Source organism: Chiloscyllium plagiosum, unplaced genomic scaffold, assembly GCF_037043375.1.
Source record: "Chiloscyllium plagiosum isolate Xiang-an unplaced genomic scaffold, Cpla_swu_hap1 HiC_scaffold_8, whole genome shotgun sequence".
Lineage (NCBI taxonomy): Eukaryota > Metazoa > Chordata > Chondrichthyes > Orectolobiformes > Hemiscylliidae > Chiloscyllium > Chiloscyllium plagiosum.
In genome coordinates this window covers 21,405,986-21,478,074 of record NW_028270146.1, presented here as the reverse complement: position 1 = coordinate 21,478,074, position 72,089 = coordinate 21,405,986, and positions in this window count along the sequence as shown.

Here is a 72,089-nt window from a genome sequence, read left to right as displayed (position 1 = left end):
CGCTAGATGGTGGGGAGCTGGGGGTGAGGGGGGAGTGGTGATGCTGCAAAACTTCCTGTCACCCATCACCCATCACTCTGTCTTCTGTTGCTGCATTTCTCCCTGTCACAGCTGCTCCCACTGTCGCCTGTCACTGCCTCCTTCCCGACAGGTCTGCAGCTCTTCAAGAAGACAGCTCAGCACTGCCCCTGCCAACCCCAACCTCCCACCCCCCCCACTCCGACCCCTGAGGGAAATAAGAAATGGGCACTTAATGCAGGCCTTACCGGAGGTGATCATATTTCACAAACAAATGTTGTTTTTTTAAAAAACTGTTTGACGAATTTTGATCAATCAATACAAGTTGTTGTTTAAATAGATCTTTATTGCAGGCATCTTGTCCTCTGCTGTTTGATTTTGGTATCACTAATGAAATCACATTCCCAAGAGAACCATATCCAAGCCAAACATTCCCAGCGTTTTGTTAGTGTTTCGATTGCCTTGGTGAATAATGGGAGTGTTGCCTGTAGCTCAGAGCGCGAGGAACATTGGCTCACAGTGATTCTGCTGCAGTTGGAGAATTCCGTTCTGGGGACAGGCTGGTGGTCAGTGGGTTTGTAGACCGTGTGTTAACATGTCAGTGCTGCTGTTAGTGTGGGTGGGGAGAAGGAGAGAGAGAGAGAGAGAGAGAGAAAGAGAGCAGCCCAGTGTCAGAACAAGGAAGACTTCCATGGCATGGGTTGTGATACTGTTTACAGTGTGCTTGCTAAGTGGAAGCTGTTGATTTTGTTCATCACAAATTATGAAGATTTAGTACACATTCCTAACATTCAGTTAAGTAGATAGAGATTCATTGATGCATATGATAATAAAGAAACAAAAGATCTATTAGCCATGCTTCATGACTATCACTTCTGAGTTTTATTGATATTTATGGTGCAGTTAGAAAGATCCATAAAACACTTTAACAGCAGAAAATCCAGTAAAAGGAAGAGGGGAAAGGTCACATTGTCAGATGTATCATGACCTTAAATGGGCTTTATAACACTGTATTTCAGACTGAGCTCCAGGACCCTTGCCTTTGACAGGTAGCTGATTACTCTGATCATCTGGGATAATCCATACGTTTTAGGCAGTGAAAGTTATTATTAAATTCCATTTTTGAAGTGCAATGCTACTGACTGTGATCCTTTGTCTCGTTCGATGAATTTCTCTGCCAATCTGGTCCCACACTGTGCCTTTCCTGAAGGCAAAGTTTTAAAACTGCTTTCAAGAGTTTACAACTAGCCCGTGAGAGTTGTTTCTGATTCAGTCACCGTGTGCAAGCATTGGGCAGCCTGCTCCTCTCCGTGATTCCAGGATCTAGTCAGCACCCTCTGGACAAACTCTGTGAAAGTAATGGTGCAGATATCCATGCAGCTGTATAACAGCAGTGTAGGCCTGGACCTGAAAGCAGTGTCAATTGGAGCTCAATGATTTTACATGAGTGGTTAATGTCGATAAATTCAACTTCAAATGGCATATCACACAAAGTGCACTATTAGACTCATGTCCTCCTAACTGACCCAGAATGCATCACACACCTACCAATAATCTTCATCAATCATGCTTCATTGCTGTACCCCTCCCTCACACTGAGGGTCTGAGTCAATACCTCACATTACCAGCAATTCAAGCATCAACCATCTCAAAGACAGTAGGCAACAGATACATCGAAGCACCACCATCTGTAAGTTGCCCTCCAAGCCACACAACATCCTGACTTGGAATTAAATCACTGTTTCTTCACTGTGGTTCGGTCAAATTTCTGGAAATGCCCTCCTAACAGCACTGCAGGTGTCCCTCTACCACACAGGACTGCAGTGGTTCAACAAGGCAGCTCCTCAAGGGTAATTAGAGATGGGCTCCAAAAGCTAACTTAGCCAGTGAAGCCCGTACCCCACAAACAAATAGAAAACAACTGATAATCCCTTTACCTACTGCTCGTGGTGTGGGGAGGTCTGCCCTGTGTGTTTAAACTTTACAGATAAAGAAAAGGCATTAATTGGAGCATTTAGATACAAAAAAAAATGTCTCAACATTTCATAACATGGTGGTAATAGGCATGGACTGTATATTAATGAGAGTCATGACTGCTGGTTTGGAGGCGACTGAAATATTCATTACAATGGCATTGAATTTTGCAGTGACTGACTCCTCATTGCAATGGAGCTGCACATATACTGGGTGTACTCAAATAACTGATAGAGTTGCTATTATTGATGTGTGAAGCTTGGGAGTGAGCATCAACAGCCTGCCTGCCTCAATTTTGAACTTAATGATGACTTCATCCTGAGTCATTTGTATATCAGACGTGGAAACCAGGCAACAGTCAGGAGGTGGGAACCCTGAATGATGTTCCTTGTCCAGTGTATTGCACTGGATTGCAATGTACCTACTGTCTTATGCTGGACTGCATAGCACTCTCCACCAATCTCCTTTTCCTATGTTGAGTCGAGAGCCTGTCTGCTTATCAGCTGTGAAGGATAGTCCGCTGGTAAGTTGAAACAAAAGAGGCACGTGTCTTACACAACAAGGTAGTTTATTTCATTGTATGGACTACTAGATACATTCTGCATAACTTTCTCGGCATATTCACTTCAGGCTCTCAGGAGCTGTGCAGAACCCACAACCCCTTCTCAGAGACTCAGGCAGATCTGTTTAACACTATCTGGAATGCACTGTCTTGGGGGGGGTACAGGGTGGTTGAGGCAAGAAACCTCACAACCTGTAAAAACGTACATGGATGAGCATTGAAATGTCATAATATTCAAGACTATTGGCCAAGTGGTAGAAAGTGGGACTAGTGTACCTTTAGGATAGTTTTTGTCAATGCAGACTCGATAAGCAAAAGGACTTCTTTCACGCTATGTGATTCTATCGTTAGAGTGGGTGGAACCTAATGCAACATCAACTTTAACTCCTTCTGAACTATTCCCTCATAGAACACAACCCGAAAGAACCATGGGTGCTGCAAATCACAGACAAAAATAGAAATTACTGGAAATACTCAGCAGGTCTGGCAGCACCTGTGGATAGAAATCAGAGTGAACATTTAGGACCGAGTCATCTTCCGCCTCGGAACACTTCAACCCCACGGCATCAATGTGGACTTCACCAGTTTCGTCATTTCCCCTCCCCCAACCTTACTCCAGTTCCAACCTTCCAGCTCAGCACTGTCCCCATGACCTGTCAATCTTCCTTCCCACCTATCCGCTCCACTCTCCTCTCTGACCTATCACCTCCATCCCCACCCCCATTCATCCATTGTACTCTTTGCTACATTCCCCCACCCTCCCCTCTGTCCTATCACCTCCATACCCACCCCCATTCACCCATTGTACTCTTTGATACCTTCCCCCACCCTCCCCTCTGACCTACCACCTTCATCCCACCCCCATTCACCAATTGTACTCTTTGCTACCTTCCCCCACCCTCCCCTCTGACCTATGACCTCCATCCCCACCCCCCATTCACCCATTGTACTCTTTGCTACCTTCCCCCACCCTCCCCTCTCACCTATCACCTTCATCCCCACCCCCATTCACCCATTGTAATCTTTGCTACCTTTTCCCACCCTCCCCTCTCATCTATCACCTTCATCCCCACCCCCATTCACCCATTGTACTCTTTGCTACCTTCCCCCACCCTCCCCTCTGACCTATCACCTTCATCCCAACCCCCATTCACCCATTGTACTCTTTGCTACCTTCCCCCACCCTCCCCTCTGACCTATCACCTTCATCCCCACCCCCATTCACTCATTGTACTCTTTGCTACCTTCTCCCCAGCCCCACCCACCCCTCACCACCACCCGCACCCCCCCCCCCCACCCCCATTTATCTCTCCACTCTGGAGGCTCCCTGTCTCCATTCCTGATGAATGGCTTTTGCCCAAAACATTGATTTTCCTGCTCCTCAGATGCTGCCTGACCTGCTGTGTTGATTTCCGGCATCTGCAGTCCTCTCTTTTGCCTATTTTGGGTCAAGTGGCCCTACCTCAGAACTGGGACATAGCAGGGATTGAACCTGAAGGATTTTAGGGTCTGTGCTGTTCAGGTACTTCCTGTGTTATTGGGCGGATGAATAAAATGCAATTTGTTTTAATTTGCGGTCAGGAAATTCTAAAAATGGTGGATTCAGGGTAAGAAGGGCCAAAACATTCGGTGAGACACTGTTCAAATATGAAAACAAGCAATACTCGCTTTGTCAACTGTAAGATGGAGCCTGCACTGAAGGTTCTCAGGCATAGGATTCTTTATCCTTCCTGAATTATCATTTATAGACATTCCTTCCCAGTAAAGACTTGAAGAGAAAACAGTAAACACCATGAGAGCAGTCCAATCATGTTACCATTCTACCCTTCAATGACTAGTAAGGCTCAGTGAGTGAGATTATAGTGCAGCAGTGATTGGTGACCGGAGATTTTTGTTTCAGGAATTTTACAGGTCAAAATCAGTATACAATATTGGCTCACTGAATTCTGTCAGATGACAACACTCTAGACCGCATGGAGAGACAGAACAAAGCCTTTGATGACTAGTTTCAATGGGTGATATGCTTTGGTGAGTCCTGTTCGGAGAATATCCTTCACTGAGCAGAGTTCAATGACAATGCAGATGACTGACTTCAAAGGGCAGCACTCTGTTATAAATCCACAGGAGAGCAGTGGATAGTATAGCTGTGGACGCATTTTTCTCTCTGTCTCTGTTTCATATTCACACACAAAGGCAGAAAATATGTCAGCAGCAGCTCCAAACTCCAACACTCAGATCAAAGCAAAATGTCCAACAAAACCTCTGGGACTCAGATGGGAGGACAGGCCAATAAGTGGCAAGCTGTTGGAGAGGAGTCTGGCTTTACCTAACCATATTTAACAACATCTTTCTTGGAAGAGGTGCTTTTTGTTCCATTACCCCCCCCCCCCACCCATTATGAAGATACAATGGCTTTAAGAGGCATATTTTGTCCTTTTTTTTGAATGCGAGGTTTTGAGCCACTGGTGATGAAATGTCTCTTCCAAGCACTAAAGTAAAGCTTATGAGGCCTTGGGAACAACAGAAGCAGCATGAATGGGTAGGGTCAGGCTCCCACAGTAATTGTTGGGGTTTTGAAACTGATTGTGGAAGCTCTCTCTCTCTCTCTCTCTTGCTATCTTGCTATGTCTCTCTCTCTCTCTTGCGCGCCATCTCTCTCGCTATTCTTCTCTCGCTATTGCTCTCTCTCGCTATCTCTCTCTCTCTCACTATCTCTCTCTCTCTCTCACTATCTCACTATCTCTCTCTCTCTCTCTGTCACAGCTAAAAGCTTGGGTTCTCTCTCTCCTGCCAGAATTACCTGTGAGACAATCTGTTTTATTGACTTTGCCTTTGCCAAGGGTGTGTTTAAGGGATGCTACTATATTGGTACAGTTGCTGTTTAGTCGTTAAATAATCTATTATTCTGTTAAGTTTTCCATTCGGATTTAAGTTATCCCAATTTTTCTTTCTTTTGTTTGTATTTTAACTGTAGGGTATGAATAAAACACCGAGTGAATGAAATGCATTTTGCCTTAAGCTGAGCAGTGTAACCAATCGAGTTCCATCAGGAGTATAGCACCTTAAGCACTTGCCTTTAAATCAGATAAAAGTTAGGGTTTAAGCCATTCCTTGATATATTTGAAGGTGGTTTGTTCTGGTCCTTAGCACCATAGATACCATGTAAATGGGGGAGATCATGTGTTTGTACCTAATGGGGCTGAATGCAACAAGGGTGGCAGGGCTTAGTGAACAATGTTGTAAATGGTGACTCTTGTATTATTGCACAGATTTCAGCTCAGAAAAGCAATGGACCTTTAAGACAGTAGACAACATGTAAATATCCGCTATTGCAGTATAAAGATGCTTGTCTGACCTTCAGCAGCAATTGAGTCAGTGTAGTGTCTCGTCAGTCAAAGTAGTGTAACCGTTACCCCACTCTCTCATTGAAGAGGAATGACTGGTGGTGGTTTAATTTGAGGGTAACTATGCCTCATATGAGGGGCAAGGCTGAGAAGGTGAGTCCTTCATGATAACCTCAGCCATTGAGCCCACGCTGTTGGCATCACATTGCACTGCAGGTCAGCCAACTGAGCGAACTGATGCCAATGTGTGGTGTCACAGTCATACAATGTAGCTGTAACATCAGTAAGCATAAATCCCAGAGTATGGACATCTTGTGGTGCAGTGGTAATGTCCCTACCTCTGGGTCAGAAAGTCCATATGCAAGTCCCACCTGAACCAGAGGTTTGTCATAGTTTGTACAATCCAGTTGATTAAAAAAATAACGTTTTAGAATCCAGACTATGTGAAAGTCTGAGTACTATAAACAGTGTAGTTAATGAACTTCAAGATATGGGGTGGCACGGTGGCTCAGTGGTTAGTACTGCTGCCTCACAGTACCAGGGACCCGGGTTTGATTCCAGCCTTGGGGAACTGTCTAACTAGAGTTTGCACAGCCTCCCCGTGTCTGCGTGGGTTTCCTCCGGGTGCTCCGGTTTCCTCCCACAGTCTAAAGATGTGCAGGTCAGGTGAATTGGCCATGCTAAATTGCCCATAGAGTTGGGTGCATTAGTCAGGGGGGATGGGTCTGGGTGGGTTACTCTTCAGACGGTGGACTAGTTGGGCCGAAGGGCCTGTTTCCACACTGTAGGGGAATCTATATCAGTCTCATCAAGAACCCAGTCTTCATTGTTTTACACCCAGTCCTAGGCAAGCTTCCCCAGGACAGGATAATGCACATTGTTCAGCTCCCAGGAGGTGGCAGATGAACTGGTCTGCTTGTTTATTCACCCACCCCCTTAGTTGATCTCAACAAGGTCGATTTGAAAAATAATCTTTCCCTTATGAATACCTTTCTTCCAGATCCAAAGAAACTTAAGTTTTAAAAGCAGTCAATTAAAATGGCCCAAAACCCTGTAGTCTACAGTGCTTGGGATGGAGACCCAGGGACTTTTTAAATGAGTTTGGGGTCTTTCCCTCCACCATCAACTAAGGCAGTGAATTCCAGACACCCATCACCCACTGCATAAAAATGTTTTCCTTGTGTCCCTTCTAATCTTTCTGCCACTTAGTTTGAATCTATGAACCCTGTTGTTTTTAACTCTCTGCCAAGGGAAACAGGTTCTTCCTCTCTACTCTATCTCGACTCCTCACAATTTTGCATATCTCAATCATTTAATCACCAATATAACTGATAATACCATATTTCTGCCAGTCTGGACAGACACATGACTCACGCAGCATGAGCTATAAAACATTTGAAAGATGTGTTGTATCAACTGTGTGCTCAATGTTTGCATCTTGTTTATACTCAGAGCTCGTACACATTTCCAGCATTGATTGCTTCAATGTTAGTGGCCTTGTAATCAGTAACCTGAACCCTTATCTCTGAAATTTTCTCCTTAAACCTCCCTGCCTCTCTACCTCTTTAGGACCACTCTTTAAACCGGCTTCTCCGATCAAGCACTTGTTTATCTGTCCAGATATCTCCTGCATGGCTCAGTATCAAAAATATTTTTACTGGTATTACTCTGAAGTGAAATCATAGAATGCCACAGTGCAGATAGAGCCATTCAGCCCATTGAGTGTGCACCAGCCCTCTGAAGAGCATCCAACCAAGGCCCACTTCCTTACCATACCCCTGTAACCCTACATTTTCCATGGCCAATCCACACAGAGTCAGAGAGTCATAGAGATGTACAGCACGGAAACAGACCCTTCGGTCCAATTCGCCATGCCGACCAGATATCCCAACCCAGTCTAGTCCCACCTGCCAACAACCGACCCCATATCCCTCCAAACCCTTCCTCTTCATATATACATCCAAATGCCTCTTAAATGTTGCAATTGTACCAGCCTCCACCACTTCCTCTGGCAGCTCATTCCAGAGGTGCACCACCCTCTGCGTGAAAAAGTTGCTCCTTAGGTCTCTTAGTGTATCTTTCCCCTCTCACTCTAAACCTATACCCTCTAGTTCTGGACTCCCCGACACAAGGGAAAAGACTTTGCCTATTTACCCTATCCATGCCCCTCATCATTTTATAAACCTCTATAAGATCACCCCTCAGCCTCTGACACTCCAGGGAAAACAGCCCCAGCCTGTTCGGCCTCTCCCTATAGCTCAAATCCTCCAACCCTGGCAACATCCTTGTAAATCTTTTCTGAACCCTTTCAAGTTTCACAACATCTTTCCGATAGGAAGGAGACCAGAATTGCATGCAATATTCCAAAAGTGACCAAACCAATGTCCTGAACAGCCGCAACATGGCCTCCCAACTCCTGTACTCAATACTCTGACCAATAAAAGAAAGCATACCAAACGCCTTCTCCATTATCCTATCTACCTGTGACTCTACTTTCAAGGAGCTATAAACCTGCACTCCAAGGTCTCTTTGTTCAGCAACTCTCTGTAGGACATTACCATTAAGTGTATAAGTCCTGCTAAGATTTGCTTTCCCAAAATGCAGCACCTCACGTTTATCTAAATTGAACTCCATCTGCCGCTCCTCAGCCCATTGGCCCATCTGATCAAGATCCCTTTGTAGTCTGAGGTTCTTTGGACTGTGAGATGGAACTGGAGCACCCAGAGGAAACCAACACAGACACAGGAAGAATGTGCAAACTCCACCCAGATAGTCACCTGGGGCTGGAATCCAATGCAGGTCCCTGGCGATGTGAGGAAGCAGTGCTAACCACTGAGCCACCGTACTGCTCGAGTCTATAGCCTGCAAACTCATTAACAAAGAATCAATGAGAGAAAAGATTTTATGTAACATTGAGCTTTACAAGACTTGTTATGATTGCTGTGAAAAATGTTCAAAATCTCTCTTCTTCTCTATCTCTTCCTCTTGCTATTGAAGTAATTTAAGGTGAAACGAATAAAAGGCTGGGGACAGAATTGTCAGGCATTGTGCTGTAAATATGTTCAGGAGATCCACTCCTTACCCTTTCTGGTGCAATTGAAGCTATTTTAGAGCAAAGAGAAAGGTTGGGACCCTGGTGAACTCAAGTTTCAGTCAATAGCACATGCACTCTTGTTGGGTAACACAGGATTCATTGGATGGACTGTCTTCAGTTCTCACACAGGTCACTAGAATGCACCCGGAAAGCTGTCAAAGAGCCTGTGTGGCTGAGCCGTATTCAGACTATGGCTGTCTATGTTTCTTTAATTTATCTGTATGATTAAATTTTTTGTGAGGTGAGAATGGGGACTAGTTTTAATCCCCAGTAACAAATGGGTTTATACCAAGCAGAAGCTAAAGAAAAAGACATTTAAGACCACTCAAAGACCATCACCAATCTCATCTGCAATGGTAAGCTAATGTGTAACCTGAACATGTTTGGGAGGGTGCGTGGGGGCCGGATCAAAAAATTCTGACCTGCAAAAGCCCAGCAGGTCAGGCAGCTTCCGAGGAGCAGAGAGTGTGCTGGAAAAGCCCAGCAGGTCAGGCAGCTTCCGAGGAGCAGAGAGTGTGCTGGAAAAGCCCAGCAGGTCAGGCAGCTTCCGAGGAGCAGAGAGTGTGCTGGAAAGGCCCAGCAGGTCAGGCAGCTTCCGAGGAGCAGAGAGTGTGCTGGAAAAGCCCAGGAGGTCAGGCAGCTTCCGAGGAGCAGAGAGTGTGCTGGAAAGGCCCAGCAGGTCAGGCAGCTTCCGAGGAGCAGAGAGTGGTGCTGGAAAAGCCCAGCAGGTCAGGCAGCATCCGAGGAGCAGGAGAGACGACATTTCAGGCATAAGCCCTTCATTAGGAATGTGGTGGGGGAAGGGGCCTGAATGATAAATAAGAGAGTGGGGGTGGGGTGGGGGGGGGTAGATAAGTGGGAAGCAATAGGTGGATGCAGGTGGGGGAGGGGGTAATTGTGATAGGACAGTGGGGAGGGTGAAGTGATTAGGCAGTGAATGAAGATGAACAGGTAGGACAAGCCAAGAGGATGGTGCCAAGTTGGAGAGTTGGATCTGTGGGGAGGGGAGATTTGGAAACTGGTGAAGTCGATGTTGATGCCATGTGGTTGAAGGGTCCCAAGACAGAAGATGAGGCAATTTTCTCCATTTGGAGGGTGGCTTGGATTTGTTGGTGGAGGAGGCCCAGGACTCCCACGTCCTTGGGGGACTGGGAGGGGGAGTTGAAGTGGTCGGCCAATGGGCGGTGCGCATCAACTTGACAATCATCATGTTTCAGTCCATGTTGGAATGAAGTCAGCAGTTCAAAGAATCCCTACAGTGTGGAAAGAGGCCATTTGGCCCCTCAAGTCTGCACCATCCCTCCAAAGAGCATCCCACCATGTCCCTGTAATCCCTTGTTTGTCATGATTCATCCACCTCACCTGCACATCTTTGGACTATGGGAGGAAACTATAGCATCAAACAGAAATCCAAACAGACGTGGAGAGAGCATACAAACTCCACCTAGACTCCCCAAGGCTGGAACCGAACCTGGCTCCCTGGCTCTGTGAGACAGAAATGTCACCCCACAGCATCAGAGGCATTACAATTCTGTCAGTAGCTCTCTGCAAGTTCCCTGTTTTTCCACTTCTGATTGAGAAGGGTACAGATATAATTTGTATTCATTTCAAAACTATATTTTATTCATAAAAAATAAGTTTGTAACTGTTACCTCAGATTACAACAAGAACGTGACCAGATGGGCCAATGGGCTGAGAAGGGGAGATGGAGTTTAATTCAGATAAATGTGAAGTGCTGCATTTTGGGCAAGCAAATCTTAGCAGGACTTATACATTTAATGGTAAGGTCCTTGGGAGTGTTGCTGAACAAAGAGACCTTGGAGTGCAGGTTCATAGCTCCTTGAAATTGGAGTCACAGTAGATAGGATAGTGAAGGCAGCATTTGGTATGCTTTCCTTTATTGGTCAGAGTATTGAGTACAGGAGATGGGAGGTCACATTGTGGCTGTACAGGACATTGGTTAGGCCACTGTTGGAATATTGCGTGCAATTCTGGTCTTCTTCCTATCGGAAAGATGTTGTGAAACTTGAAAGGGTTCAGAAAAGATTTACAAGGATGTTGCCAGGGTTGGAGGATCTGAGCTACAGGGAGAGGCTGAACAGGCTGGGGCTATTTTCCCTGGAGTGTCAGAGGCTGAGGGTTGACCTTATAGAGGTTTACAAAATTATGAGAGGCATGGATAGGATAAATAGACAAAGTCTTTTCCCTGGGGTCAGGGAGTCCAGAACTAGAGGGTATAGGTTTAGGGTGAGAGGGGAAAGATATAAAAGATACATAAGGGGCAACTTTTTCACGCAGTGGGTGGTATGTGTATGAAATCAGCTGCCAGAGGATGTGGTGGAGGCTGGTACAATTGCAACATTTAAGAGGCATTTGGATGGTTTTATGAATAGGAAGGGTTTGGAGGGATATGGGCCGGGTGCTGGCAGGTGGGACTAGATTGGGTTGGGATATCTGGTCGGCATGGACGTGTTGGACCGAAGGGTCTGTTTCCATGCTGTACATCTCTATGACTCTATGACTCTATGACATCACTTACATGTACAAGACTACATTTACATGCATTTGAAGCACCGGGGGTTCTGATAACTGAATGGACCCCCATCTAACTTTCGCAGGAAGGCCTCAGATAGTAGTCTTTCCGTACTGTGCCTTGGCAGCAGCTGCCCCAAGCTTTAGTGTGTTCCTCAGCATGTAGTCCTGGACTTTGACATGCTATCAACTCCCAGGGCATTATTGTATTCTCTGCGCTGCACTGCTTATGGCAAACTACTTCAGCTGCAGATGAACTGAGATGGTTTCTTTGCAGGTTTCTTACATTTAGTGCCTGGTGGTCTGGGAGTGGATTGTGACCACTTCCAGTTAGGTGATCTGTCTGAAGACTCTGTGGAGCAGGCAGGTTGCAGTTTAGCATATTTTTGCAGAAGGTCTGCTTAGGACCCAGTGCAGGGGTCCATTGGAGTGACACGGTGGCTCAGTGGTTGGCACTGCTGCTTCACAGCACCATGGACGCGGGTTCGATTCCAGCCTCGGGTGACTGTTTGTGTGGAGTTTGCACATTCTCCCTGTGCCTGCGTGGGTTTCCTCCCATGAGTCCGAAGATGTGCAGGTCAAGTGAATTGGCCATGTTAAATTGCCCATTGTGTTAGGTGCAATAGTTGGGGTAAATGTAGGGAGATGTGTCTGGGTGGGTACTCTTCGGACAGTCGGTGTGGACTTGGTAGGCCGAAGGGAATCTTGGGAATCTAACAGATAATTTTCTGTGTGTGTGTTTTTTTACAGGAGGGAGTTTGCTTAGGACCCACTGGAGGCAGCCTACAAGCCCCAGGCTTGGGGCCTGCCAGAAAATGGAGGGACCCGAGAGACTTGCCCCAGGAAGGAGAACCGACATGAAACACTCCCATTAGAAACCTGCCTGACATGAAATTTATCAAAACTTACCTGGAGAGCAGCCAACACTTTTGCAAAAATCTTGGCTGGACCTGGAGCAGCAAATCAGCGCAGATCAACTGGCAGAGGTCTTCTCATACATCTTCAACCTCTCCCTGCAACAGGCCACTGTCCCTGTCTGTTTCAGGAGGGCCAACATTATCCCTGTAACTAAGAAGGCTCATGCAGCATGTCTCAATGACTACCACCTAGAGGCCCGAACTTCGGTGGTCATGAAGTGCTTTGAAAGTCAGGTCATGGCATTAATCAACTCCAGCTTCCCCATGACTCTTAACCAATTTGTCTATCAGACCAACAGATCCAAGTGAGATGCGATGTCACTTACCCTTCACTCCTCCTGGGAACATCTTGACACGAAGAACAGCTATGTAAGAATCCTACTCATTGACAACAGTTCAGCTTTCAACACTATTATCCCCTCGAGACTGATTACTAAACTTAGTGATCTCAGACTAAACCCCACTCTCTGCGACTGGATCCTCAGTTTCCTGACCCACAGGCCACAATCAGTGAAGATTGGGGACAATATTTCATCCTCACTAACACTCAACACTGGAGCCCCCCAGGGGTATGTACTCGGCCCCCTACTATACTCACTGTATACCCATGACCGTGTCGCCAAATACCAGACTAATGCCATTTACAAGTTCGCTGGTGACACCACCATAGTCGGTCAAATCTCAGATGGCGACGAAACAGTACTCTGGAGTTGGAAGACATGGAAAAATGGTGCACTGAGAACAACCTAGCTCTCAATGCCAGCAATGCATTATTGACTTTTGGTGGGATGTTACTCATGCCTCCCTAGACATTAACAGCACAGAGGTGGAATGAGTGGAGAGTGTCAAGCTCCTGGGAGTGGTCATCCACAACAAGCTTTCTTGGACTCTTCATGTGGGTGCCCTGGCTACAAAGGCCCAACGAGGTCTCTTCTTCCTCAGGCAGCTGAGGAAATTTGGCATGGCGGTGAATACCCTTGCCAATTTTTATAGGTGTTCCAATTTGAGAGCATTCTGTCTGGATGTATCACTACCTGGTATGGTAACCGTACCATTCAAGATCGGAGACAGTTACAGAGAGTGGTGAACTCGGCCCGGACGATCACAAAGGCCAACCTCCCATCTAAAGAATCCATTACCAGACCCATTGTCAAGGAAAGGCCACCAGCATTCTCAAAGATCCATCCCACCCTAGCAATGTTTTTCTACAACTTCTAATATCAGGGAGAAGGTACAGAAGCCTGAACGCACACACCAGCCTGTTTTGAAACAGTTTCTACTCGACTGTTGTTAGAATACTGAGTGGACTCACAAACTCTTGACATCCACCTGTATCTGTGTTTTGTTTTTGCTGCTGTTTACCTATTATTTACTATCTATGTTACTTAACTCTGTGATCTGCCTGTATTGCTCGCAAGTCAAAGATTTTCACTGTGTCTCGGTACACGTGACAATAAATTCAATTCAATGGGTGATGTTAGAGAGGCTGAAGCACATGGTTTTAGTGATATCTGCTTCGAAGCTCACCTTGTAAGTAAATATGACACCAAAGTCATGTACAATTTGGTAAAACCTTGGACAAAATGTGTGGTGCTGGAAAAGCACAGCCGGTCAAGCAGTATCCATGGAGCAGGAGAGTCGACATTTCAAACATAAGCTTTTCTGTTTGAAGCGCGAGTTTCCTGCTCCTCGATGATGCCTGACCGGCTGTGTTTTTCCAGCACCAAACTGTTTGACTCTGATCTCGAGCATCTGCAGTCTTCACTTTCTCCTTAAGTTTTGGACAGTGAGGGAGATGGAGTCACTCACCAACGATTGGCGATGTATTGATTGTAACAAGATCAGCTTTCTGCTTCTCGGAGAATATGAGTTTCCTGATTGGAGCTGATCCAATCAGGGAGCCCTGGCTGACATAAAGAGGTGAGTGTCAGTGATACTGACCCTCTGGTATCTGACTCTGTCTGAAGCAGTATTATAGTCACAGCCTGTTCGTGTGTCGATAAAAGGGTGTCAGTGATGGGATGCCAGCCGCTGAAGAGTTATTTCAATGATGACAACTAAACGCAAAGATTTCTGCCTTTCCAATATTTCATCAGAGGAAATTTCAGCTTGTGTAGTACCAGAGAGCGGAAAGGCAACTTCGAGATGGTAGAGGGGTCGAGCAAGGTGGCGCTGAGGTAGAGCAGGATGAGCCAGTGCTCGTCTTCTACCTGAATCAAACATCCAATCTTGCTGAAGCTTAAAGCAATAAGAACAGTTTGAAGGGAATGCTGATGATAGTCCCCACTGATGCTAAATAATTCATGCCGGAAAATGGCAGTTGACTTTTCCGGGCACGAATGTGATCTTCCAGGATCATGCTGGTAATATATCATTGCGGAACTTGCAGAACACACTTGCTGATAGCTTGCTGATAGAACCCCCGGACCAAGATGTGCAATAAAAATGATTTGCGAGTCAGCGAGCATGAAAATATATATATATGTATGAGATGCAGGCTGTATATTGTAGTGCACAGAGAGGCCCTCTGGCACTAATACTCCTAGATAAGCCTTGATGATTTATAAAACCTATGGGTCCACTGCAATATAGAGTTGAATAAGGAAGAAGATGGATTATTTGGCTGTGGTAATAACACGGACAGATCTCAGCGGGCAATCTAGTTTTATTGCAAAAAGGTCACATCTTTTGTTGTTGTGACTTTGTGACTGATGACGGGGTCAGCACTTATTTGCACCCGGAATGTGTCCGTGAATCAACAGTATCGGTGAAGAGGGAAATGTTGGCACGGCTACTTAAATAGCCCAGTCTGCTGTCTGTCTGTGAAGCCTTCAAGGAGGGGCAGTGAGTGAGGGATGGGCCCAAAAGATTGAGTGACACAAGTTACAGCTGTCTGAGATTCCCCTTTCCACATCATCAACCTCATCGACACAATCACGGGAATTAGTAATGATCCAAGTAAGGAACGATTCAGAAAGCTAATGCAGATAGTTAACAGTCACTGGCTGGAGCATCACCAGATAGGGGTAGGTTGAGGATGGAAGAGATAGCAAAATATCAGACGAAAGCATCAGGAGGGAAGGTAGAAGATAGCCAAACGGAGGGAAATTAATTTGATTTATCGATTTACCTAAGCACAGTGAAAAGCTTTGTTTGCGAGCATCTCATTGTAAACAAGGACATACACAGATCATGGCATGAAATAACACTTGGACACAGTAAGGTATACTGGTTACATCATAGAGGACGGTGCTGGACAGAGTAAGGTATACTGGTTACATCGCACAGGAAGGAGCTGAACAGAGTAAGGTATACTGGTTACAGCACACAGGACAGTGCTGGACAGAGTAAGGTGTACTGGTTACATCACACAGGATGGTGCTGGACAGAGTAAGGTATACTGGTAACAGCACACAGGACGGTGCTGGACAGAGTAAGGTATACTGGTTACATCACACAGGACAGTGCTGGACAGAGTAAGGTATACTGGTTACATCACACAGGACAGTGCTGGACAGAGTAAGGTGTACTGGTTACATCACACAGAATGGTGCTGGACAGGGTAAGGTATACTGGTTACATCACACAGGACTGTGCCGGACAGAGTAAGGTATACTGGTTACATCACACAGGGCGGTGCTGGACAGAGTAAGGTATACTGGTTACATCACACAGGACAGTGCTGGACAGAGTAAGGTATACTGGTTACATGACACAGGGCGGTGCTGGACAGAGTATGGTATACTGATTACATCACACAGGACAGTGCTGGGCAGAGTAAGGTATACTGGTAACAGCACACAGGACAGTGCTGGACAGAGTAAGGTATACTGGTTACATCACACAGGACAGTGCTGGACAGAGTAAGGTATACTGGTTACATCACACAGGGCGGAGCTGGACAGAGTAAGGTATACTGGTGACATCACACAGGGCGGTGCTGGACAGAGTAAGGTATACTGGTTACATCACACAGGACGGTGCTGGACAGAGTAAGGTATACTGGTTACATCACACAGGAATGTGCTGGACAGAGTAAGGTATACTGGTTACATCACACAGGACGGTGCTGGACAGAGTAAGGTATACTGGTTACATCACACAGGGCGGTGCTGGACAGAGTATGGTATACTGGTTACATCACACAGGACAGTGCTGGACAGAGTAAGGTATACTTGTTATATCACACAGGACGGTGCTGGACAGAGTAACGTATACTGGTTATATCACACAGGACAGTGCTGGACAGAGTAAGGTATACTGGTTACAGCACACAGGACTATGCTGGACAGAGTAAGGTATACTGGTTACATCACACAGAATGGTGCTGGACAGGGTAAGGTATACTGGTTACATCACACAGGACAGTGCTGGACAGAGTAAGGTATACTGGTTACTTCACACAGGACAGTGCTGGACAGAGTAAGGTATACTGGTTACATGACACAGGACAGTGCTGGACAGAGTAAGGTATACTGGTTACAGCACACAGGACGGTGCTGGACAGAGTAATCTATACTGGTTAATCACACAGGACAGTGCAGGACAGAGTAAGGTATACTGGTTACATGACACAGGACAGTGCTGGACAGAGTAAGGTATACTGGTTACAGCACACAGGGCGGTGCTGGACAGAGTATGGTATACTGGTTACATCACACAGGGCGGTGCTGGACAGAGTAAGGTATACTGGTTACATCACACAGGACAGTGCTGGACAGAGTAAGGTATACTGGTTACATGACACAGGGCGGTGCTGGACAGAGTATGGTATACTGATTACATCACACAGGACAGTGCTGGGCAGAGTAAGGTATACTGGTAACAGCACACAGGACAGTGCTGGACAGAGTAAGGTATACTGGTTACATCACACAGGACAGTGCTGGACAGAGTAAGGTATACTGGTTACATCACACAGGGCGGAGCTGGACAGAGTAAGGTATACTGGTGACATCACACAGGGCGGTGCTGGACAGAGTAAGGTATACTGGTTACATCACACAGGGCGGTGCTGGACAGAGTAAGGTATACTGGTTACATCACACAGGGCGGTGCTGGACAGAGTATGGTATACTGGTTACATCACACAGGACAGTGCTGGACAGAGTAAGGTATACTTGTTATATCACACAGGACGGTGCTGGACAGAGTAACGTATACTGGTTATATCACACAGGACAGTGCTGGACAGAGTAAGGTATACTGGTTACAGCACACAGGACTATGCTGGACAGAGTAAGGTATACTGGTTACATCACACAGAATGGTGCTGGACAGGGTAAGGTATACTGGTTACATCACACAGGACAGTGCTGGACAGAGTAAGGTATACTGGTTACTTCACACAGGACAGTGCTGGACAGAGTAAGGTATACTGGTTACATGACACAGGACAGTGCTGGACAGAGTAAGGTATACTGGTTACAGCACACAGGACGGTGCTGGACAGAGTAATCTATACTGGTTAATCACACAGGACAGTGCAGGACAGAGTAAGGTATACTGGTTACATGACACAGGACAGTGCTGGACAGAGTAAGGTATACTGGTTACAGCACACAGGACGGTGCTGGACAGAATAAGGTATACTGGTTACATCACACAGGACGGTGCTGGACAGAGTAAGGTATACTCGTTATATCACACAGGACAGTGCCGGACAGAGTAAGGTATACTGGTTACATGACACAGGGCGGTGCTGGACAGAGTAAGGTATACTGGTTACATCACACAGGACGGTGCTGGACAGAGTAAGGTATACTGGTTATATCGCACAGGACAGTGCTGGACAGAGTAAGGTATACTGGTTACATCGCACAGGACAGTGCTGGACAGAGTAAGTTATTCTGGTTACATCACACAGGACTGTGCTGGACAGAGTAAGGTATACTGGTTACATCACACAGGATGGTGCTGGACAGAGTAACGTATACTGGTTACATCACACAGGACGGTGCTGGACAGAGTAAGGTATACTGGTTACATCACACAGGACGGTGCTGGACAGAGTAATGTATACTGGTTACATCACACAGGACAGTGCTGGACAGAGTAAGGTACACTGGTTACATCACACAGGACGGTGCTGGACAGAGTAAGGTATACTGGTTACATCACACATGACAGTGCTGGACAGAGTAAGGTATACTGGTTACATCACACAGGACAGTGCTGGACAGAGTAAGGTACACTGGTTACATCACACAGGACGGTGCTGGACAGAGTAAGGTATACTGGTTACATCACACAGGGCGGTGCTGGACAGAGTAAGGTATGCTGATTACATCACACAGGACGGTGCTGGACAGAGTAAGGTATGCTGGTTATTTCACACAGGACGGTACTGGACAGAGTAAGATATACTGGTTATATTGCACAGGACAGTGCTGGACAGAGTAAGGTATTCTGGTTACATTGCACAGGACAGTGCTGGACAGAGTGAGTTATTCTGGTTACATCACACAGGGCAGTGCTGGACAGAGTAAGGTATACTGGTTAAATCACACAGGACAGTGCTGGACAGAGTGAGGTACACTGGTTATATCACACAGGACAGTGCTGAACAGAGTAAGGTATACTGGTTACATCACACAGGACTGTGCTGGACAAGTAAGGTATACTGGTTACAGCACACAGGACGGTGCTGGACAGAATAAGGTATACTGGTTACATCACACAGGACGGTGCTGGACAGAGTAAGGTATACTCGTTATATCACACAGGACAGTGCCGGACAGAGTAAGGTATACTGGTTACATCACACAGGGCGGAGCTGGACAGAGTAAGGTATACTGGTTACATCACACAGGACAGTGCTGGACAGAGTAAGGTATACTGGTTACATCGCACAGGTCAGTGCTGGACAGAGTAAGTTATTCTGGTTACTTCACACAGGACAGTGCTGGACAGAGTAAGGTATACTGGTTACATGACACAGGACAGTGCTGGACAGAGTAAGGTATACTGGTTACAGCACACAGGACGGTGCTGGACAGAGTAATCTATACTGGTTAATCACACAGGACAGTGCAGGACAGAGTAAGGTATACTGGTTACATGACACAGGACAGTGCTGGACAGAGTAAGGTATACTGGTTACAGCACACAGGACGGTGCTGGACAGAATAAGGTATACTGGTTACATCACACAGGACGGTGCTGGACAGAGTAAGGTATACTCGTTATATCACACAGGACAGTGCCGGACAGAGTAAGGTATACTGGTTACATGACACAGGGCGGTGCTGGACAGAGTAAGGTATACTGGTTACATCACACAGGACGGTGCTGGACAGAGTAAGGTATACTGGTTATATCGCACAGGACAGTGCTGGACAGAGTAAGGTATACTGGTTACATCGCACAGGACAGTGCTGGACAGAGTAAGTTATTCTGGTTACATCACACAGGACTGTGCTGGACAGAGTAAGGTATACTGGTTACATCACACAGGATGGTGCTGGACAGAGTAACGTATACTGGTTACATCACACAGGACGGTGCTGGACAGAGTAAGATATACTGGTTACATCACACAGGACGGTGCTGGACAGAGTAATGTATACTGGTTACATCACACAGGACAGTGCTGGACAGAGTAAGGTACACTGGTTACATCACACAGGACGGTGCTGGACAGAGTAAGGTATACTGGTTACATCACAAAGGACTGTGCTGGACAGAGTAAGGTATACTGGTTACATCACACATGACAGTGCTGGACAGAGTAAGGTATACTGGTTACATCACACAGGACAGTGCTGGACAGAGTAAGGTACACTGGTTACATCACACAGGACGGTGCTGGACAGAGTAAGGTATACTGGTTACATCACACAGGACGGTGCTGGACAGAGTAAGGTATACTGGTTACATCACACAGGACGGTGCTGGACAGAGTAAGGTATACTGTTTACATCACGCAGGGCGGTGCTGGACAGAGTAAGGTATGCTGGTTATTTCACACAGGACGGTACTGGACAGAGTAAGATATACTGGTTATATTGCACAGGACAGTGCTGGACAGAGTAAGGTATTCTGGTTACATTGCACAGGACAGTGCTGGACAGAGTGAGTTATTCTGGTTACATCACACAGGGCAGTGCTGGACAGAGTAAGGTATACTGATTACATCACACAGGACGGTGCTGGACAGAGTAAGGTATGCTGGTTATTTCACACAGGACGGTACTGGACAGAGTAAGATATACTGGTTATATTGCACAGGACAGTGCTGGACAGAGTAAGGTATTCTGGTTACATTGCACAGGACAGTGCTGGACAGAGTGAGTTATTCTGGTTACATCACACAGGGCAGTGCTGGACAGAGTAAGGTATACTGGTTAAATCACACAGGACAGTGCTGGACAGAGTGAGGTACACTGGTTATATCACACAGGACAGTGCTGAACAGAGTAAGGTATATTGGTTACATCACACAGGACTGTGCTGGACAGAGTAAGGTATACTGGTTACAGCACACAGGACGGTGCTGGACAGAATAAGGTATACTGGTTACATCACACAGGACGGTGCTGGACAGAGTAAGGTATACTCGTTATATCACACAGGACAGTGCCGGACAGAGTAAGGTATACTGGTTACATCACACAGGGCGGAGCTGGACAGAGTAAGGTATACTGGTTACATCACACAGGACAGTGCTGGACAGAGTAAGGTATACTGGTTACATCGCACAGGTCAGTGCTGGACAGAGTAAGTTATTCTGGTTACATCACACAGGACAGTGCTGGACAGAGTAAGGTATACTGGTTACATCACACAGGACAGTGCTGGACAGAGTAAGGTATACTGGTTACATCACACAGGACAGTGCTGGACAGAGTAAGGTATACTGGTTACATCACACAGGGCGGAGCTGGACAGAGTAAGGTATACTGGTGACATCACACAGGGCGGTGCTGGACACAACATGGTATACTTGTTATATCACACAGGACAGTGCTGGACAGAGTAAGGTATACTGGTTAAATCACACAGGACAGTGCTGGACAGAGTGAGGTACACTGGTTATATCACACAGGACAGTGCTGGACAGAGTAAGGTATACTGGTTACGTCGCACAGGACAGTGCTGGACAGAGTAAGGTATACTAGTTACATCACACAGGACTGTGCTGGACAGAGTAAGGTATACTGTTTACATCGCACAGGACAGTGCTGGACACAACATGGTATACTTGTTATATCACACAGGACAGTGCTGGACAGAGTAAGGTATACTGGTTACATCGCACAGGACAGTGCTGGACAGAGTAAAGGTATACTGGTTACATCACACAGGATGGTGCTGGACAGAGTAACGTATACTGGTTACATCACACAGGATGGTGCTGGACAGAGTAACGTATACTGGTTACATCACACAGGACGGTGCTGGACAGAGTAAGGTATACTGGTTACATCACACAGGACGGTGCTGGACAGAGTAAGGTATACTGGTTACATCACACAGGACGGTGCTGGACAGAGTAACATATACTGGTTACATCACACAGGACAGTGCTGGACAGAGTAAGGTATACTGGTTACATCACACAGGACAGTGCTGGACAGAGTAAGGTATACTGGTTACATCACACAGGACGGTGCTGGACAGAGTAACATATACTGGTTACATCACACAGGACAGTGCTGGACAGAGTAACGTATACTGGTTACATCACACAGGACAGTGCTGGACAGAGTAAGGTATACTGGTTACATCACACAGGACGGTGCTGGACAGAGTAAGGTATACTGGTTACATCACAAAGGACTGTGCTGGACAGAGTAAGGTATACTGGTTACATCACACAGGACAGTGCTGGACAGAGTAAGGTACACTGGTTACATCACAAAGGACTGTGCTGGACAGAGTAAGGTATACTGGTTACATCACACATGACAGTGCTGGACAGAGTAAGGTATACTGGTTACATCACACAGGGCGGTGCTGGACAGAGTAAGGTATACTGGTTACATCACACAGGGCGGTGCTGGACAGAGTATGGTATACTGGTTACATCACACAGGATGGTGCTGGACAGAGTAAGGTATACTGGTTACATCAGACAGGACAGTGCTGGACAGAGTAAGATATACTGGTTACATCTCACAGGACGGTGCTGGACAGAGTAAGGTATACTGTTTACATCACAAAGGACTGTGCTGGACAGAGTAAGGTATACTGGTTACATCACACATGACAGTGCTGGACAGAGTAAGGTATACTGGTTACATCACACAGGACGGTGCTGGACAGAGTAAGGTATACTGTTTACATCACACAGGGCGGTGCTGGACAGAGTAAGGTATACTGATTACATCACACAGGACGGTGCTGGACAGAGTAAGGTACACTGGTTACATCACACAGGACAGTGCTGGACAGAGTAAGTTATTCTGGTTACATCACACAGGGCAGTGCTGGACAGAGTAAGGTATACTGGTTAAATCACACAGGACAGTGCTGGACAGAGTGAGGTACACTGGTTATATCACACAGGACAGTGCCGGACAGAGTAAGGTATACTGGTTACATGACACAGGGCGGTGCTGGACAGAGTAAGGTATACTGGTTACATCACACAGGATTGTGCTGGACAGAGTAAGGTATACTGGTTATATCGCACAGGACAGTGCTGGACAGAGTAAGGTATACTGGTTACATCGCACAGGACAGTGCTGGACAGAGTAAGGTGTACTGGTTACATGACACAGGGCGGTGCTGGACAGAGTAAGGTATACTGGTTACATCACACAGGATTGTGCTGGACAGAGTAAGTTATTCTGGTTACATCACACAGGACTGTGCTGGACAGAGTAAGGTATACTGGTTACATCACACAGGATGGAGCTGGACAGAGTAACGTATACTGGTTACATCACACAGGACGGTGCTGGACAGAGTAAGGTATACTGGTTACATCACACAGGACGGTGCTGGACAGAGTAACGTATACTGGTTACATCACACAGGACAGTGCTGGACAGAGTAAGGTACACTGGTTATATCACACAGGACGGTGCTGGACAGAGTAACGTATACTGGTTACATCACACAGGACGGTGCTGGACAGAGTAAGGTATACTGGTTACATCACACAGGACAGTGCTGGACAGAGTAAGGTACACTGGTTACATCACACAGGACGGTGCTGGACAGAGTAAGGTATACTGGTTACATCACAAAGGACTGTGCTGGACAGAGTAAGGTACACTGGTTACATCACACAGGACGGTGCTGGACAGAGTAAGGTATACTGGTTACATCACAAAGGACTGTGCTGGACAGAGTAAGGTATACTGGTTACATCACAAAGGACTGTGCTGGACAGAGTAATGTATACTGGTTACATCACACAGGACGGTGCAGGACAGAGTAAGGTATACTGTTTACATCACACAGGGCGGTGCTGGACAGAGTAAGGTATGCTGATTACATCACACAGGACGGTGCTGGACAGAGTAAGGTATGCTGGTTATTTCACACAGGACGGTACTGGACAGAGTAAGATATACTGGTTATATTGCACAGGACGGTGCTGGACAGAGTAAGGTATTCTGGTTACATCGCACAGGACAGTGCTGGACAGAGTGAGTTATTCTGGTTACATCACACAGGGCAGTGCTGGACAGAGTAAGGTATACTGGTTAAATCACACAGGACAGTGCTGGACAGAGTGAGGTACACTGGTTATATCACACAGGACAGTGCTGAACAGAGTAAGGTATACTGGTTACATCACACAGGACTGTGCTGGACAGAGTAAGGTATACTGGTTACAGCACACAGGACGGTGCTGGACAGAATAAGGTATACTGGTTACAGCACACAGAACGGTGCTGGACAGAGTAAGGTATACTCGTTATATCACACAGGACAGTGCCGGACAGAGTAAGGTATACTGGTTACATGACACAGGGCGGTGCTGGACAGAGTAAGGTATACTGGTTACATCACACAGGATTGTGCTGGACAGAGTAAGGTATACTGGTTATATCGCACAGGACAGTGCTGGACAGAGTAAGTTATTCTGGTTACATCACACAGGACTGTGCTGGACAGAGTAAGGTATACTGGTTACATCACACAGGACAGTGCTGGACAGAATAAGGTATACTGGTTACATCACACAGGACAGTGCTGGACAGAGTAAGGTACACTGGTTATATCACACAGGACGGTGCTGGACAGAGTAACATATACTGGTTACATCAGACAGGACAGTGCTGGACAGAGTAAGGTACACTGGTTACATCTCACAGGACGGTGCTGGACAGAGTAAGGTATACTGGTTACATCACAAAGGACTGTGCTGGACAGAGTAAGGTATACTGGTTACATCACACATGACAGTGCTGGACAGAGTAAGGTATACTGGTTACATCACACAGGACGGTGCTGGACAGAGTAAGGTATACTGTTTACATCACACAGGGCGGTGCTGGACAGAGTAAGGTATGCTGATTACATCACACAGGACGGTGCTGGACAGAGTAAGGTATGCTGGTTATTTCACACAGGACGGTACTGGACAGAGTAAGATATACTGGTTATATTGCACAGGACAGTGCTGGACAGAGTAAGGTATACTGGTTACATCACACAGGACAGTGCTGGACAGAGTAAGTTATTCTGGTTACATCACACAGGGCAGTGCTGGACAGAGTAAGGTATACTGGTTAAATCACACAGGACAGTGCTGGACAGAGTGAGGTACACTGGTTATATCACACAGGACAGTGCCGGACAGAGTAAGGTATACTGGTTACATGACACAGGGCGGTGCTGGACAGAGTAAGGTATACTGGTTACATCACACAGGATTGTGCTGGACAGAGTAAGGTATACTGGTTATATCGCACAGGACAGTGCTGGACAGAGTAAGGTATACTGGTTACATCGCACAGGACAGTGCTGGACAGAGTAAGGTGTACTGGTTACTTCACACAGGACAGTGCTGGACAGAGTAAGGTATACTGGTTACATGACACAGGACAGTGCTGGACAGAGTAAGGTATACTGGTTACAGCACACAGGACGGTGCTGGACAGAGTAATCTATACTGGTTAATCACACAGGAAAGTGCAGGACAGAGTAAGGTATACTGGTTACATCACACAGGACTGTGCTGGACAGAGTAAGGTATACTGGTTACAGCACACAGGACGGTGCTGGACAGTATAAGGTATACTGGTTACATCACACAGGACGGTGCTGGACAGAGTAAGGTATACTCGTTATATCACACAGGACAGTGCCGGACAGAGTAAGGTATACTGGTTACATGACACAGGGCGGTGCTGGACAGAGTAAGGTATACTGGTTACATCACACAGGATTGTGCTGGACAGAGTAAGGTATACTGGTTATATCGCACAGGACAGTGCTGGACAGAGTAAGGTATACTGGTTACATCGCACAGGACAGTGCTGGACAGAGTAAGTTATTCTGGTTACATCACACAGGACAGTGCTGGACAGAGTAAGGTATACTGGTTACATCACACAGGGCAGTGCTGGACAGAGTAAGGTACACTGGTTATATCACACAGGACGGTGCTGGACAGAGTAAGGTATACTGGTTACATCACAAAGGACTGTGCTGGACAGAGTTTAGTATACTGGTTACATCACACATGACAGTGCTGGACAGAGTAAGGTATACTGGTTACATCACACAGGACGGTGCTGGACAGAGTAAGGTATACTGTTTACATCACACAGGACGGTGCTGGACAGAGTAAGGTATGCTGATTACATCACACAGGACGGTGCTGGACAGAGTATGGTATACTGGTTACATCACACAGGGCGGTGCTGGACAGAGTAAGGTATGCTGGTTATTTCACACAGGACGGTACTGGACAGAGTAAGATATACTGGTTATATTGCACAGGACAGTGCTGGACAGAGTAAGGTATACTGGTTACATCACACAGGACAGTGCTGGACAGAGTAAGTTATTCTGGTTACATCACACAGGGCAGTGCTGGACAGAGTAAGGTATACTGGTTAAATCACACAGGACAGTGCTGGACAGAGTGAGGTACACTGGTTATATCACACAGGACAGTGCCGGACAGAGTAAGGTATACTGGTTACATGACACAGGGCGGTGCTGGACAGAGTAAGGTATACTGGTTACATCACACAGGATTGTGCTGGACAGAGTAAGGTATACTGGTTATATCGCACAGGACAGTGCTGGACAGAGTAAGGTATACTGGTTACATCGCACAGGACAGTGCTGGACAGAGTAAGGTGTACTGGTTACTTCACACAGGACAGTGCTGGACAGAGTAAGGTATACGGGTTACATGACACAGGACAGTGCTGGACAGAGTAAGGTATACTGGTTACAGCACACAGGACGGTGCTGGACAGAGTAATCTATACTGGTTAATCACACAGGACAGTGCAGGACAGAGTAAGGTATACTGGTTACATGACACAGGACAGTGCTGGACAGAGTAAGGTATACTGGTTACAGCACACAGGACGGTGCTGGACAGTATAAGGTATACTGGTTACATCACACAGGACGGTGCTGGACAGAGTAAGGTATACTCGTTATATCACACAGGACAGTGCCGGACAGAGTAAGGTATACTGGTTACATGACACAGGGCGGTGCTGGACAGAGTAAGGTATACTGGTTACATCACACAGGATTGTGCTGGACAGAGTAAGGTATACTGGTTATATCGCACAGGACAGTGCTGGACAGAGTAAGGTATACTGGTTACATCGCACAGGACAGTGCTGGACAGAGTAAGGTGTACTGGTTACTTCACACAGGACAGTGCTGGACAGAGTAAGGTATACTGGTTACATGACACAGGACAGTGCTGGACAGAGTAAGGTATACTGGTTACAGCACACAGGACGGTGCTGGACAGAGTAATCTATACTGGTTAATCACACAGGACAGTGCAGGACAGAGTAAGGTATACTGGTTACATGACACAGGACAGTGCTGGACAGAGTAAGGTATACTGGTTACAGCACACAGGACGGTGCTGGACAGTATAAGGTATACTGGTTACATCACACAGGACGGTGCTGGACAGAGTAAGGTATACTCGTTATATCACACAGGACAGTGCCGGACAGAGTAAGGTATACTGGTTACATGACACAGGGCGGTGCTGGACAGAGTAAGGTATACTGGTTACATCACACAGGATTGTGCTGGACAGAGTAAGGTATACTGGTTATATCGCACAGGACAGTGCTGGACAGAGTAAGGTATACTGGTTACATCGCACAGGACAGTGCTGGACAGAGTAAGTTATTCTGGTTACATCACACAGGACTGTGCTGGACAGAGTAAGGTATACTGGTTACATCACACAGGATGGTGCTGGACAGAGTAACGTATACTGGTTACATCACACAGGACGGTGCTGGACAGAGTAAGGTATACTGGTTACATCACACAGGACGGTGCTGGACAGAGTAACGTATACTGGTTACATCACACAGGACAGTGCTGGACAGAGTAAGGTACACTGGTTACATCACACAGGACGGTGCTGGACAGAGTAAGGTATACTGGTTACATCACAAAGGACTGTGCTGGACAGAGTAAGGTATACTGGTTACATCACACATGACAGTGCTGGACAGAGTAAGGTATACTGGTTACATCACACAGGACAGTGCTGGACAGAGTAAGGTACACTGGTTACATCACACAGGACGGTGCTGGACAGAGTAAGGTATACTGGTTACATCACAAAGGACTGTGCTGGACAGAGTAAGGTATACTGGTTACATCACACATGACAGTGCTGGACAGAGTAAGGTACACTGGTTACATCACACAGGACGGTGCTGGACAGAGTAAGGTATACTGTTTACATCACACAGGGCGGTGCTGGACAGAGTAAGGTATGCTGATTACATCACACAGGACGGTGCTGGACAGAGTAAGGTATGCTGGTTATTTCACACAGGACGGTACTGGACAGAGTAAGATATACTGGTTATATTGCACAGGACAGTGCTGGACAGAGTAAGGTATTCTGGTTACATCGCACAGGACAGTGCTGGACAGAGTGAGTTATTCTGGTTACATCGCACAGGACAGTGCTGAACAGAGTAAGGTATACTGGTTACATCACACAGGACAGTGCTGGACAGAGTGAGGTACACTGGTTATATCACACAGGACAGTGCTGGACAGAGTGAGGTACACTGGTTATATCACACAGGACAGTGCTGAACAGAGTAAGGTATACTGGTTACATCACACAGGACTGTGCTGGACAGAGTAAGGTATACTGGTTACAGCACACAGGACGGTGCTGGACAGAATAAGGTATACTGGTTACATCACACAGGACGGTGCTGGACAGAGTAAGGTATACTCGTTATATCACACAGTACAGTGCCGGACAGAGTAAGGTATACTGGTTACATCACACAGGGCGGAGCTGGACAGAGTAAGGTATACTGGTTACATCACACAGGACAGTGCTGGACAGAGTAAGGTATACTGGTTACATCGCACAGGACAGTGCTGGACAGAGTAAGTTATTCTGGTTACATCACACAGGACTGTGCTGGACAGAGTAAGGTATACTGGTTACATCACACAGGACAGTGCAGGACAGAGTAAGGTGTACTGGTAACAGCACACAGGACAGTGCTGGACAGAGTAAGGTATACTGGTTACATCACACAGGACAGTGCTGGACAGAGTAAGGTATACTGGTTACATCACACAGGGCGGAGCTGGACAGAGTAAGGTATACTGGTGACATCACACATGGCGGTGCTGGACACAACATGGTATACTTGTTATATCACACAGGACAGTGCTGGACAGAGTAAGGTATACTGGTTACATCGCACAGGACAGTGCTGGACAGAGTAAGTTATTCTGGTTACATCGCACAGGACGGTGCTGGACAGAGTAAGGTATACTGGTTACATCACACAGGACAGTGCTGGACAGAGTAAGGTATACTGGTTAAATCACACAGGACAGTGCTGGACAGAGTGAGGTACACTGGTTATATCACACAGGACAGTGCTGGACAGAGTAAGGTATACTGGTTACGTCGCACAGGACAGTGCTGGACAGAGTAAGGTATACTAGTTACATCACACAGGACTGTGCTGGACAGAGTAAGGTATACTGTTTACATCGCACAGGACAGTGCTGGACACAACATGGTATACTTGTTATATCACACAGGACAGTGCTGGACAGAGTAAGGTATACTGGTTACATCGCACAGGACAGTGCTGGACAGAGTAAAGGTATACTGGTTACATCGCACAGGACAGTGCTGGACAGAGTAAGGTATACTGGTTACATCGCACAGGACGGTGCTGGACAGAGTAAGGTATACTGGTTACATCACACAGGACGGTGATGGACAGAGTAAGGTATACTGGTTACATCACACAGGACGGTGCTGGACAGAGTAACGTATACTGGTTACATCACACAGGATGGTGCTGGACAGAGTAACGTATACTGGTTACATCACACAGGACAGTGCTGGACAGAGTAAGGTATACTGGTTACATCACACAGGACAGTGCTGGACAGAGTAAGGTATACTGGTTACATCGCACAGGACGGTGCTGGACAGAGTAAGGTATACTGGTTACATCACACAGGACGGTGCTGGACAGAGTAAGGTGTACTGGTTACATCACACAGGACAGTGCTGGACAGAGTAAGATATACTGGTTACATCACAAAGGACTGTGCTGGACAGAGTAAGGTATACTGGTTACATCACACATGACAGTGCTGGACAGAGTAAGGTATACTGGTTACATCAGACAGGACAGTGCTGGACAGAGTAAGGTACACTGGTTACATCTCACAGGACGGTGCTGGACAGAGTAAGGTATACTGGTTACATCACAAAGGACTGTGCTGGACAGAGTAAGGTATACTGGTTACATCACACAGGACAGTGCTGGACAGAGTAAGGTATACTGGTTACATCACACAGGGCGGTGCTGGACAGAGTAAGGTATACTGGTTACATCACACAGGGCGGTGCTGGACAGAGTAAGGTATACTGGTTACATCACACAGGGCGGTGCTGGACAGAGTAAGGTATACTGGTTACATCACACAGGGCGGTGCTGGACAGAGTAAGGTATACTGGTTACATCACACAGGATGGTGCTGGACAGAGTAAGGTATACTGGTTACATCACACAGGATGGTGCTGGACAGAGTAACGTATACTGGTTACATCACACAGGACGGTGCTGGACAGAGTAAGGTATACTGGTTACATCACACAGGACGGTGCTGGACAGAGTAATGTATACTGGTTACATCACACAGGATGGTGCTGGACAGAGTAACATATACTGGTTACATCACACAGGACAGTGCTGGACAGAGTAAGGTACACTGGTTACATCACACAGGACGGTGCTGGACAGAGTAAGGTATACTGGTTACATCACAAAGGACTGTGCTGGACAGAGTAAGGTATACTGGTTACATCACACATGACAGTGCTGGACAGAGTAAGGTATACTGGTTACATCAGACAGGACAGTGCTGGACAGAGTAAGGTAAACTGGTTACATCTCACAGGACGGTGCTGGACAGAGTAAGGTATACTGGTTACATCACAAAGGACTGTGCTGGACAGAGTAAGGTATACTGGTTACATCACACATGACAGTGCTGGACAGAGTAAGGTATACTGTTTACATCACACAGGGCGGTGCTGGACAGAGTAAGGTATGCTGATTACATCACACAGGACGGTGCTGGACAGAGTAAGGTATGCTGGTTATTTCACACAGGACGGTACTGGACAGAGTAAGATATACTGGTTATATTGCACAGGACAGTGCTGGACAGAGTAAGGTATACTGGTTACATCACACAGGACAGTGCTGGACAGAGTAAGTTATTCTGGTTACATCACACAGGGCAGTGCTGGACAGAGTAAGGTATACTGGTTAAATCACACAGGACAGTGCTGGACAGAGTGAGGTATACTGGTTACATCACACAGGACGGTGATGGACAGAGTAAGGTATACTGGTTACATCACACAGGACGGTGCTGGACAGAGTAACGTATACTGGTTACATCACACAGGATGGTGCTGGACAGAGTAACGTATACTGGTTACATCACACAGGACAGTGCTGGACAGAGTAAGGTATACTGGTTACATCACACAGGACAGTGCTGGACAGAGTAAGGTATACTGGTTACATCGCACAGGACGGTGCTGGACAGAGTAAGGTATACTGGTTACATCACACAGGACGGTGCTGGACAGAGTAAGGTGTACTGGTTACATCACACAGGACAGTGCTGGACAGAGTAAGATATACTGGTTACATCACAAAGGACTGTGCTGGACAGAGTAAGGTATACTGGTTACATCACACATGACAGTGCTGGACAGAGTAAGGTATACTGGTTACATCAGACAGGACAGTGCTGGACAGAGTAAGGTACACTGGTTACATCTCACAGGACGGTGCTGGACAGAGTAAGGTATACTGGTTACATCACAAAGGACTGTGCTGGACAGAGTAAGGTATACTGGTTACATCACACAGGACAGTGTTGGACAGAGTAAGGTATACTGGTTACATCACACAGGGCGGTGCTGGACAGAGTAAGGTATACTGGTTACATCACACAGGGCGGTGCTGGACAGAGTAAGGTATACTGGTTACATCACACAGGGCGGTGCTGGACAGAGTAAGGTATACTGGTTACATCACACAGGGCGGTGCTGGACAGAGTAAGGTATACTGGTTACATCACACAGGATGGTGCTGGACAGAGTAAGGTATACTGGTTACATCACACAGGATGGTGCTGGACAGAGTAACGTATACTGGTTACATCACACAGGACGGTGCTGGACAGAGTAAGGTATACTGGTTACATCACACAGGACGGTGCTGGACAGAGTAATGTATACTGGTTACATCACACAGGATGGTGCTGGACAGAGTAACATATACTGGTTACATCACACAGGACAGTGCTGGACAGAGTAAGGTACACTGGTTACATCACACAGGACGGTGCTGGACAGAGTAAGGTATACTGGTTACATCACAAAGGACTGTGCTGGACAGAGTAAGGTATACTGGTTACATCACACATGACAGTGCTGGACAGAGTAAGGTATACTGGTTACATCAGACAGGACAGTGCTGGACAGAGTAAGGTAAACTGGTTACATCTCACAGGACGGTGCTGGACAGAGTAAGGTATACTGGTTACATCACAAAGGACTGTGCTGGACAGAGTAAGGTATACTGGTTACATCACACATGACAGTGCTGGACAGAGTAAGGTATACTGTTTACATCACACAGGGCGGTGCTGGACAGAGTAAGGTATGCTGATTACATCACACAGGACGGTGCTGGACAGAGTAAGGTATGCTGGTTATTTCACACAGGACGGTACTGGACAGAGTAAGATATACTGGTTATATTGCACAGGACAGTGCTGGACAGAGTAAGGTATACTGGTTACATCACACAGGACAGTGCTGGACAGAGTAAGTTATTCTGGTTACATCACACAGGGCAGTGCTGGACAGAGTAAGGTATACTGGTTAAATCACACAGGACAGTGCTGGACAGAGTGAGGTACACTGGTTATATCACACAGGACAGTGCTGGACAGAGTAAGGTATACTGGTTTACATCACACAGGACTGTGCTGGACAGAGTAAGGTATACTGGTTACAGCACACAGGACGGTGCTGGACAGAATAAGGTATACTGGTTACATCACACAGGACGGTGCTGGACCGAGTAAGGTATACTCGTTATATCACACAGGACAGTGCCGGACAGAGTAAGGTATACTGGTTACATGACACAGGGCGGTGCTGGACAGAGTAAGGTATACTGGTTACATCACACAGGATTGTGCTGGACAGAGTAAGGTATACTGGTTATATCGCACAGGACAGTGCTGGACAGAGTAAGGTATACTGGTTACATGACACAGGGCTGTGCTGGACAGAGTAAGGTATACTGGTTACATCACACAGGTTTGTGCTGGACAGAGTAAGGTATACTGGTTATATCGCACAGGACAGTGCTGGACAGAGTAAGTTATTCTGGTTACATCACACAGGACTGTGCTGGACAGAGTAAGGTATACTGGTTACATCACACAGGACAGTGCTGGACAGAGTAAGGTATACTGGTTACATCACACAGGGCGGTGCTGGTCAGAGTAAGGTGTACTGGTTACATCACACAGGGCGGAGCTGGACAGAGTAAGGTATACTGGTTACAGCACACAGGACGGTGCTGGACAGAGTAAGGTATACTGGTGACATCACACAGGGCGGTGCTGGACACAACATGGTATACTTGTTATATCACACAGGACAGTGCTGGACAGAGTAAGGTATACTGGTTACATCACACAGGATGGTGCTGGACAGAGTAAGGTATACTGGTTACATCACACAGGACGGTGCTGGACAGAGTAAGGTATACTGGTTACATCACACAGGACGGTGCTGGACAGAGTAACGTATACTGGTTACATCACACAGGACGGTGCTGGACAGAGTAAGGTATACTGGTTACATCACACAGGACGGTGCTGGACAGAGTAACGTATACTGGTTACATCACACAGGACAGTGCTGGACAGAGTAAGGTACACTGGTTACATCACACAGGACGGTGCTGGACAGAGTAAGGTATACTGGTTACATCACAAAGGACTGTGCTGGACAGAGTAAGGTATACTGGTTACATCACACAGGACAGTGCTGGACAGAGTAAGGTATACTGGTTACATCACACAGGACAGTGCTGGACAGAGTAAGGTACACTGGTTACATCACACAGGACGGTGCTGGACAGAGTAAGGTATACTGGTTACATCACAAAGGACCGTGCTGGACAGAGTAAGGTATACTGGTTACATCACACATGACAGTGCTGGACAGAGTAAGGTATACTGGTTACATCACACAGGACGGTGCTGGACAGAGTAAGGTATACTGGTTACATCACACAGGACGGTGCTGGACAGAGTAAGGTATGCTGGTTATTTCACACAGGACGGTACTGGACAGAGTAAGATATACTGTTTATATTGCACAGGACAGTGCTGGACATGGTAAGGTATACTGGTTACATCGCACAGGACAGTGCTGGACAGAGTAAGTTATTCTGGTTACATCACACAGGGCAGTGCTGGACAGAGAAAGGTATACTGGTTAAATCACACAGGACAGTGCTGGACAGAGTGAGGTACACTGGTTATATCACACAGGACAGTGCTGGACAGAGTAAGGTATACTGGTTACATCACACAGGACTGTGCTGGACAGAGTAAGGTATACTGGTTACAGCACACAGGACGGTGCTGGACAGAATAAGGTATACTGGTTACAGCACACGGAACGGTGCTGGACAGAGTAAGGTATACTCGTTATATCACACAGGACAGTGCCGGACAGAGTAAGGTATACTGGTTACATCACACAGGACGGTGCTGGACAGAGTAAGGTATACTGGTTACATCACAAAGGACTGTGCTGGACAGAGTAAGGTATACTGGTTACATCACACAGGACAGTGCTGGACAGAGTAAGGTATACTGGTTACATCACACAGGACAGTGCTGGACAGAGTAAGGTACACTGGTTACATCACACAGGACGGTGCTGGACAGAGTAAGGTATACTGGTTACATCACAAAGGACCGTGCTGGACAGAGTAAGGTATACTGGTTACATCACACATGACAGTGCTGTACAGAGTAAGGTATACTGGTTACATCACACAGGACGGTGCTGGACAGAGTAAGGTATACTGGTTACATCACACAGGACGGTGCTGGACAGAGTAAGGTATGCTGGTTATTTCACACAGGACGGTACTGGACAGAGTAAGATATACTGTTTATATTGCACAGGACAGTGCTGGACATGGTAAGGTATACTGGTTACATCGCACAGGACAGTGCTGGACAGAGTAAGTTATTCTGGTTACATCACACAGGGCAGTGCTGGACAGAGTAAGGTATACTGGTTAAATCACACAGGACAGTGCTGGACAGAGTGAGGTACACTGGTTATATCACACAGGACAGTGCTGGACAGAGTAAGGTATACTGGTTACATCACACAGGACTGTGCTGGACAGAGTAAGGTATACTGGTTACAGCACACAGGACGGTGCTGGACAGAATAAGGTATACTGGTTACAGCACACGGAACGGTGCTGGACAGAGTAAGGTATACTCGTTATATCACACAGGACAGTGCCGGACAGAGTAAGGTATACTGGTTACATGACACAGGGCGGTGCTGGACAGAGTAAGGTATACTGGTTACATCACACAGGATTGTGCTGGACAGAGTAAGGTATACTGGTTATATCGCACAGGACAGTGCTGGACAGAGTAAGGTATACTGGTTACATCGCACAGGACAGTGCTGGACAGAGTAAGTTATTCTGGTTACATCACACAGGACTGTGCTGGACAGAGTAAGGTATACTGGTTACATCACACAGGACAGTGCTGGACAGAGTAAGGTATACTGGTTACATCACACAGGACAGTGCTGGACAGAGTAAGGTGTACTGGTAACAGCACACAGGACAGTGCTGGACAGTGTAAGGTATACTGGTTACATCACACAGGACAGTGCTGGACAGAGTAAGGTATACTGGTAACAGCACACAGGACTATGCTGGACAGAGTAAGGTATACTGGTTATATCACACAGGATGGTGCTGGACAGAGTAAGGTATACTGGTTATATCACACAGGACGGTGCAGGACAGAGTAAGGTATACTGGTGACACCAAACAGGGCGGTGCTGGACAGAGTAAGGTATACTGGATACATCACACAGGAAGGTGCTGGACAGAGTATGGTATACTGGTTACATCACACAGGACAGTGCTGGACAGAGTAATGTATACTGGTAACAGCACCCAGGACAGTGCTGGACAGAGTAAGGTATCCTGGTTATATCACACAGGACGGTGCTGGACAGAGTAAGGTATACTGGTTATATCACACAGGACAGTGCTGGACAGAGTAAGGAATACTGGTAACAGCACACAGGACTATGCTCGACAGAGTAAGGTATACTGGTTACATCACACAGAATGGTGCTGGACAGGGTAAGGTATACTGGTTACATCACACAGGACAGTGCTGGACAGAGTAAGGTATACTGGTTATTTCACACAGGACAGTGCTGGACAGAGTAAGGTATACTGGTTACATGACACAGGACAGTGCTGGACAGAGTAAGGTATACTGATTACAGCACACAGGACTGTGCTGGACAGAGTAATGTATACTGGTTAATCACACAGGACAGTGCTGGACAGAGTAAGGTATACTGGTTACATGACACAGGACAGTGCTGGACAGAGTAAGGTATACTGTTTACAGCACACAGGACGTGCTGGACAGAATAAGGTATACTGGTTACATCACACAGGACGGTGCTGGACAGAGTAAGGTATACTCGTTATATCACACAGGACAGTGCCGGACAGTGTAAGGTATACTGGTTACATCACACAGGATTGTGCTGGACAGAGTAAGGTATACTGGTTATATCGCACAGGACAGTGCTGGACAGAGCAAGGTTTACTGGTTACACCGCACAGGACAGTGCTGGACAGAGTAAGTTATTCTGGTTACATCACACAGGACTGTGCTGGACAGAGTAAGGTATACTGGTTACATCACACAGGACAGTGCTGGACAGAGTAAGGTATACTGGTTAAATCACACAGGACAGTGCTGAACAGAGTGAGGTACACTGGTTATATCACACAGGACAGTGCTGGACAGAGTAAGGTATACTGGTTACGTCGCACAGGACAGTGCTGGACAGAGTAAGGTATACTGGTTACATCACACAGGACGGTGCTGGACAGAGTAAGGCATACTGGTTACATCACACAGGACAGTGCTGGACAGAGTAAGGTATACTGTTTACATCGCACAGGACAGTGCTGGACACAACATGGTATACTTGTTATATCACACAGGACAGTGCTGGACAGAGTAAGGTATACTGGTTACATCGCACAGGACAGTGCTGGACAGAGTAAGGTATACTGGTTACATCGCACAGGACAGTGCTGGACAGAGTAAGGTATACTGTTTACATCACACAGGACAGTGCTGGACAGAGTAAGGTATACTGGTTACATCACACAGGACAGTGCGGGACAGAGTAAGGTATACTGTTTACATCGCACAGGACAGTGCTGGACACAACATGGTATACTTGTTATATCACACAGGACAGTGCTGGACAGAGTATGGTATACTGGTTACATCACACAGGATGGTGCTGGACAGAGTAACGTATACTGGTTACATCACACAGGACGGTGCTGGACAGAGTAAGGTATACTGGTTATATCACACAGGACTGTGCTGGACAGAGTAAGGTATACTGGTGACATCACACAGGACGGTGCTGGACAGAGTAAGGTATACTGGTTATATCACACAGGACTGTGCTGGACAGAGTAAGGTATACTGGTTACATCACACAGGACGGTGCTGGACAGAGTAAGGTATACTGGTTACATCACACAGGACGGTGCTGGACAGAATAAGGTATACTGGTTACATCGCACAGGACAGTGCTGGACAGAGTAAGGTATACTGGTTACATCACACAGGACGGTGCTGGACAGAGTAAGGTATACTGGTTACATCACACAGGACGGTGCTGGACAGAGTAAGGTATACTGGTTACATCGCACAGGACAGTGCTGGACAGAGTAAGGTATACTGGTTACATCACACAGGACGGTGCTGGACAGAGTAAGGTATACTGGTTACATCACACAGGACGGTGCTGGACAGAGTAAGGTATACTGGTTACATCGCACAGGACAGTGCTGGACAGAGTAAGGTATACTGGTTACATCACACAGGACGGTGCTGGACAGAGTAAGGTATACTGGTTACATCACACAGGACGGTGCTGGACAGAGTAAGGTATACTGGTTACATCACACAGGACAGTGCTGGACAGAGTAAGGTATACTGGTTACATCGCACAGGACAGTGCTGGACAGAGTAAGGTATACTGGCTACATCACACAGGACATTGCTGGACAGAGTATGGTATACTGGTTACATCACACAGGACAGTGCTGGACAGAGTAAGGTATACTGGTTACATCACACAGGACAGTGCTGGACAGAGTAAGGTACACTGGTTACATCACACAGGGCAGTGCTGGACAGAGTAAGGTACACTGGTTACATCACACAGGACAGTGCTGGACAGAGTAAGGTATACTGGTTACATCACACAGGACAGTGCTGGACAGAGTAAGGTATACTAGTTAAATCACACAGGACAGTGCTGGACAGAGTGAGGTACACTGGTTATATCACACAGGACAGTGCTGGACAGAGTAAGGTATACTGGTTATGTCGCACAGGACAGTGCTGGACAGAGTAAGGTATACTGGTTACATCACACAGGACTGTGCTGGACAGAGTTAGGTATACTGGTTACAGCACAAAGGACGGTGCTGGACAGAATAAGGTATACTGGTTACATCACACAGGACGGTGCTGGACAGAGTAAGGTATACTCGTTATATCACACAGGACAGTGCCGGACAGAGTAAGGTATACTGGTTACATCACACAGGGCGGTGCTGGACAGAGTAAGGTATACTGGTTACATCACACAGGATTGTGCTGGACAGAGTAAGGTATACTGGTTACATCGCACAGGACATTGCTGGACAGAGTAAGTTATTCTGGATACATCACACAGGACTGTGCTGGACAGAGTAAGGTATACTGGTTACAACATACAGGACAGTGCTGGACAGAGTAAGGTATACTGGTTAAATCACACAGGACAGTGCTGGACAGAGTGAGGTACACTGGTTATATCACACAGGACAGTGCTGGACAGAGTAAGGTATACTGGTTACGTCGCACAGGACAGTGCTGAACAGAGTAAGGTATACTGGTTACATCACACAGGACTGTGCTGGACAGAGTAAGGTATACTGGTTACATCACACAGGACAGTGCTGGACAGAGTAAGGCATACTGTTTACATTGCACAGGACAGTACTGGACACAACATGGTATACTTGTTATATCACACAGGACAGTGTTGGACAGAGTAAGGTATACTGGTTACATCGCACAGGACAGTGCTGGACAGAGTATTGTATACTGGTTACATCACACAGGATGGTGCTGGACAGAGTAACGTATACTGGTTACATCACACAGGACGGTGCTGGACAGAGTAAGGTATACTGGTTACATCACACAGGACGGTGCTGGACAGAGTAACGTATACTGGTTACATCACACAGGACAGTGCTGGACAGAGTAAGGTATACTGGTTACATCACAAAGGATTGTGCTGGACAGAGTAAGGTATACTGGTTACATCACACAGTGCGGTGCTGGACAGAGTAAGGTATATTGTTTACATCACACAGGACGGTGCTGGACAGAGTAAGGTATACTGTTTACATGGCACAGGACGGTGTTGAACAGAGAAAGGTATACTGATTACATCACACAGGACGGTGCTGGACAGAGTAAGGTATGCTGGTTATTTCACACAGGACGGTACTGGACAGAGTAAGATATACTGGTTACATCACACAGGACAGTGCTGGACATAGTATGGTATACTGGTTACATCACACAGGACGGTGCTGGACAGAGTAACGTATACTGGTTACATCACACAGGTCGGTGCTGGACAGAGTAAGGTATACTAGTTATATCACACAGGACGGTGCTGGACAGAGTAAGGTATACTGGTTACATCACACAGGACAGTGCTGGACATAGTATGGTATACTGGTTACATCACACAGGACGGTGCTGGACAGAGTAACGTATACTGGTTACATCACACAGGACGGTGCTGGACAGAGTAAGGTATACTGGTTACATCACACAGGACGGTGCTGGACAGAGTAAGGTATACTGGTTACGTCACACAGGACGGTGCTGGACAGAGTAACGTATACTGGTTACATCACACAGGACGGTGCTGGACAGAGTAAGGTATACTGGTTACATCACACAGGACAGTGCTGGACAGAGTAAGGTATACTGGTTACATCACACAGGACGGTGCTGGACAGAGTAAGGTATACTGGTTACATCACAAAGGACTGTGCTGGACAGAGTAAGGTATACTGGTTACATCACACATGACAGTGCTGGACAGAGTAAGGTATACTGGTTACATCACACAGGACAGTGCTGAACAGAGTAAGGTATACTGGTTACATCACACAGGACTGTGCTGGACAGAGTAAGGTATACTGGTTACAGCACACAGGACGGTGCTGGACAGAATAAGGTATACTGGTTACAGCACACAGAACGGTGCTGGACAGAGTAAGGTATACTCGTTATATCACACAGGACAGTGCCGGACAGAGTAAGGTATACTGGTTACATGACACAGGGCGGTGCTGGACAGAGTAAGGTATACTGGTTACATCACACAGGATTGTGCTGGACAGAGTAAGGTATACTGGTTATATCGCACAGGACAGTGCTGGACAGAGTAAGTTATTCTGGTTACATCACACAGGACTGTGCTGGACAGAGTAAGGTATACTGGTTACATCACACAGGACAGTGCTGGACAGAATAAGGTATACTGGTTACATCACACAGGACAGTGCTGGACAGAGTAAGGTACACTGGTTATATCACACAGGACGGTGCTGGACAGAGTAACATATACTGGTTACATCAGACAGGACAGTGCTGGACAGAGTAAGGTACACTGGTTACATCTCACAGGACGGTGCTGGACAGAGTAAGGTATACTGGTTACATCACAAAGGACTGTGCTGGACAGAGTAAGGTATACTGGTTACATCACACATGACAGTGCTGGACAGAGTATGGTATACTGGTTACATCACACAGGACGGTGCTGGACAGAGTAAGGTATACTGTTTACATCACACAGGGCGGTGCTGGACAGAGTAAGGTATGCTGATTACATCACACAGGACGGTGCTGGACAGAGTAAGGTATGCTGGTTATTTCACACAGGACGGTACTGGACAGAGTAAGATATACTGGTTATATTGCACAGGACAGTGCTGGACAGAGTAAGGTATACTGGTTACATCACACAGGACAGTGCTGGACAGAGTAAGTTATTCTGGTTACATCACACAGGGCAGTGCTGGACAGAGTAAGGTATACTGGTTAAATCACACAGGACAGTGCTGGACAGAGTGAGGTACACTGGTTATATCACACAGGACAGTGCTGGACAGAGTAAGGTATACTGGTTATGTCGCACAGGACAGTGCTGGACAGAGTAAGGTATACTGGTTACATCACACAGGATTGTGCTGGACAGAGTAAGGTATACTGGTTATATCGCACAGGACAGTGCTGGACAGAGTAAGGTATACTGGTTACATCGCACAGGACAGTGCTGGACAGAGTAAGGTGTACTGGTTACTTCACACAGGACAGTGCTGGACAGAGTAAGGTATACTGGTTACATGACACAGGACAGTGCTGGACAGAGTAAGGTATACTGGTTACAGCACACAGGACGGTGCTGGACAGAGTAATCTATACTGGTTAATCACACAGGAAAGTGCAGGACAGAGTAAGGTATACTGGTTACATCACACAGGACTGTGCTGGACAGAGTAAGGTATACTGGTTACAGCACACAGGACGGTGCTGGACAGTATAAGGTATACTGGTTACATCACACAGGACGGTGCTGGACAGAGTAAGGTATACTCGTTATATCACACAGGACAGTGCCGGACAGAGTAAGGTATACTGGTTACATGACACAGGGCGGTGCTGGACAGAGTAAGGTATACTGGTTACATCACACAGGATTGTGCTGGACAGAGTAAGGTATACTGGTTATATCGCACAGGACAGTGCTGGACAGAGTAAGGTATACTGGTTACATCGCACAGGACAGTGCTGGACAGAGTAAGTTATTCTGGTTACATCACACAGGACAGTGCTGGACAGAGTAAGGTATACTGGTTACATCACACAGGGCAGTGCTGGACAGAGTAAGGTACACTGGTTATATCACACAGGACGGTGCTGGACAGAGTAAGGTATACTGGTTACATCACAAAGGACTGTGCTGGACAGAGTAAGGTATACTGGTTACATCACACATGACAGTGCTGGACAGAGTAAGGTATACTGGTTACATCACACAGGACGGTGCTGGACAGAGTAAGGTATACTGTTTACATCACACAGGACGGTGCTGGACAGAGTAAGGTATGCTGATTACATCACACAGGACGGTGCTGGACAGAGTATGGTATACTGGTTACATCACACAGGGCGGTGCTGGACAGAGTAAGGTATGCTGATTACATCACACAGGACGGTGCTGGACAGAGTAAGGTATGCTGGTTATTTCACACAGGACGGTACTGGACAGAGTAAGATATACTGGTTATATTGCACAGGACAGTGCTGGACAGAGTAAGGTATACTGGTTACATCACACAGGACAGTGCTGGACAGAGTAAGTTATTCTGGTTACATCACACAGGGCAGTGCTGGACAGAGTAAGGTATACTGGTTAAATCACACAGGACAGTGCTGGACAGAGTGAGGTACACTGGTTATATCACACAGGACAGTGCCGGACAGAGTAAGGTATACTGGTTACATGACACAGGGCGGTGCTGGACAGAGTAAGGTATACTGGTTACATCACACAGGATTGTGCTGGACAGAGTAAGGTATACTGGTTATATAGCACAGGACAGTGCTGGACAGAGTAAGGTATACTGGTTACATCGCACAGGACAGTGCTGGACAGAGTAAGGTGTACTGGTTACTTCACACAGGACAGTGCTGGACAGAGTAAGGTATACTGGTTACATGACACAGGACAGTGCTGGACAGAGTAAGGTATACTGGTTACAGCACACAGGACGGTGCTGGACAGAGTAATCTATACTGGTTAATCACACAGGACAGTGCAGGACAGAGTAAGGTATACTGGTTACATGACACAGGACAGTGCTGGACAGAGTAAGGTATACTGGTTACAGCACACAGGACGGTGCTGGACAGTATAAGGTATACTGGTTACATCACACAGGACGGTGCTGGACAGAGTAAGGTATACTCGTTATATCACACAGGACAGTGTCGGACAGAGTAAGGTATACTGGTTACATGACACAGGGCGGTGCTGGACAGAGTAAGGTATACTGGTTACATCACACAGGATTGTGCTGGACAGAGTAAGGTATACTGGTTATATCGCACAGGACAGTGCTGGACAGAGTAAGGTATACTGGTTACATCGCACAGGACAGTGCTGGACAGAGTAAGTTATTCTGGTTACATCACACAGGACTGTGCTGGACAGAGTAAGGTATACTGGTTACATCACACAGGATGGTGCTGGACAGAGTAACGTATACTGGTTACATCACACAGGACGGTGCTGGACAGAGTAAGGTATACTGGTTACATCACACAGGACGGTGCTGGACAGAGTAACGTATACTGGTTACATCACACAGGACAGTGCTGGACAGAGTAAGGTACACTGGTTACATCACACAGGACGGTGCTGGACAGAGTAAGGTATACTGGTTACATCACAAAGGACTGTGCTGGACAGAGTAAGGTATACTGGTTACATCACACATGACAGTGCTGGACAGAGTAAGGTATACTGGTTACATCACACAGGACAGTGCTGGACAGAGTAAGGTACACTGGTTACATCACACAGGACGGTGCTGGACAGAGTAAGGTATACTGGTTACATCACAAAGGACTGTGCTGGACAGAGTAAGGTATACTGGTTACATCACACATGACAGTGCTGGACAGAGTAAGGTACACTGGTTACATCACACAGGACGGTGCTGGACAGAGTAAGGTATACTGTTTACATCACACAGGGCGGTGCTGGACAGAGTAAGGTATGCTGATTACATCACACAGGACGGTGCTGGACAGAGTAAGGTATGCTGGTTATTTCACACAGGACGGTACTGGACAGAGTAAGATATACTGGTTATATTGCACAGGACAGTGCTGGACAGAGTAAGGTATTCTGGTTACATCGCACAGGACAGTGCTGGACAGAGTGAGTTATTCTGGTTACATCACACAAGGCAGTGCTGGACAGAGTAAGGTATACTGGTTACATCACACAGGACTGTGCTGGACAGAGTAAGGTATACTGGTTACAGCACACAGGACGGTGCTGGACAGAATAAGGTATACTGGTTACATCACACAGGACGGTGCTGGACAGAGTGAGGTACACTGGTTATATCACACAGGACAGTGCTGAACAGAGTAAGGTATACTGGTTACATCACACAGGACTGTGCTGGACAGAGTAAGGTATACTGGTTACAGCACACAGGACGGTGCTGGACAGAATAAGGTATACTGGTTACATCACACAGGACGGTGCTGGACAGAGTAAGGTATACTCGTTATATCACACAGTACAGTGCCGGACAGAGTAAGGTATACTGGTTACATCACACAGGGCGGAGCTGGACAGAGTAAGGTATACTGGTTACATCACACAGGACAGTGCTGGACAGAGTAAGGTATACTGGTTACATCGCACAGGACAGTGCTGGACAGAGTAAGTTATTCTGGTTACATCACACAGGACTGTGCTGGACAGAGTAAGGTATACTGGTTACATCACACAGGACAGTGCTGGACAGAGTAAGGTGTACTGGTAACAGCACACAGGACAGTGCTGGACAGAGTAAGGTATACTGGTTACATCACACAGGACAGTGCTGGACAGAGTAAGGTATACTGGTTACATCACACAGGGCGGAGCTGGACAGAGTAAGGTATACTGGTGACATCACACATGGCGGTGCTGGACACAACATGGTATACTTGTTATATCACACAGGACAGTGCTGGACAGAGTAAGGTATACTGGTTACATCGCACAGGACAGTGCTGGACAGAGTAAGTTATTCTGGTTACATCGCACAGGACGGTGCTGGACAGAGTAAGGTATACTGGTTACATCACACAGGACAGTGCTGGACAGAGTAAGGTATACTGGTTAAATCACACAGGACAGTGCTGGACAGAGTGAGGTACACTGGTTATATCACACAGGACAGTGCTGGACAGAGTAAGGTATACTGGTTACGTCGCACAGGACAGTGCTGGACAGAGTAAGGTATACTAGTTACATCACACAGGACTGTGCTGGACAGAGTAAGGTATACTGTTTACATCGCACAGGACAGTGCTGGACACAACATGGTATACTTGTTATATCACACAGGACAGTGCTGGACAGAGTAAGGTATACTGGTTACATCGCACAGGACAGTGCTGGACAGAGTAAAGGTATACTGGTTACATCGCACAGGACAGTGCTGGACAGAGTAAGGTATACTGGTTACATCGCACAGGACGGTGCTGGACAGAGTAAGGTATACTGGTTACATCACACAGGACGGTGCTGGACAGAGTAAGGTATACTGGTTACATCACACAGGACGGTGCTGGACAGAGTAACGTATACTGGTTACATCACACAGGATGGTGCTGGACAGAGTAAGGTATACTGGTTACATCACACAGGACAGTGCTGGACAGAGTAAGGTATACTGGTTACATCACACAGGACAGTGCTGGACAGAGTAAGGTATACTGGTTACATCGCACAGGACGGTGCTGGACAGAGTAAGGTATACTGATTACATCACACAGGACAGTGCTGGACAGAGTAAGATATACTGGTTACATCGCACAGGACAGTGCTGGACAGAGTAAGTTATTCTGGTTACATCACACAGGACTGTGCTGGACAGAGCAAGGTATACTGGTTACATCACACAGGATGGTGCTGGACAGAGTAACGTATACTGGTTACATCACACAGGACGGTGCTGGACAGAGTAAGGTATACTGGTTACATCACACAGGACGGTGCTGGACAGAGTAACGTATACTGGTTACATCACACAGGACAGTGCTGGACAGAGTAAGGTACACTGGTTACATCACACAGGACGGTGCTGGACAGAGTAAGGTATACTGGTTACATCACAAAGGACTGTGCTGGACAGAGTAAGGTATACTGGTTACATCACACATGACAGTGCTGGACAGAGTAAGGTATACTGGTTACATCACACAGGACAGTGCTGGACAGAGTAAGGTACACTGGTTACATCACACAGGACGGTGCTGGACAGAGTAAGGTATACTGGTTACATCACAAAGGACTGTGCTGGACAGAGTAAGGTATACTGGTTACATCACACATGACAGTGCTGGACAGAGTAAGGTACACTGGTTACATCACACAGGACGGTGCTGGACAGAGTAAGGTATACTGTTTACATCACACAGGGCGGTGCTGGACAGAGTAAGGTATGCTGATTACATCACACAGGACGGTGCTGGACAGAGTAAGGTATGCTGGTTATTTCACACAGGACGGTACTGGACAGAGTAAGATATACTGGTTATATTGCACAGGACAGTGCTGGACAGAGTAAGGTATTCTGGTTACATCGCACAGGACAGTGCTGGACAGAGTGAGTTATTCTGGTTACATCACACAAGGCAGTGCTGGACAGAGTAAGGTATACTGGTTAAATCACACAGGACAGTGCTGGACAGAGTGAGGTACACTGGTTATATCACACAGGACAGTGCTGAACAGAGTAAGGTATACTGGTTACATCACACAGGACTGTGCTGGACAGAGTAAGGTATACTGGTTACAGCACACAGGACGGTGCTGGACAGAATAAGGTATACTGGTTACATCACACAGGACGGTGCTGGACAGAGTAAGGTATACTCGTTATATCACACAGTACAGTGCCGGACAGAGTAAGGTATACTGGTTACATCACACAGGGCGGAGCTGGACAGAGTAAGGTATACTGGTTACATCACACAGGACAGTGCTGGACAGAGTAAGGTATACTGGTTACATCGCACAGGACAGTGCTGGACAGAGTAAGTTATTCTGGTTACATCGCACAGGACGGTGCTGGACAGAGTAAGGTATACTGGTTACATCACACAGGACAGTGCTGGACAGAGTAAGGTATACTGGTTAAATCACACAGGACAGTGCTGGACAGAGTGAGGTACACTGGTTATATCACACAGGACAGTGCTGGACAGAGTAAGGTATACTGGTTACGTCGCACAGGACAGTGCTGGACAGAGTAAGGTATACTAGTTACATCACACAGGACTGTGCTGGACAGAGTAAGGTATACTGTTTACATCGCACAGGACAGTGCTGGACACAACATGGTATACTTGTTATATCACACAGGACAGTGCTGGACAGAGTAAGGTATACTGGTTACATCGCACAGGACAGTGCTGGACAGAGTAAAGGTATACTGGTTACATCGCACAGGACAGTGCTGGACAGAGTAAGGTATACTGGTTACATCGCACAGGACGGTGCTGGACAGAGTAAGGTATACTGGTTACATCACACAGGACGGTGCTGGACAGAGTAAGGTATACTGGTTACATCACACAGGACGGTGCTGGACAGAGTAACGTATACTGGTTACATCACACAGGATGGTGCTGGACAGAGTAAGGTATACTGGTTACATCACACAGGACAGTGCTGGACAGAGTAAGGTATACTGGTTACATCACACAGGACAGTGCTGGACAGAGTAAGGTATACTGGTTACATCGCACAGGACGGTGCTGGACAGAGTAAGGTATACTGATTACATCACACAGGACAGTGCTGGACAGAGTAAGATATACTGGTTACATCACAAAGGACTGTGCTGGACAGAGTAAGGTATACTGGTTACATCACACAGGACGGTGCTGGACAGAGTAAGGTATACTGGTTACATCACAAAGGACTGTGCTGGACAGAGTAAGATATACTGGTTACATCACAAAGGACTGTGCTGGACAGAGTAAGGTATACTGGTTACATCACACAGGACGGTGCTGGACAGAGTAAGGTACACTGGTTACATCACACAGGACAGTGCTGGACAGAGTAAGATATACTGGTTACATCACAAAGGACTGTGCTGGACAGAGTAAGGTATACTGGTTACATCACACATGACAGTGCTGGACAGAGTAAGGTATACTGGTTACATCAGACAGGACAGTGCTGGACAGAGTAAGGTACACTGGTTACATCTCACAGGACGGTGCTGGACAGAGTAAGGTATACTGGTTACATCACAAAGGACTGTGCTGGACAGAGTAAGGTATACTGGTTACATCACACAGGACAGTGCTGGACAGAGTAAGGTATACTGGTTACATCACACAGGGCGGTGCTGGACAGAGTAAGGTATACTGGTTACATCACACAGGGCGGTGCTGGACAGAGTAAGGTATACTGGTTACATCACACAGGGCGGTGCTGGACAGAGTAAGGTATACTGGTTACATCACACAGGGCGGTGCTGGACAGAGTAAGGTATACTGGTTACATCACACAGGATGGTGCTGGACAGAGTAAGGTATACTGGTTACATCACACAGGATGGTGCTGGACAGAGTAACGTATACTGGTTACATCACACAGGACGGTGCTGGACAGAGTAAGGTATACTGGTTACATCACACAGGACGGTGCTGGACAGAGTAATGTATACTGGTTACATCACACAGGATGGTGCTGGACAGAGTAACATATACTGGTTACATCACACAGGACAGTGCTGGACAGAGTAAGGTACACTGGTTACATCACACAGGACGGTGCTGGACAGAGTAAGGTATACTGGTTACATCACACAGGACAGTGCTGGACAGAGTAAGGTATACTGTTTACATCACACAGGGCGGTGCTGGACAGAGTAAGGTATGCTGATTACATCACACAGGACGGTGCTGGACAGAGTAAGGTATGCTGGTTATTTCACACAGGACGGTACTGGACAGAGTAAGATATACTGGTTATATTGCACAGGACAGTGCTGGACAGAGTAAGGTATACTGGTTACATCACACAGGACAGTGCTGGACAGAGTAAGTTATTCTGGTTACATCACACAGGGCAGTGCTGGACAGAGTAAGGTATACTGGTTAAATCACACAGGACAGTGCTGGACAGAGTGAGGTACACTGGTTATATCACACAGGACAGTGCTGGACAGAGTAAGGTATACTGGTTTACATCACACAGGACTGTGCTGGACAGAGTAAGGTATACTGGTTACAGCACACAGGACGGTGCTGGACAGAATAAGGTATACTGGTTACATCACACAGGACGGTGCTGGACAGAGTAAGGTATACTGGTTACATCACACAGGGCGGTGCTGGACCGAGTAAGGTATACTGGTTACATCACACAGGACGGTGCTGGACCGAGTAAGGTATACTCGTTATATCACACAGGACAGTGCTGGACAGAGTAAGGTATACTGGTTACATCACACAGGATTGTGCTGGACAGAGTAAGGTATACTGGTTATATCGCACAGGACAGTGCTGGACAGAGTAAGGTATACTGGTTACATGACACAGGGCTGTGCTGGACAGAGTAAGGTATACTGGTTACATCACACAGGTTTGTGCTGGACAGAGTAAGGTATACTGGTTATATCGCACAGGACAGTGCTGGACAGAGTAAGTTATTCTGGTTACATCACACAGGACTGTGCTGGACAGAGTAAGGTATACTGGTTACATCACACAGGACAGTGCTGGACAGAGTAAGGTATACTGGTTACATCACACAGGGCGGTGCTGGTCAGAGTAAGGTGTACTGGTTACATCACACAGGGCGGAGCTGGACAGAGTAAGGTATACTGGTTACAGCACACAGGACGGTGCTGGACAGAGTAAGGTATACTGGTGACATCACACAGGGCGGTGCTGGACACAACATGGTATACTTGTTATATCACACAGGACAGTGCTGGACAGAGTAAGGTATACTGGTTACATCACACAGGATGGTGCTGGACAGAGTAAGGTATACTGGTTACATCACACAGGACGGTGCTGGACAGAGTAAGGTATACTGGTTACATCACACAGGACGGTGCTGGACAGAGTAACGTATACTGGTTACATCACACAGGACGGTGCTGGACAGAGTAAGGTATACTGGTTACATCACACAGGACGGTGCTGGACAGAGTAACGTATACTGGTTACATCACACAGGACAGTGCTGGACAGAGTAAGGTACACTGGTTACATCACACAGGACGGTGCTGGACAGAGTAAGGTATACTGGTTACATCACAAAGGACTGTGCTGGACAGAGTAAGGTATACTGGTTACATCACACAGGACAGTGCTGGACAGAGTAAGGTATACTGGTTACATCACACAGGACAGTGCTGGACAGAGTAAGGTACACTGGTTACATCACACAGGACGGTGCTGGACAGAGTAAGGTATACTGGTTACATCACAAAGGACCGTGCTGGACAGAGTAAGGTATACTGGTTACATCACACATGACAGTGCTGGACAGAGTAAGGTATACTGGTTACATCACACAGGACAGTGCTGGACAGAGTGAGGTACACTGGTTATATCACACAGGACAGTGCTGGACAGAGTAAGGTATACTGGTTACATCACACAGGACTGTGCTGGACAGAGTAAGGTATACTGGTTACAGCACACAGGACGGTGCTGGACAGAATAAGGTATACTGGTTACAGCACACGGAACGGTGCTGGACAGAGTAAGGTATACTCGTTATATCACACAGGACAGTGCCGGACAGAGTAAGGTATACTGGTTACATGACACAGGGCGGTGCTGGACAGAGTAAGGTATACTGGTTACATCACACAGGATTGTGCTGGACAGAGTAAGGTATACTGGTTATATCGCACAGGACAGTGCTGGACAGAGTAAGGTATACTGGTTACATCGCACAGGACAGTGCTGGACAGAGTAAGTTATTCTGGTTACATCACACAGGACTGTGCTGGACAGAGTAAGGTATACTGGTTACATCACACAGGACAGTGCTGGACAGAGTAAGGTATACTGGTTACATCACACAGGACAGTGCTGGACAGAGTAAGGTGTACTGGTAACAGCACACAGGACAGTGCTGGACAGTGTAAGGTATACTGGTTACATCACACAGGACAGTGCTGGACAGAGTAAGGTATACTGGTTACATCACACAGGGCGGAGCTGGACAGAGTATTGTATGCTGGTGACATCACACAGGGCGGTGCTGGACAGAGTAAGGTATACTGGTTACATCACACAGGACAGTGCTGGACAGAGTAAGGTATACTGGTAACAGCACACAGGACTATGCTGGACAGAGTAAGGTATACTGGTTATATCACACAGGATGGTGCTGGACAGAGTAAGGTATACTGGTTATATCACACAGGACGGTGCAGGACAGAGTAAGGTATACTGGTGACACCAAACAGGGCGGTGCTGGACAGAGTAAGGTATACTGGATACATCACACAGGAAGGTGCTGGACAGAGTATGGTATACTGGTTACATCACACAGGACAGTGCTGGACAGAGTAATGTATACTGGTAACAGCACCCAGGACAGTGCTGGACAGAGTAAGGTATCCTGGTTATATCACACAGGACGGTGCTGGACAGAGTAAGGTATACTGGTTATATCACACAGGACAGTGCTGGACAGAGTAAGGAATACTGGTAACAGCACACAGGACTATGCTCGACAGAGTAAGGTATACTGGTTACATCACACAGAATGGTGCTGGACAGGGTAAGGTATACTGGTTACATCACACAGGACAGTGCTGGACAGAGTAAGGTATACTGGTTATTTCACACAGGACAGTGCTGGACAGAGTAAGGTATACTGGTTACATGACACAGGACAGTGCTGGACAGAGTAAGGTATACTGATTACAGCACACAGGACTGTGCTGGACAGAGTAATGTATACTGGTTAATCACACAGGACAGTGCTGGACAGAGTAAGGTATACTGGTTACATGACACAGGACAGTGCTGGACAGAGTAAGGTATACTGTTTACAGCACACAGGACGTGCTGGACAGAATAAGGTATACTGGTTACATCACACAGGACGGTGCTGGACAGAGTAAGGTATACTCGTTATATCACACAGGACAGTGCCGGACAGTGTAAGGTATACTGGTTACATCACACAGGATTGTGCTGGACAGAGTAAGGTATACTGGTTATATCGCACAGGACAGTGCTGGACAGAGCAAGGTTTACTGGTTACACCGCACAGGACAGTGCTGGACAGAGTAAGTTATTCTGGTTACATCACACAGGACTGTGCTGGACAGAGTAAGGTATACTGGTTACATCACACAGGACAGTGCTGGACAGAGTAAGGTATACTGGTTAAATCACACAGGACAGTGCTGAACAGAGTGAGGTACACTGGTTATATCACACAGGACAGTGCTGGACAGAGTAAGGTATACTGGTTACGTCGCACAGGACAGTGCTGGACAGAGTAAGGTATACTGGTTACATCACACAGGACGGTGCTGGACAGAGTAAGGCATACTGGTTACATCACACAGGACAGTGCTGGACAGAGTAAGGTATACTGTTTACATCGCACAGGACAGTGCTGGACACAACATGGTATACTTGTTATATCACACAGGACAGTGCTGGACAGAGTAAGGTATACTGGTTACATCGCACAGGACAGTGCTGGACAGAGTAAGGTATACTGGTTACATCGCACAGGACAGTGCTGGACAGAGTAAGGTATACTGTTTACATCACACAGGACAGTGCTGGACAGAGTAAGGCATACTGGTTACATCACACAGGACAGTGCGGGACAGAGTAAGGTATACTGTTTACATCGCACAGGAAAGTGCTGGACACAACATGGTATACTTGTTATATCACACAGGACAGTGCTGGACAGAGTATGGTATACTGGTTACATCACACAGGATGGTGCTGGACAGAGTAACGTATACTGGTTACATCACACAGGACGGTGCTGGACAGAGTAAGGTATACTGGTTATATCACACAGGACTGTGCTGGACAGAGTAAGGTATACTGGTGACATCACACAGGACGGTGCTGGACAGAGTAAGGTATACTGGTTATATCACACAGGACTGTGCTGGACAGAGTAAGGAATACTGGTTACATCACACAGGACGGTGCTGGACAGAGTAAGGTATACTGGTTACATCACACAGGACGGTGCTGGACAGAATAAGGTATACTGGTTACATCGCACAGGACAGTGCTGGACAGAGTAAGGTATACTGGTTACATCACACAGGACGGTGCTGGACAGAGTAAGGTATACTGGTTACATCACACAGGACGGTGCTGGACAGAGTAAGGTATACTGGTTACATCGCACAGGACAGTGCTGGACAGAGTAAGGTATACTGGTTACATCACACAGGACGGTGCTGGACAGAGTAAGGTATACTGGTTACATCACACAGGACGGTGCTGGACAGAGTAAGGTATACTGGTTACATCGCACAGGACAGTGCTGGACAGAGTAAGGTATACTGGTTACATCACACAGGACGGTGCTGGACAGAGTAAGGTATACTGGTTACATCACACAGGACGGTGCTGGACAGAGTAAGGTATACTGGTTACATCACACAGGACAGTGCTGGACAGAGTAAGGTATACTGGTTACATCGCACAGGACAGTGCTGGACAGAGTAAGGTATACTGGCTACATCACACAGGACATTGCTGGACAGAGTATGGTATACTGGTTACATCACACAGGACAGTGCTGGACAGAGTAAGGTATACTGGTTACATCACACAGGACAGTGCTGGACAGAGTAAGGTACACTGGTTACATCACACAGGGCAGTGCTGGACAGAGTAAGGTACACTGGTTACATCACACAGGACAGTGCTGGACAGAGTAAGGTATACTGGTTACATCACACAGGACAGTGCTGGACAGAGTAAGGTATACTAGTTAAATCACACAGGACAGTGCTGGACAGAGTGAGGTACACTGGTTATATCACACAGGACAGTGCTGGACAGAGTAAGGTATACTGGTTATGTCGCACAGGACAGTGCTGGACAGAGTAAGGTATACTGGTTACATCACACAGGACTGTGCTGGACAGAGTTAGGTATACTGGTTACAGCACAAAGGACGGTGCTGGACAGAATAAGGTATACTGGTTACATCACACAGGACGGTGCTGGACAGAGTAAGGTATACTCGTTATATCACACAGGACAGTGCCGGACAGAGTAAGGTATACTGGTTACATCACACAGGGCGGTGCTGGACAGAGTAAGGTATACTGGTTACATCACACAGGATTGTGCTGGACAGAGTAAGGTATACTGGTTACATCGCACAGGACATTGCTGGACAGAGTAAGTTATTCTGGATACATCACACAGGACTGTGCTGGACAGAGTAAGGTATACTGGTTACAACATACAGGACAGTGCTGGACAGAGTAAGGTATACTGGTTAAATCACACAGGACAGTGCTGGACAGAGTGAGGTACACTGGTTATATCACACAGGACAGTGCTGGACAGAGTAAGGTATACTGGTTACGTCGCACAGGACAGTGCTGAACAGAGTAAGGTATACTGGTTACATCACACAGGACTGTGCTGGACAGAGTAAGGTATACTGGTTACATCACACAGGACAGTGCTGGACAGAGAAAGGCATACTGTTTACATTGCACAGGACAGTACTGGACACAACATGGTATACTTGTTATATCACACAGGACAGTGTTGGACAGAGTAAGGTATACTGGTTACATCGCACAGGACAGTGCTGGACAGAGTATTGTATACTGGTTACATCACACAGGATGGTGCTGGACAGAGTAACGTATACTGGTTACATCACACAGGACGGTGCTGGACAGAGTAAGGTATACTGGTTACATCACACAGGACGGTGCTGGACAGAGTAACGTATACTGGTTACATCACACAGGACAGTGCTGGACAGAGTAAGGTATACTGGTTACATCACAAAGGATTGTGCTGGACAGAGTAAGGTATACTGGTTACATCACACAGTGCGGTGCTGGACAGAGTAAGGTATATTGTTTACATCACACAGGACGGTGCTGGACAGAGTAAGGTATACTGTTTACATGGCACAGGACGGTGTTGAACAGAGTAAGGTATACTGATTACATCACACAGGACGGTGCTGGACAGAGTAAGGTATGCTGGTTATTTCACACAGGACGGTACTGGACAGAGTAAGATATACTGGTTACATCACACAGGACAGTGCTGGACATAGTATGGTATACTGGTTACATCACACAGGACGGTGCTGGACAGAGTAACGTATACTGGTTACATCACACAGGTCGGTGCTGGACAGAGTAAGGTATACTGGTTATATCACACAGGACGGTGCTGGACAGAGTAAGGTATACTGGTTACATCACACAGGACAGTGCTGGACATAGTATGGTATACTGGTTACATCACACAGGACGGTGCTGGACAGAGTAACGTATACTGGTTACATCACACAGGACGGTGCTGGACAGAGTAAGGTATACTGGTTACATCACACAGGACGGTGCTGGACAGAGTAAGGTATACTGGTTACGTCACACAGGACGGTGCTGGACAGAGTAACGTATACTGGTTACATCACACAGGACGGTGCTGGACAGAGTAAGGTATACTGGTTACATCACACAGGACAGTGCTGGACAGAGTAAGGTATACTGGTTACATCACACAAAACGGTGCTGGACAGAGTAAGGTATACTGGTTACATCACAAAGGACTGTGCTGGACAGAGTAAGGTATACTGGTTACATCACACATGACAGTGCTGGACAGAGTAAGGTATACTGGTTACATCACACAGGACAGTGCTGGACAGAGAAAGGTACACTGGTTACATAACACAGGACGGTGCTGGACAGAGTAAGGTATACTGGTTACATCACACAGGACGGTGCTGGACAGAGTAAGGTATACTGGTTACATCACACATGACAGTGCTGGACAGAGTAAGGTATACTGGTTACATCACACAGGACGGTGCTGGACAGAGTAAGGTATGCTGGTTATTTCACACAGGATGGTACTGGACAGAGTAAGATATACTGGTTATATTGCACAGGGCAGTGCTGGACAGAGTAAGGTATACTGGTTACATCGCACAGGACAGTGCTGGACAGAGTAAGTTATTCTGCTTACATCACACAGGGCATTGCTGGACAGAGTAAGGTATACTGGTTAAATCACACAGGACAGTGCTGGACAGAGTGAGGTACACTGGTTATATCAGACAGGACAGTGCTGGACAGAGTAAGGTATACTGGTTACATCACACAGGACTGTGCTGGACAGAGTAAGGTATACTGGTTACAGCACACAGGACGGTGCTGGACAGAATAAGGTATACTGGTTACATCACACAGGACGGTGCTGGACAGAGTAAGGTATACTCATTATATCACACAGGACAGTGCCAGACAGAGTAAGGTATACTGGTTACATGACACAGGGCGGTGCTGGACAGAGTAAGGTATACTGGTTACATCACACAGGATTGTGCAGGACAGAGTAAGGTATACTGGTTATATCGCACAGGACAGTGCTGGACAGAGTAAGGTATACTGGTTACATCGCACAGGACAGTGCTGGACAGAGTAAGTTATTCTGGTTACATCACACAGGACTGTGCTGGACAGAGTAAGGTATACTGGTTACATCACACAGGGCGGAGCTGGACAGAGTAAGGTATACTGGTGACATCACACAGTGCGGTGCTGGACAGAGTAAGGTATACTGGTTACATCACACAGGACGGTGCTGGACAGAGTATGGTATACTGGTTACATCACACAGGACAGTGCTGGACAGAGTATGGTATACTGGTTATATCACACAGGATGGTGCTGGACAGAGTAAGGTATACTGGTTATATCACACAGGACAGTGCTGGACAGAGTAAGGTATACTGGTGACACCAAACAGGGCGGTGCTGGACAGAGTAAGGTATACTGGTTACATCACACAGGACAGTGCTGGACAGAGTAAGGTATACTGGTTATATCACACAGGACGGTGCTGGACAGAGTAAGGTATACTGGTTATATCACACAGGACAGTGCTGGACAGAGTAAGGTATACTGGTAACAGCACACAGGACTATGCTGGACAGAGTAAGGTATACTGGTTACATCACACAGAATGGTGCTGGACAGAGTAAGGTATACTGGTTACTTCACACAGGACAGTGCTGGACAGAGTAAGGTATACTGGTTACATGACACAGGACAGTGCTGGACAGAGTAATGTATACTGATTACAGCACACAGGACGGTACTGGACAGAGTAATGTATACTGGTTAATCACACAGGACAGTGCTGGACAGAGTAAGGTATACTGGTTACATCACACAGGACGGTGGTGGACAGAGTAAGGTATACTCGTTATATCACACAGGACGGTGCTGGACAGAGTAAGGTATACTCGTTATATCACACAGGACAGTGCCGGACAGAGTAAGGTATACTGGTTATATCACAAAGGACAGTGCTGGACAGAGTGAGGTACAATGGTTATATCACACAGGACAGTGCTGGACAGAGTAAGGTATACTGGTTACATCGCACAGGACAGTGCTGGACACAACATGTTATACTGATTATATCACACAGGACAGTGCTGGACAGAGTAATGGACACTGGTTACATCGCACAGGACAGTGCTGGACAGAGTAAGGTATACAGGTTACATCACACAGGACAGTGCTGGACAGAGTATGGTATACTGGTTACATCACACAGGTCTGTGCTGGACAGAGTAAGGTATACTGGTTACATCACACAGGATTGTGCTGGACAGAGTAAGGTATACTGTTTACATCGCACAGGACAGTGCTGGCCAGAGTAAGGTATACTCGTTATATCACACAGGACGGTGCTGGACAGAGTAAGGTATACTCGTTATATCACACAGGACAGTGCCGGACAGAGTAAGGTATACTGGTTACATCACAAAGGACAGTGCTGGACAGAGTGAGGTACAATGGTTATATCACACAGGACAGTGCTGGACAGAGTAAGGTATACTGGTTACATCACACAGGACTGTGCTGGACAGAGTAAGGTATACTGGTTACAGCACACAGGACGGTGCTGGACAGAATAAGGTATACTGGTTACAGCACACGGAACGGTGCTGGACAGAGTAAGGTATACTCGTTATATCACACAGGACAGTGCCGGACAGAGTAAGGTATAATGGTTACATCACACAGGATTGTGCTGGACAGAGTAAGGTATACTGGTTATATCGCACAGGACAGTGCTGGACAGAGTAAGGTATACTGGTTACATCGCACAGGACAGTGCTGGACAGAGTAAGTTATTCTGGTTACATCACACAGGACTGTGTTGGACAGAGTAAGGTATACTGGTTACATCACACAGGACAGTGCTGGACAGAGTAAGGTATACTGGTTACATCACACAGGACAGTGCTGGACAGAGTAAGGTGTACTGGTAACAGCACACAGGACAGTGCTGGACAGTGTAAGGTATACTGGTTACATCACACAGGACAGTGCTGGACAGAGTAAGGTATACTGGTTACATCACACAGGGCGGAGCTGGACAGAGTATTGTATGCTGGTGACATCACACAGGACAGTGCTGGACAGAGTAAGGTATACTGATTACTTCCCACAGGACGGTGCTGGACAGAGTAAGGTATACTGGTTAATCACACAGGACAGTGCTGGACAGAGTAAGGTATACTGGTTACATCACACAGGACGGTGCTGGACAGAGTAAGGTATACTCGTTATATCACACAGGACGGTGCTGGACAGAGTAAGGTATACTCGTTATATCACACAGGACAGTGCCGGACAAAGTAAGGTATACTGGTTACATCACAAAGGACAGTGCTGGACAGAGTGAGGTACAATGGTTATATCACACAGGACAGTGCTGGACAGAGTAAGGTATACTGGTTACATCGCACAGGACAGTGCTGGACACAACATGTTATACTGATTATATCACACAGGACAGTGCTGGACAGAGTAAGGGACACTGGTTACATCGCACAGGACAGTGCTGGACAGAGTAAGGTATACAGGTTACATCACACAGGACAGTGCTGGACAGAGTATGGTATACTGGTTACATCACACAGGTCTGTGCTGGACAGAGTTAGGTCTACTGGTTACATCACACAGGATTGTGCTGGACAGAGTAAGGTATACTGTTTACATCGCACAGGACAGTGCTGGCCAGAGTAAGGTATACTGGTGACATCACACAGGACGGTGCTGGACAGAGTAAGGTAAACTGATTACTTCCCACAGGACGGTGCTGGACAGAGTAAGGTATACTGGTTACATCACACAGGACGGTGCTGGACAGAGTAAGGTATGCTGGTTACATGACATAGGACAGTGCTGTACGGAGTAAGGTATACTGGTTACAGCACGCAGGACAGTGCTGGACAGAGTAAGGTATGCTGGTTACATCACACAGGACAGTGCTGGACAGAGTAACGTATACCGGTTATAACACACAGGAGAGTGCTGGACAGAGTACGGTATACTGGTTACATCACACAGGACAGTGCTGGACAGAGTAAGGTATACTGGTTACATCACACAGGACAGTACTGGACCGAGTAAAGTATACCTGTTACATCACACAGGACTGTGCTGGACAGAGTAAGGTATACTGTTTACATCGCACAGGACAGTGGTGGACAGAGTAAGGTATACTGGTTATATCACACAGGACAGTGCTGGACAGAGTAAGTTACACTGGTTACATCACACAGGACGATGCTGGGCAGAGTAAGGTATACTGGTTACATCACAAAGGACTGTGCTGGACAGAGTAAGGTATACTGGTTACATCACACAGGACAGTGCTGGACAGAGTAAGGTATACTGGTTATATCACACAGGACTGTGCCTTTCAGAGTAAGATATACTGGTTACATCACAAAGGACTGTGCTGGACAGAATAAGGTATACTGGTTACATCGCACAGGGCAGTGCTGGACAAAGTAAGGTATATTGGTTAGATCACACAGGACAGTGCTGGACAGAGTAAGGTATACTGGTTACATCACACAGGACGGTGCTGGACAGAGTAAGGTATACTGGTTACATCACACAGAATTTTGCTGGACAGAGTAAGGTATACTGGTCATATCACACAGGCAGTGCTGGACAGAGTAAGGTATACTGGTTACATCACACAGGACAGTGCTGGACAGAGTAAGGTATACTGGTTACATCACACAGGGCGGTGCTGGACAGAGTAAGGTATACTGTTTACATCGCACAGGACAGTGCTGGACAGAGTAAGGTATATTGGTTACATCACACAGGACGGTGCTGGACAGAGTAAGGTATACTGGTTACATCGCACAGGACGGTGCTGGATAGACTATGGTATACTGGTTACTTCACACAGGACGGTGCTGGACAGAGTAATGTATACTGGTTAAATCACACAGGACGGTGCTGGACAGAGTAAGGTATACTGGTTACAGGACACAGGACAGTGCTGGACAGAGTAAGGTATACTGGTTACAGCACACAGGACGGTGCTGGACAGAGTAAGGTATACTCGTTATATCACACAGGACAGTGCTGGACAGAGTAAGGTATACTGGTTACATGACACAGGGTGGTGCTGGACAGAGTAAGGTATACTGGTTACATCACACAGGATTGTGCTGGACAGAGTTAGGTATACTGGTCATATCGCACAGGACAGTGCTGGACAGAGTAAGGTATACTGGTTACATCGCACAGGACAGTGCTGAACAGAGTAAGGTATACTGTTTACATCGTACACGACAGTGCTGGAAAAACATGATATACTGATTATATCACACAGGACAGTGCTGGACAGAGTAAGGAAGACTGGTTACATCACACAGGACAGTGCTGGACAGAGTATGGTATACTGGTTACATCACACAGGACAGTGCTGGACAGAGTATGGTATACTGGTTACATCACACAGGTCTGTGCTGGACAGAGTATGGTATACTGGTTACATCACACAGGGCGGTGCTGGACAGAGTAAGGTATACTGGTTACATCACACAGGACAGTGCTGAACAGAGTAAGGTATACTGTTTACATCGCACAGGACAGTGGTGGACACAACATGTTATACTGATTATATCGCACAGGACAGTGCTGGACAGAGTAAGGTGTACAGGTTACATCACACAGGACAGTGCTGGACAGAGTAAGGTATACTGGTCAATCACACAGGATGGTGCTGGACAGAGTAAGGTATATTGGTTACATCACACAGGACAGTGCTGGACAGAGTAAGGTGTACAGGTTACATCACACAGGACAGTGCTGGACAGAGTAAGGTATACTGGTCAATCACACAGGACGGTGCTGGACAGAGTAAGGTATATTGGTTACATGACACAGGACAGTGCTGGACAGAGTAAGGTATACTGGTTATATCACACAGAGCGGAGCTGGACAGAGTAAGGTATACTGGTTACATCACACAGTACAGTGCTGGACAGAGTAAGGTATACTGGTTACAGCACACAGGACAGTGCTGGACAGAGTAAGGTATACTGGTTACATCACACAGGACAGTGCTGGACAGAGTAAGGTATACTGGTTACATCACACAGGACAGTGCTGGACAGAGTAAGGTATACTGGTTACATCACAAACGACTGTGCTGGACAGAGTAAGGTATACTGGTTACATCACTCAGGACGGTGCTGGACAGAGTAAGGTATACTGGTTACATCACACTGGACAGTGCTGGACTGAGTAAGGTATACTGGTTACAGCACACAGGACAGTGCTGGACTGAGTAAGGTATACTGGTTACATCACACAGGACAGTGCTGGACAGAGTAAGGTATACTGATTACATCACACAGGACGGTGCTGGACAGAGTAAGGTATACTGATTATTTCACCCAGGACGGTACTGGACAGAGTAAGGTATACTGGTTACATCACACAGGATTGTGCTGGACAGAGTAAGGAATACTGATTACATCGCACAGGACAGTGCTGGACAGAGTAAGGTATACTGGTTACATCACACAGGACGGTGCTGGACAGAGTAAGGTATACTGATTACTTCCCACAGGACGGTGCTGGACAGAGTAAGGTATACTGGTTACATCACACAGGACGGTGCTGGACAGAGTAAGGTATGCTGGTTACATGACATAGGACAGTGCTGTACGGAGTAAGGTATACTGGTTACAGCACGCAGGACAGTGCTGGACAGAGTAAGGTATGCTGGTTACATCACACAGGACAGTGCTGGACAGAGTAACGTATACCGGTTATATCACACAGGAGAGTGCTGGACAGAGTAAGGTATACTGGTTACATCACACAGGACAGTGCTGGACAGAGTAAGGTATACTGGTTACATCACACAGGACAGTGCTGGACAGAATAAGGTTACTGGTTACATCACACAGGACGGTGCTGGACCGAGTAAAGTATACCTGTTACATCACACAGGACTGTGCTGGACAGAGTAAGGTATACTGTTTACATCGCACAGGACAGTGGTGGACAGAGTAAGGCATACTGACATAGGACGGTGCTGGACAGAGTAAGTTACACTGGTTACATCACACAGGACAGTGCTGGGCAGAGTAAGGTATTCTGGTTACATCACACAGGAATGTGCTGGACAGAGTAAGGTATACTGGTTACATCACACAGGACGGTGCTGGACAGAGTAAGGTATACTGGTTACATCACACAGGACAGTGCTGGACAGAATAAGGTTACTGGTTACATCACACAGAAAGGTGCTGGACAGAGTAAGTTATACTGGTTACATCACACAGGACGGTGCTGGACAGAGTAAGGTATACTGGTTACATCACACAGGACGGTGCTGGACAGAGTAAGGTATACTGGTTACATCACACAGGACGGTGCTGGACAGAGTAAGGTATATTGGTTACATCACACAGGACGGTGCTGGATAGAGTATGGTATACTGGTCATATCACACAGGACAGTGCTGGACAGAGTAAGATATACTGGTTATATCACACAGGACAGTGCTGGACAGAGTAAGGTATTCTGGTTACATCACACAGGAATGTGCTGGACAGAGTATGGTATACTGGTTACATCACACAGGACGGTGCTGGACAGAGTAAGGTATACTGGTTACAGCACACAGGACGGTGCTGGACAGAGTAATCTATACTGGTTAATCACACAGGACAGTGCAGGACAGAGTAAGGTATACTGGTTACATCACACAGGACGGTGCTGGACAGAGTAAGGTATACTGGTTACATCACACAGGACGGTGCTGGACAGAGTAAGGTATATTGGTTACATCACACAGGACGGTGCTGGATAGAGTATGGTATACTGGTCATATCACACAGGACAGTGCTGGACAGAGTAAGATATACTGGTTATATCACACAGGACAGTGCTGGACAGAGTACGATATACTGGTTACATCACATAGGACAGTGCTGGACAGTGTATGGTATACTGGTCACATCACAAAGGACAGTGCTGGATAGACTATGGTATACTGGTTACTTCACACAGGACGGTGCTGGACAGAGTAATGTATACTGGTTAAATCACACAGGACGGTGCTGGACAGAGTAAGGTATACTGGTTACAGGACACAGGACAGTGCTGGACAGAGTAAGGTATACTGGTTACAGCACACAGGACGGTGCTGGACAGAATAAGGTATACAGGTTACATCACACAGGACGGTGCTGGACAGAGTAAGGTATACTCGTTATATCAGACAGGACAGTGCTGGACAGAGTAAGGTATACTGGTTACATGACACAGAGCGGTGCTGGACAGAGTAAGGTATACTGGTTACATCACACAGGATTGTGCTGGACAGAGTAAGGTATACTGGTCATATCGCACAGGACAGTGCTGGACAGAGTAAGGTATACTGGTTACATCGCACAGGACAGTGCTGAACAGAGTAAGGTGTACTGTTTACATCGCACACGACAGTGCTGGACACAACATGGTATACTGATTATATCACACAGTACAGTGCTGGACAGAGTATGGTATACTGGTTACATCACAAAGGACAGTGCTGGACAGAGTAAGGTATACTGGGTCAATCACACAGGACGGTGCTGGACAGAGTAAGGTATATTGGTTACATGACACAGGACAGTGCTGGACAGAGTAAGGTATACTGGTTATATCACACAGAGCGGAGCTGGACAGAGTAAGGTATACTGGTTACATCACACAAGACAGTGCTGGACAGAGTAAGGTATACTGGTTACATCACATAGGACAGTGCTGGACAGAGTAAGGTATACTGGTTACAGCACACAGGACAGTGCTGGACTGAGTAAGGTATACTGGTTACATCACAAAGGACAGTGCTGGACAGAGTAAGGTATACTGGTTACATGACACAGGACAGTGCTGGACAGAGTAAGGTATACTGGTTACATCACAAAGGACTGTGCTGGACAGAGTAAGGTATACTGTTTACATGGCACAGGACGGTGCTCAACAGAGTAAGGTATACTGATTACATCACACAGGACGGTGCTGGACAGAGTAAGGTATACTGGTTATTTCACCCAGGACGGAACTGGACAGAGTAAGGTATACTGGTTACATCACACAGGACAGTGCTGGACAGAGTAAGGTATACTGGTTACATCACACAGGACGGTGCTGGACACAGTAAGGTATACTGGTTACATCACACAGGGCGGTGCTGGACAGAGTAAGGTATACTGATTACATCGCACAGGACAGTGCTGGACAGAGTAAGGTATACTGGTTACATCACACAGGACGGTGCTGGACAGAGTAAGGTATACTGATTACTTCCCACAGGACGGTGCTGGACAGAGTAAGGTATACTGGTTACATCACACAGGACGGTGCTGGACAGAGTAATGTATGCTGGTTACATGACATAGGACAGTGCTGTACGGAGTAAGGTATACTGGTTACAGCACGCAGGACAGTGCTGGACAGAGTAAGATATGCTGGTTACATCACACAGGACAGTGCTGGACAGAGTAACGTATACCGGTTATATCACACAGGACTGTGCTGGACAGAGTAAGGTATACTGTTTACATCGCACAGGACAGTGGTGGACAGAGTAAGGTATACTGGTTATATCACACAGGACAGTGCTGGACAGAGTAAGTTACACTGGTTACATCACACAGGACAGTGCTGGGCAGAGTAAGGTATACTGGTTACATCACACAGGACAGTGCTGGACAGAGTAAGGTATACTGGTTACATCACACAGGACGGTGCTGGATAGAGTATGGTATACTGGTTACATCACACAGGACGGTGCTGGACAGAGTAAGGTATACTGGTTATATCACACAGGCAGTGCTGGACAGAGTAAGATATACTGGTTACATCACACAGGACAGTGCTGGACAGAGTAAGGTACACTGGTTACATCACACAGGACAGTGCTGGACAGAGTAAGGTATACGGGTGACATCACACAGGACGGTGCTGGACAGAGTAAGGTATACTGTTTACATCGCACAGGACAGTGCTGGACAGAGTAAGGTATATTGGTTACATCACACAGGACGGTGCTGGACAGAGTAAGGTATACTGGTTACATCACACAGGACGGTGCTGGATAGACTATGGTATACTGGTTACTTCACACAGGACGGTGCTGGACAGAGTAATGTATACTGGTTAAATCACACAGGACGGTGCTGGACAGAGTAAGGTATACTGGTTACAGGACACAGGACAGTGCTGGACAGAGTAAGGTATACTGGTTACAGCACACAGGACGGTGCTGGACAGAATAAGGTATACTGGTTACATCACACAGGACGGTGCTGGACAGAGTAAGGTATACTGGTTACAGCACACAGGACGGTGCTGGACAGAGTAATGTATACTGGTTAAATCACACAGGACGGTGCTGGACAGAGTAAGGTATACTGGTTACATCACACAGGACGGTGCTGGACAGAGTAAGGTATACTCGTTATATCAGACAGGACAGTGCTGGACAGAGTAAGGTATACTGGTTACATGACACAGAGCGGTGCTGGACAGAGTAAGGTATACTGGTTACATCACACAGGATTGTGCTGGACAGAGTAAGGTATACTGGTCATATCGCACAGGACAGTGCTGGACAGAGTAAGGTATACTGGTTACATCGCACAGGACAGTGCTGAACAGAGTAAGGTATACTGTTTACATCGCACACGACAGTGCTGGACACAACATGGTATACTGATTATATCACACAGGACAGTTCTGGACAGAGTAAGGTATACAGGTTACATCACACAGGACAGTGCTGGACAGAGTATGGTATACTGGTTACATCACAAAGGACAGTGCTGGACAGAGTAAGGTATACTGGGTCAATCACACAGGACGGTGCTGGACAGAGTAAGGTATATTGGTTACATGACAAAGGACAGTGCTGGACAGAGTATGGTATACTGGTTATATCACACAGAGCGGAGCTGGACAGAGTAAGGTATACTGGTTACATCACACAAGACAGTGCTGGACAGAGTAAGGTATACTGGTTACATCACATAGGACAGTGCTGGACAGAGTAAGGTATACTGGTTACAGCACACAGGACAGTGCTGGACTGAGTAAGGTATACTGGTTACATCACAAAGGACAGTGCTGGACAGAGTAAGGTATACTGGTTACATCACACAGGACAGTGCTGGACTGAGTAAGGTATACTGGTTACATCACATAGGACAGTGCTGGACAGAGTAAGGTATACTGGTTACAGCACACAGGACAGTGCTGGACTGAGTAAGGTATACTGGTTACATCACATAGGACAGTGCTGGACAGAGTAAGGTATACTGGTTACAGCACACAGGACAGTGCTGGACTGAGTAAGGTATACTGGTTACATCACAAAGGACTGTGCTGGGCAGAGTAAGGTATACTGGTTACATGACACAGGACAGTGCTGGACAGAGTAAGGTATACTGGTTACATCACAAAGGACTGTGCTGGACAGAGTAAGGTATACTGTTTACATGGCACAGGAGGGTGCTCAACAGAGTAAGGTATACTGATTACATCACACAGGACGGTGCTGGACAGAGTAAGGTATACTGGTTATTTCACCCAGGACGGAACTGGACAGAGTAAGGTATACTGGTTACATCACACAGGACAGTGCTGGACAGAGTAAGGTATACTGGTTACATCACACAGGAAGGCGCTGGAAAGAGTAAGGTATACTGGTTTGCATCACACAGGACAGTGCTGGACAGCGTAAGGTATACTGGTTACATCACACAGGACAGTGCTGGACAGAATAAGGTATACTGGTTACATCACACAGGACGGTGCTGGACAGAGTAAGGTATACTGGTTACATCACACAGGGCGGTGCTGGACAGAGTAAGGTATACTGGTTACATCACACAGGACGGTGCTGGACAGAGTAAGGTATACTGGTTACATCACACAGGGCGGTGCTGGACAGAGTAAGGTATACTGGTTATATCACACAAGACAGTGCTGGACAGAGTAAGGTATACTGGTTACATCACACAGGACAGTGCTGGACAGAGTAAGGTATACTGGTTATATCACACAGGACTGTGCTGGACAGAGTATGGTATACTTGTTATATCACACAGGACAGTGCTGGACAGAGTAAGGTATACTGGTTACATCACACAGGACAGTGCTGGACAGAGTAAGGTATACTGGTTATATCACACAGGACAGTGCTGGACAGAGTATGGTATACTTGTTATATCACACAGGACAGTGCTGGACAGAGTAAGGTATACTGGTTATATCACACAGGACAGTGCTGGACAGAGTATGGTATACTTGTTATATCACACAGAAAGGTGCTGGACAGAGTAAGGTATACTGGTTATATCACACAGGACAGTGCTGGACAGAGTAAGGTATACTGGTTACATCACACAGGACGGTGCTGGACAGAGTAACGTATACTGGTTATATCACACAGGACAGTGCTGGACAGAGTAAGGTATACTGGTTATATCACACAGGACAGTGCTGGACAGAGTAAGGTATACTGGTTACATCACACAGGACGGTGCTCGACAAGATTAACATTAATGACATCAGCAATGTGTGAAGTTAGAGAGTCCATTAGCAGTCTAACAATGGCTGGGAAGAAGCTGTTCCTAAACCTGCCGCTCCGTGTGTTCAAGTTTCTGTGTCTTGTTCCTGGCAGACCAGCTGCGAGGAGAATATTACTGAGATGGGAGGTGTCTTTGATGGTGTTGGCAGCCTTTCTGTAGCAACGAGACGTGTAAATGGAGTCCAGGTTTCGGAGGTTGTGAGATGGGAAGCCAAATCTAATTAATGTTCTCTGCTTTGAAATAAGTTCATTAATTGGCCTTTTTAAAAATCTCTTCTACTGGTATTTTGACATTAGTTGCATCCAGTTCGCCTTCGTCCTGTGGTAGAAAGTGCGGACTCCAGATGCTGGAGATCAGAGCTGAAAATGTGTTGCTGGAAAAGCGCAGCAGGTCAGGCAGCATCCAGGGAACAGGAGAATCGACGTTTCGTGCATAAGCCCTTCTTCAGGAATGAGGAAAGTGTGTCCAGCTGGCTAAGATGAAAGGTAGGGAGGAGGGACTTGGGGGAGGGGCGTTGGAGATGCGTTAGGTGGAAGGAGGTCAAGGTGAGGGTGATAGGCCGGAGTGGGGTGGGGGCAGAGAGGTCTGGAAGAAGATTGCTGGTTAGGAAGGCGGTGCTGAGTTCGAGGGATTTGACTGAGACAAGGTGGGGGGAGGGGAAATGAGGAAACTGGAGAAATCTGAGTTCATCTCTTGTGGTTGGAGGGTTCGTAGGCGGAAGATGAGGCGCTCTTCCTCCAAGCGTCGTGTTGCTATGGTCTGGCGATGGAGGAGTCCAAGGACCTGCATGTTCTTGGAGGAGTGGGAGGGGGAGTTGAAGTGTTGAGCCACGGTGTGTTTGGGTTGGTTGGTCCTGGTGGTCCCAGAGGTGTTCTCTGAAACGTTCCGCAAGTAGGCGGCCTGTCTCCCCATGGCCTCCTCTATATTGGGGAGACAGGCCGCCTACTTGCGGAACATTTCAGATAACACCTCTGGGACACCCGGACCAACCAACCCAACCACCCCGTGGCTCAACACTTCAACTCCCCCTCCCACTCCACCAAGGACATGCAGGTCCTTGGACTCCTCCATCGCCAGACCATAGCAACACGACAATTGGAGGAAGAACGCCTCATCTGCCGCTAGGAACCCTCCAACCACAAGGGATGAACTCAGATTTCTCCAGTTTCCTCATTTCCCCTCCCCCCACCTTGTCTCAGTCAAATCCCTCGAACTCAGCACCGCCTTCCTAACCTGCAATCTTCTTCCTGACCTCTCTGTCCCCACCCCACTCTGGCCTATCACCCTCACCTTGACTCCCTTCCACCTATCGCATCTCCAACGCCCCTCCCCCAAGTCCCTCCTCCCTACCTTTTATCTTAGCCTGCTGGACACACTTTCCTCATTCCTGAAGAAGGGCTTATGCCCGAAACGTCGATTCTCCTGCTCCTTGGATGCTGCCTGACCTGCTGCGCTTTTCCAGCAACACATTTTCAGCTTCTTCCTGTGGTACCCCAGTAATTAGTGTAAGGTCTTCCATCCTGGTGTTTCCATGTGTTATGGAGATGCCCACCAGCAGCAATGATCATCCCTGGAGTTGGCAATGCCCCCTTTGGGGGTAGTGGGGAAGGGGAGGTGTCATTTCTCTGATGGTAGGAGTTTGATTGCCTGGAGCTTTCCCTGTCTCCCTCCATCCTCAGGAATGGTCACCTCAATCAGTGGATCTGCTGGCCACCTCGTTGGCTCAGCAGAGAGAGGAAGCAATGTAATTGGCCACCTCCAGTAAAATGGTTTCCTCAGGCACACTGTTCGTCCAGCTGACATTAGAATTTGGGATTGGCTAACATGGGGTGGCACGGTGGCTAAGTGGTTAGCACTGCTGCCTCACAGCACCAGGGACCAAGGTTCAATGCCAGCCTCGTGTGACTGTCAGTGTGGAGTTTACATGTTCTCCCTGTGTCTGTGAGGGTTTCCTCTCATAGTCCAAAGTTGTGCTGGTGAGGTGGATTGGCCTTGCTAAGTTGCTTATTGTGTTCAGGGATGTGCAGGTGAGGTGGATTAGGCATGGGGACTGCAGGGATAAGGCAGAGGGGTGACTGTGAGTGGGATGCTCTTCCGATGGTCAATGTGGTCTTGATGGGGCTGAATGGCCTGCTCCCATATGGTAGGGATTCTCTTTCAATCAAGCAAATTCAATGTATGGATCAAGGAATTGGCATAGCAGCATTTTATCACAATGTACCACCTATACCCCCACAGAACAAAACTCTGTGCAATGGTGCATATTTGTTCAAGTGTTCACTGGATATGGGCATCATTGGCTCAGTCAGCATTCATTGTCCAATAAATTGAAGAGCTGTACTAAAAGTGCTGCACAGATATGTTGAACAAATGATCTCCCTCTGTGCAGTCGCACTCTATGATTCTGAGCTTTGCAGAACTAAGTTACAAGCTAGAATTTAATTCAGACGATTTATGCAGAGGCTGCTCGATGAGTATCAATGGACTATATTACTTTAATCCAATTGAGAGGTCTGAACTGTGAGGGATGCTTTTACAATTTATACATCATCTGAATGTTGTGACAAGATTATTGCTTGTAATTCACTTGCTACCATCTTACCCTGTTTACAAACATGAAAAAGACAGACTGAAGAATCCGGAAGCACATTGAGTTGATCCCACTCAGCTATGTTGCAGTTTAGAACTTGGGACGCAGAACGCAGCATGGGAACACAGCCTTTGGCACACCACATCCATGCTGACCATGAGGCCATTCTAGTCTCATTGTCCTGCACGTGGTCCATATCCTTCTACTTCCAGTCTGTTAATGCATCTGTCTAAATGCCTCTGAAGCTATCATGACTGCTTCCCCCACCTCCCATGGCAGTGTGTTCCAGGTACTGACTATGCAAAGAAACTTGCCTCGCACATCTCCTTTAAACATTCCCCCTCTCACCTTAAACCTATGGCCCTAATATTTGACGTTTCCACCTTGGGGAAAAAGGCTCTGACTAGCCAACTTATCCACACCTCTGATAATTTTATATATTTCTGTCAGGCCACCTTCAATGCTCTAGCAAAATGTTTGTCCAACCTCTCCTTACTGCTAATACCCTCCAAATCAGGCAATATCCTGGTAAACCTCTTTTGCCCCCTCTCCAAAGCCTCTCCATCCTTCTTATAGTGTGGCAACCGGAACTGCACACAATACGCCAAATGTGGCCTAAAGTCCTTGGCAACCTGTATACTCAGTGCCCCAACTAATCAAGGCAAGAATGCCTTACAGCTTCCTTACTCTCTTATCCTCATGTTTTTCCACTTTCAAGGAGCAATGGACTTGCACCCAAGATCCCTCTGTATAATCAATATTCCCAAGGTTCCTGCCATTGACTATATATTTTCCTCTTGCATTTGACCTCCCAAATGCATCCCTTCGCACTTGTACTTACTTAGATTACTTACAGTGTGGAAACAGGTCCTTCGGCCCAACAAGTCCACACCG